The sequence below is a fragment of the Eschscholzia californica genome, unplaced genomic scaffold (genome assembly GCF_041429995.1).
Source record: "Eschscholzia californica isolate CP2 unplaced genomic scaffold, dmEscCali1.0.p SCAF_2, whole genome shotgun sequence".
NCBI lineage: Eukaryota > Viridiplantae > Streptophyta > Magnoliopsida > Ranunculales > Papaveraceae > Eschscholzia > Eschscholzia californica.
Window position 1 is genome coordinate 59,364,223 of NW_028238309.1, and position 72,089 is coordinate 59,436,311.

Here is a 72,089-nt window from a genome sequence, read left to right on the forward strand (position 1 = left end):
CACATATCAATGATACTTTTGTTCACGTTGATAAGCTAATAAAAAAGTTCAACAATTAATAGTTCAGAAAGTTTTCTTTCCATATCAAAAATAGCATTGCCTTTAACCAAAATTGGTCATTATGAATTAACTAAGTCAATTTCGCAAAATACATTGCCTTTAACAATAAAGGGAATTGCCTATAAAATTTTCCAAAAAAAAAATTGTAACACTTCTAGTTAAAATTTAGTCTCAAAAACCTCTACTTAGAAGAATATCTTAAATGATGAAAGTAAAATGAGTTTAAACAAAATCGTAGTTTTTAACCAATAGTACTACGTTTATTTCAAATTATATATATAAAGACCATTTCTTATTAGCAAGAGTATAAATATGAAATGTAAATTAATTGCCAAATAAAAACGATCGATTTCGTATTATATTGGCCCCCCTTGGTCTTCAATCCTGATCCTGTCCCGGCCTACACTGTTAGTACATAAAACAAGACAATTAACCTTTAAGGATAAAAAATCATTGCCTCGGGTATATTATCTCAATTCCTCTTTTTCCTTTTTTTACATTCTTTGAATTTGTTGAAGTATTCACTTATCACTTTGATTTTTATAAATCATAAACGTGTTATGTTTTGTCAAAACATAGAGTAATTTTCTTTATTTCTGTTTTTCAGAATGGACTATTAAGTTAAGTCTGTATCTATAATTATAGAAATAACATTTTTTTTTCAATGATTATTCGTTTATATATGTTCAAAGAACACTTTCTTATTTAACTTTACTGGGTGATCTTGGAGTTGTCTCTTTACCATTTCAAAGATAATAAAAGTAAACGCGACTAAATGAATCACCTTAAAAGCAATATTTGATAGAATATTGGCACATTTACTGATTAGGTAAAATAAACCATTACTTTCTTCTTCTCCGATTATGTAAACGTTTTGACATCTTAGCTAATTTTAGGTGGTTTGAAACCAAAAATAGATACCAACAACTGGTATGATGATAATATATGTAACTTTTAGGCTTCTAGAATCACCAACCAGCTTAGATTGAAGGGTAGATTTAGGGAGAGCATTGAAGGTCAATTATCTCTAAATCTTGTCCGTCCATTAAAGCTGCCGGGAATTTTGCTATGCTAGGATTACACAGAATATCATTTTTGCCGTGCGTAATATCTTTAGGCCCGGGCCCGACCCACCAAAGTAGTTTCTCTAACATTATGTTCCTTCTTTCATTCTCCCCCTCTATAAATACATAGGCCAATTATACTATTAACTTGCAAGAGAAATATCATGAAGAGGAAAAGAGAGGAAATGGCATTGAGAGCTGATAAAACATCAAGGATAGCAACTTTAAACAAAATGAAGAAGGATTTGTTGAAAAAGTTGAGTGAGCTCATCATCCTCTGTGGGGACAATCCAGAACCAGAAGTATGGTGTTCCATATTAGAGGCTCTCCGTGTCCTCAATCGATTCGAGAACTTGATGGTCAGTTATCAGAAGAAGAGGATGATTAACAATGAATCTGTCATCCTCAAGAAGAAGATTGCAGAAGTGAAAGATGATTAGAATGAACCTTTCGGTTAGAAAAGTAAGATTTTTTCTTGTTGAAACTAAGACTATTATATTCCTGGAGGCAAAATTGCATTACTGTTGAGTCTGAATACAATGCAGCTACTGTCTAAATAAAAAAGTGATTTTCTCGACTCCAATATTCTATATTTATTTATATGTTTCTGTTAAATTGTTATTCAACAAATATGGAGTATTTTATTAGTATATCTTTAGCAAGTTTTCCTCTCATATTTTAGGCTCGGGGCGTCAAATATTCGACCACCTGAAGCCCATTATGCCCATCATGGGCTGGTACCATGGAGGGCTTTGTGCAAGAAAATTTTATGATTTTTGGTGTATTGAAAACGATAAACTTAAAATATATTAATTGTGAGAATACTCCCACATGGGAGAACGACGATCGAACAACTAATATTATAATGTCTAGATCTTGTCTACTCATTGCCAATTAGTTTTGAGTTGGATAACTACAAAATTTAACATGGTATCAGAGCTAGACCAACACATGAAAGACTTAAAGGCCACACGTGCTCCACGTCACTAGGAAAATAAATGCGTCTTAGGCTCAAAAAACTCCACAAGGGAGGAGGCATGTGAGAATAATCTTACACGGGAGAATGCCGATCTTGGAATCGGACTGAGAACGTTTTATGCTTATTTGAGTGGGATCCACTCATCAAAATGAACCACAAAGCACATATTTGTGGTCGTGTCATCGAGGAGGAAGAGTTGAGCTAGCTAAAAAGTTTAGCTAGTAATAATCACACATCTAGTACTTAAAAGAAAATGTAAAAACTCATAACAACTTACTCTTTTATACTTAGGTGTCGAGTAAGAAATGATATAGGACTTTGGGTGGTGAAAACCATGCACACGCGTGGGCAAATACACCTTTATGACGTTTTAGAGGCGCACTTTGTATGTGTGCATCGTCGCTAAGAACGTTGAACCTTTTTTTTGTAGATACATCAAATCTGCCCACTGGGTTATTTTCCTTGTTTCACGCGGATCGTCATCCAATGGACTACTGATGGTCCCGAGGACTAAATCATTGTGATTGTTTCCTCGGTTCCTCCAATAGTCATCGCGATTGTTCTCCATCATTGCTAACGAGTTCATAACTGCGGTTGTTCGCAGTTTATAAATAAACACAGATTGTAGATTGAAACATCATACTCGAAATATCATATATTTCTATAGACATGATATTCAAAAATTTATACTACTTAATCAAAGTTCAAACAGTTTTCGGTAAAAATTCCTCCGCTCAGAAAGGTAAAACCGTTGTATCTGGAATCACACTTCGCTTACACTGAAGGACGAAACTACAAGTGGGCCATTGCACCCTCCACCTTGCCATAGTGACCTCTGTTAGAATCATGAATCACATTGATTTTTGTATTAATCTAAAGAATACGTAATAGTTTAAAACTAAATGTCAATAGTTTCTTGGTGGGATTGTGTTGTTATGACCCAAGTGATTTGGGTTGGATCACACACCTGTTTAGAAATGGTATACAATCTACTTTCTCTTACAAATTGAAATAAAGGGTATCAGTTAGTCTTGTTGAATATCCGCAGGGGCGGAACTAGGGGGTGGCCGGCGATGGTAGTGGTCCTCTCTGGAATTTGACTTCTAATAGTAATTTTGACTCCCACAGAATTTTTATGTATGATCTCTTCTTTTAGATTTCATCATTGCCCTGCCTCACACTATTTTCTGGTTCCGCCTCTGAATATCCGTGATAGGGAACTTGAATTTCAAAAACAATAATAATTTGTTTTTTTTTTTGCTGAAAACCTCATGCTTACTATTGACAAATTTCAATTTTCTTTCAGTTTGAGAAATATACCAACCATTCACATGGACGATAAAAGAAAATTATGGTTAGCAAAAATTTAGTCTCAGAAACCACTATTTAGAAGACGTTCTTAACTGATGGTACTATTCTTATTACAAATTATTTATATGAAGACCATTTCTTATAAGCGGAGTATAAAAATAAAATGTAAATAAATTGCTGAATAAAAACGACCGAGTTCTTATTACATTGGCCCACTTTGGTCTTTAATCCCCACTTCATCCTTTTCTATATTGTTAGTACATAAAACAAGGTGATTAATGTTTTAAAGAAAAAGAATCATTGCCTCGGTTATATTATTTCAATATCTCTTTTTTTTTTCTTACATTCACAGAATTTGTTGAAGTTTTCACTTATCACTTCGATTTTCATAAATCGTAAACCTATTATGTTTTGCCAACATAGATAGTAATTTTGTTTATTTCTGTTATTGAGAAAGGACTATTAAGTTAAGTCTATTACTTTCATCAAAAAAAAAAAAGTTAAGTCTATTTCTATAATTACAAAAATAACATTTTTTTATCAATTATTATTCGTTTATATACGCTCAAAGAACATTCCTTATTTTACATTGTGGGATGATCTTGGAGGTTTCTCTTTATCATTTTGAAGATAATAAAAGTAAATGGGACTAAATGAATCACCTTAAAAACAATTTTAATAAAATATGATACTTTTACCAATTTGGTAAAATAGACCATTACTCTCTTATATTATAGGCCGTTTTCTTCTATTATGCAAACGTTTTGACTTCTTAGCCAATTTTAGACGGGTTGAAACCAAAATGGGATACCAACAATTGCTATAATGATTATCTGTATGATCTTAAGGCTGGTAGAATCCCCAACCAGCTTAGGTTGACGAGCAAGATTTATAAAGAGTATTAGAAGTTAATTATCTCTTAATCTAGACGGCCCCATCGATATTGACAGGAATTCTGCTGGGGTAGGAAATTACACATAATATCATTTTTGTCATGTGTAATATGTTTGGGTCTCCCGTCCCCGTCCCATCATACTAGTAAATTTCTCCTATACAACGTTCATTCATTCTCTCCCTTCATGCCAATTAATAGTATGCATCAATGAATCTTCACATCCTGAACGGTAACTTAAAGTCGTTTTTAGACATCATCAATGTCAATCTCTATAATTGCATAAATAATATATAATTATTCGTTATATACATTCAAAGAACACTTCCTTATTTAACATTGTGGGATGATCTTTTTTCTGTTGAAAGATCGTGGGATGATCTTGGAGTTATCTATTTACCATTTTGAAGATAATAAAAGTAAATGCGACTAAATGAATCACCTTAAAAACAATCTTTAATAAAATATTGGCACATTTACCGATTAGGTAAATTGAACCGTTCCTTTCTTCAATTATCAAAAGGAGGTGGGTTTCTCTGATTATGTAAAGTTTGAAACCGAAAATACATATCAACAATTGCTATAATGATAATCTGTGCGACCTTTAAGCTGATAGAATCCCCAACTACCTTAGATTGACGAGCAGGATTCTAAGAGAGTATTAGAGGTCAATTATCTCTTAATCTTGCCCGTCCATCAAAACTGACAGGAATTTTGCTGGACTAGGAGTTACATATAATATTATTTTTGCTTTGCGTAATATTTGTAAGCCCAGGCCCTGGCCCAGTCCCACCAAACTGGTTTCTCCAATACTATGTTCATTCATTCTCCTCCTCTATAAATACATAGGCCAATTATACTTTATACTATTGACTTGTAAGAGAAATATCATGGAGAGGAAAAGAGCTAAAATGGCATTGATAGATGATGAAACATCTAGGAGAGCAACTTACAACAAAAGAAAGAAGGGTATGTTGAAAAAGTTGAGTGAGCTCACTACCCTCTGTGGGATCTCAGCTACAGCTATTGTTTATGGTGAGAACAACACAGTACCAGAAGTATGGCCTTCCCAACCAGAGGCTCTTCGTGTCTTGAATCGATTCCAGAACTTGACAGTCAAGGATCAGACAAAAAGCATGATTGACAATGAATCTCTCATCCTTAAGAAGAAGATCACAGAAGCGAAAGAGCAGTTGAAGAAGCTGGAGAAAGAGAACAGGGCGAAAGAGTTAGAACTTCTAGTGGCTGGAGTTTTCAAAGAGAGGATTAGTCTGAATGATCTTAGTGTTGATGAATTAAATGCTTTGGGTTTGATATTGGAGGAAAAGATTAATATGATTACAGAGATTCAGGTCTCTAATGAGGCAGGGTGTTCATCCTCACAATCCCCTCAGGAAACCCCAAACGGAAATCAACAACAGGTATTATTATTATTATTATTATTATTATTATTATTATTATTATTATTATTATTATTATTATTATTATTATTATTATTATTATTATTATTATTATTATTATTATTCATGGTCAGTATTTTGGGGAAATAGGAAAAGTTTCCGGAGCAATTAGTTTTGAGTGAACACAAAATTATTCAGAAATTTTCTTGTTTCCTGCAAACATCACCCTTATGTTTTTTCAGTTTTTTATTTTTTTCACCTTCCCTTTCCCAGCACTATAACTCTGATAGCTTATATCATACTCAGGCGACCTCCACCATTAACTGACGATTTCCACCACAAAATCGATTGTCTTCTCTTTCTCTATCTCCCTTCCCTCTATCTGCCTCTCTCTCCATCTCCATGTTTCTCTCTTTCTAAAATCGGCGAAGAGGAGAGTCCCTTCGTCGGGATCTTGTCTAGTTTTCCAGACGAGGTGGCTTCCTCTAGATCCGGTTCTTACAGATCCAGACGAAGGATCGGCAAAGGGGCTCTCCCTTTCGCTGAAACTTAGACAGAGAAGCAGAGAAAGAGAGAGGGAGAAAAGTAGCCGGCCGACGACTCGAAGAGTGTGTTTGGGGGATAGTTTTTAGGGTTTCCACCTTTTTTCTCGAAAACTTTTCTTATTCTCCATCCGGGAGTGCTACATTTACAAGATCCTTGACAAAATTTGTGACTTAATGACTCTTTTTCACTAAAAGACAAAAATTGATCAAAACTTTTCAAAGTTTGACTTTGATCGGGACCGTTCAAATGGCATTTTGTCAAGAATCTTGTCAAAGATTCTTTGTACATTTAGCATTTCCCTTCTCCAAAACGCCCACCTTATTATTGTTTGTTGTGAGATGGGTTTTTCCGAAAACAACCTTGATATTATGGGCGACCACTATCGGGCCGAACCACTGCCAAGATATGTGGTCGGAAAAAATTTTGACGGATAAAGTTAAAAACTTTCTCTTTTCAACTCCTGTCTGGCATAAAATCATTTTCTCAAAATTTAATTCTTATAAGACTCGAATTCAAGAAGTGTTTGTCATTCTGTGGATTTTTGGAAATATCAGAAGTCCAAGTTATGTCAGATGGTGTTTTTTCAAGTAGAACACATCAACTAGTTTCTTGTTAGTCCATATCATTTTCGCCAACATTGATTTGTATATTTGTACCTGTTTCTTCCATAAATATTAACGCCGTATTTTGTCAAATTCATAATTATAAATTTGTTCATATGGTAACATTTAAACGACACAAATTCTTGCCGTGAATTTTTATAAAAATTCACAAGTAAATATCAAAATAAATCATAATGACATTTTTTATTTATTTTTAATTCATTGCAAATAAGGTAGGAATATAATGTTTTTCATCATTTATATGAGATTCGATATGCCTTTTACAATATGTGAAAAATACATTTAATTACTTACGATAAATATGTTAGTGTTACATTACATGCCATAAATAACGTACTCCTCCGTGTATAGAATTTCAAATTGATAAAAGGTTTATTCCTTTACGCGTCAATTTGAAAGTCTATGTGGTTTTCTCAAAAAAAAATGTGTTAGTGTTGAACCTGTCATATGGTGCTACTGCTACTATGACCCCCACAAGTTAGCCAGAAATTAAATCCATAGTTTTTTCTTTTTTCTCTTAATTTGTGGGACTATATTTGAAAGTTTAATTGTGTACCAGGAAAATGTGGAGGTGCATCAGCTGGCTGAAGCTCTATTGGCCTTGAACCAGGACATGAACATAGAGAATCATGATGAGGAGTAAGCTGCTCCAGAATTGGCTCCATACATTAAGAGGACAAACATCTATTGAGGGTTTGGCTTTTATGATTTGTATGAGTCTGAAATCAATTACCTTTATTTACTTCTGCATAAATATGAAATGTAAATTAATTGCCAAATAAAAACGATCAATTTCGTATTATATTGGTCCCCCTTGGTCTTCAATCTGTTGGGAAAAACGGGCACTTAGTCGCAGCGGAATATAAAGTTTTTCCCTTTGTGCTAGTTACGAGGATAATACAGAAGAATATGTGGGAGCAATAAACAAAGAACTGAAAGTAAATAAGACAACGATTTTTAACGTGGAAAACCTCCTCAATGTGAGAAGTAAAAACCACGGGACTCGTAGTCCAACCAAATCAACTATAATAAGCAAAGTAGTTACAGACTACGTCCACCCGAGACTCAGACCCTTCCCAAAAGAATCAATCTCAAACACGAAGAAACACGGAGAAACCCTCACAAGAAAGAACAAAAACAGTCCAGAAATTTGCAGTCCAAAACGACTCAAAATTCACTAGGATTCCGGCGATCAATCAACGATTCCTCCGTACAAATACTAGATGAATATGTCAAGAACAGTTCTGCTAAATTTCAGCTTAATCGGAGAAGAACTCACCGTCGGATTTTCCGAACAATGAAGACTGCGCGTGCTGAAAAAGTTCTGCCCCGCTCTGCTCGCCAACCTCCTTCTCTCCCTTCTTCTCTTGTGCGTTTCTAATTGTCTTGCATCCTTTGGTGCTCATCACACACATCTAAATTAGGTTAAGGTAGTATTTATAGACTCCTCCTTAATCCTAATTCCACCGTCATAAGTAACCGATCAAAGAAACTCGACTTGGGTCCGGGTTTGGTTTCCTAATCCAAACCCAACTAGGTTTCCCCACTAGGAGGAAAACCCAACCCAATCCTGGTCCTGTCCCGGCCTACACTGTTAGTACATAAAACAAGACGATTAATGTTTAAGGATAAAAATCATTGCCTCGGTTATATTATCTCAATTCCTCTTTCTCGTTTTTTTTTTACATTCTTTGAATTGGTTGAAGTATTCACTTATCACTTTGATTTTTATAAATCATAAACGTATTATGTTTTGTCAAAACATTAAGTAATTTTCTTTATTTCTGTTTTTCAGAAAGGACTATTAAGTTAAGTCTGTCTCTATAATTATAGAAATAACATTTTTTTTCAATGATTGTTCGTTTATATATGTTCAAAGAACACTTTCTTATTTAACTTTACTGGGTGATCTTGGAGTTGTCTCTTTACCATTTCAAAGATAATAAAAGTAAACGCGACTAAATGAATCACCTTAAAAGCAATATTTGATAGAATATTGGCACATTTACTGATTAGGTAAAATAAACCATTACTTTCTTCTTCTCCGATTCTGTAAACGTTTTGACATCTTAGCTAATTTTAGGTGGTTTGAAACCAAAAATAGATACCAACAATTGGTATGATGATAATATATGTAACTTTTAGGCATCTAGAATCTCCAACCAGCTTAGATTGAAGGGTAGATTTAGGGAGAGCATTGAAGGTCAATTATCTCTAAATCTTGTCCGTCCATCAAAGCTGCCGGGAATTTTGCTATGCTAGGATTACACAGAATATCATTTTTGCCGTGCGTAATATCTTTAGGCCCAGGCCCGACCCACCAAAGTAGTTTCTGTAACATTATGTTCCTTCTTTCATTCTCCCCCTCTATAAATACATTGGCCAATTATACTATTAACTTGCAAGAGAAATATCATGGAGAGGAAAAGAGAGGAAATGGCATTGACAGCTGATAAAACATCATGGATAGCAACTTTAAACAAAATGAAGAAGGATTTGTTGAAAAAGTTGAGTGAGCTCATCATCCTCTGTGGGGACAATCCAGAACCAGAAGTATGGTGTTCCATATTAGAGGCTCTCCGTGTCCTCAATCGATTCGAGAACTTGATGGTCAGTTATCAGAAGAAAAGGATGATTAACAATGAATCTGTCATCCTCAAGAAGAAGATTGCAGAAGTGAAAGATGATTAGAATGAACCTTTCGATTAGAAAAGTAAGATTTATTTTTTGTTGAAACAAAGACTATTATATTCCTGGAGGCAAAATTGCATTACTGTTGAGTCTGAATACAATGCGGCTACTGTCTAAATAAAAAAGTGATTTTCTCGACTCCAATATTCTATATTTATTTATATGTTTCTGTTAAATTGTTATTCAACAAATATGGAGTATTTTATTAGTATATCTTTAGCAAGTTTCCCCCTCAAATTTTAGGCTCGGGGCGTCAAATATTCGACCACCTGAAGCCCATTATGCCCATCATGGGCTGGTACCATGGAGGGCTTTGTGCAAGAAAATTTTATGGTTTTTGGTGTATTGAAAACGATAAACTTAAAATATATTAATTGTGAGAATACTCCCACATGGGAGAACGACGATTGAACAACTAATAATATAATGTCTAGATCTTGTCTACTCATTGCCAATTAGTTTTGAGTTGGATGACTACAAAATTTAACATGGTATCAGAGCTAGACCAACACATGAAAGACTTAAAGGCCACACGTGCTCCACGTCTCTAGGAAAATAAATGCGTCTTAGGCTCAAAAAACTCCACAAGGGAGGAGGCATGTGAGAATAATCTTACACGGGAGAATGCCGATCTTGGAATCGGACTGAGAACATTTTATGCTTATTTGAGTGGGATCCACTCATCAAAATGAACCACAAAGCACATAATTGTGGTCGTGTCATCGAGGAGGAAGAGTTGAGCTAGCTAAAAAGTTTAGCTAGTAATAATCACACATCTAGTACTTAAAAGAAAATGTAAAGACTCATAACAACTTACTCTCTTATACTTAGGTGTCGAGTAAGAAATGATATAGGACTTTGGGTGGTGAAAACCATGCACAAGCGTCCGCAAATACACCTTTATGACGTTTTAGAGGCGCACTTTGTATGTGTGCATCGTCGCTAAGAACGTTGAACCTTTTTTTTGTAGATACATCAAATCTGCCCACTGGGTTATTTTCCTTGTTTCACGCGGATCGTCATCCAATGGACTACTGATGGTCCCGAGGACTAAATCATTGTGATTGTTTCCTCGGTTCCTCCAATAGTCATCGCGATTGTTCTCCATCATTGCTAACGAGTTCATAACTGCGGTTGTTCGCAGTTTATAAATAAACACAGATTGTAGATAGAAACATTATACTCGAAATATCATATATTTCTATAGACATAATATTCAAAAATTTGTACTACTTAATCAAAGTTCAAACAGTTTCCGGTAATAATTCCTCCGCTCAGAAAGGTAAAACCGTTGTATCTGGAATCACACTTCGCCTACACTAAAGGACGAAACTAAAAGTGGGCCATTGCACCCTCCACCCTGCCATAGTGACCTCTGTTAGAATCATGAATCACATTGATTTTTGTATTAATCTAAGGAATACGTAATAGTTAAAAACTAAATGTCAATAGTTTCTTGGTGGGATTGTGTTGTTATGACCCAAGTGATTTGGGTTGGATCACACACCTGTTTAGAAATGGTATACAATCTACTTTCTCTTACAAATTGAAATAAAGGGTATCAGTTAGTCTTGTTGAATATCCGCAGGGGCGGAACTAGGGGGTGGCCGGCGATGGCAGTGGTCCTCTCTGGAATTTAACTTCTAATAGTAATTTTGACTCCCACAAAATTTTTATGTATGATCTCTTCTTTTAGATTTCATCCTTGCCCTCTCTCACACTATTTTCTGGTTCCGCCCCTGAATATCCGTGATAGGGAACTTGAATTTCAAAAAAAAATAATAATTTTTTTTTTTTTTTTTGCTGAAAACCTCATGCTTACTATTGACAAATTTCAATTTTCTTTCAGTTTGAGAAATATACCAACCATTCACATGGATGATAAAAGAAAATTATAGTTAGCAAAAATTTAGTCTCAGAAACTACTATTTAGAAGACGTTCTTAACTGATGGTACTATTCTTATTTCAAATTATTTATATAAAGACCATTTCTTATAAGCGGAGTTAAATATAAAATGTAAATAAATTGCTAAATAAAAACGACCGAGTTCTTATTACATTGGCCCACTTTGGTCTTTAATCCCCACTTCATCCTTTTCTATATTGTTGGTACATAAAACAAGGTGATTAATGTTTTAAAGAAAAAGAATCATTGCCTCGGTTATATTATTCAATTTCTCTTTTTTTTTCTTACATTCACAGAATTTGTTGAAGTTTTCACTTATCACTTCGATTATCATAAATCATAGACCTATTATGTTTTGCCAACATAGATAGTAATTTTGTTTATTTCTGTTTTTGAGAAAGGACTATTAAGTTAAGTCTATTACTTTCATAAAAAAAAAAGTTAAGTCTATTTCTATAATTACAAAAAATCAATTATTATTCGTTTATATACGCTCAAAGAACATTCCTTATTTTACATTGTGGGATGATCTTGGAGGTTTCTCTTTATCATTTTGAAGATAATAAAAGTAAATGGGACTAAATGAATCACCTTAAAAACAATTTTAATAAAATATGATACTTTTACCAATTAGGTAAAATAGACCATTACTCTCTTATATTATAGGCGGTTTTCTTCTATAATGCAAACGTTTTGACTTCTTAGCCAATTTTAGACGGTTTTCTTCTATAATGCAATTGCTATAATGATTATCTGTATGATCTTAAGGCTGGTAGAATCCCCAACCAGCTTAGGTTGACGAGCAAGATTTATAAAGAGTATTAGAAGTTAATTATCTCTTAATCTAGACGGCCCCATCGATATTGACAGGAATTCTGCTGGGGTAGGGAATTACCCATAATATCATTTTTGTCATGTGTAATATGTTTGGGTCTCCCGTCCCCGTCCCCGTCCCATCATACTAGTTTCTCCTATACAACGTTCATTCATTCTCTCCCTTCATGCCAATTAATAGTATGCATCAATGAATCTTCACATCATCAATGTCAATCTCTATAATTGCATAAATAATATATAATTATTCGTTATAAACATTCAAAGAACACTTCCTTATTTAACATCGTGGGATGATCTTTTTTCTGTTGAAAGATCGTGGGATGATCTTGGAGTTATCTCTTTACCATTTTGAAGATAATAAAAGTAAATGCGACTAAATGAATCACCTTAAAAACAATCTTTAATAAAATATTGGCACATTTACCGATAAGGTAAATTGAACCGTTCCTTTCTTCAATTATCAAAAGGAGGTGGGTTTCTCTGATTATGTAAAGTTTGAAACCGAAAATACAAATCAACAATTGCTATAATGATAATCTGTGCGACCTTTAAGCTGCTAGAATCCCCAACCACCTTAGATTGACGAGCAGGATTCTAAGAGAGTATAAGAGGTCAATTATCTCTTAATCTTGTCCGTCCATCAAAACTGACAGGAATTTTGTTGGACTAGGAGTTACATATAATATTATTATTGCTTTGCGTAATATTTGTAAGCCCTGGCCCAGGCCCTGGCCCAGTCCCACCAAACTGGTTTCTCCAATACTATGTTCATTCATTCTCCTCCTCTATAAATACATAGGTCAATTATACTTTATACTATTGACTTGTAAGAGAAATATCATGGAGAGGAAAAGAGCTAAAATGGCATTGACAGATGATAAAACACCAGGGAGAGCAACTTACAACAAAAGAAAGAAGGGTATGTTGAAAACGTTGAGTGAGGTCACTACCCTCTGTGGGATCTCAGCTACAGCTATTGTTTATGGTGAGAACAACACAGTACCAGAAGTATGGCCTTCCCAACCAGAGGCTCTTCGTGTCTTGAATCGATTCCAGAACTTGACAGTCAAGGATCAGACAAAAAGCATGATTGACAATGAATCTCTCATCCTTAAGAAGAAGATCGCAGAAGCGAAAGAGCAGTTGAAGAAGCTGGAGAAAGAGAACAGAGCGAAAGAGTTAGAACTTCTAGTGGCTGGAGTTTTCACAGAGAGGATTAGTCTGAATGATCTTAGTGTTGATGAATTGAATGCTTTGGGTTTGATATTGGAGGAAAAGATTAATACGATTACAGAGATTCAGGTCTCTAATGAGGCAGGGTGTTCATCCTCACAACCCCCTCAGGAAACCCCAAACGGAAATCAACAGCAGGTATTATTATTATTATTATTATTATTATTATTATTATTATTATTATTATTATTATTATTATTATTGTCATTATTATTATTATTATTATTATTATTATTATTATTATTATTATTATTATTATTATTCATGGTCAGTATTTTGGGGAAATAGGAAAAGTTTCCGCAGCAATTAGTTTTGAGTGAACACAAAATTATTCAGAAATTTTCTTGTTTCCTGCAAACATCACCCTTATGTTTTTTCAGTTTCTTATTTTTTCACCTTCCCTTTCCCAGCACTATAACTCTGATAGCTTATATCATACTCAGGCGACCTCCACCATTAACTGACGATTTCCACCACAAAATCGATTGTCTTCTCTTTCTCTATCTCCCTTCCCTCTATCTGCCTCTCTCTCCATCTCCATGTTTCTCTCTTTCTAAAACCGGCGAAGAGGAGAGTCCCTTCGTCGGGATCTTGTCTAGTTTTCCAGACGAGGTGGCTTCCTCTAGATCCGGTTCTTACAGATCCAGACGAAGGATCGGCAAAGGGGCTCTCCCTTTCGCTGAAACTTAGACAGAGAAGCAGAGAAAGAGAGAGGGAGAAAAGTAGCCGGCCGACGACTCGAAGAGTGTGTTTGGGAGATAGTTTTTAGGGTTTCCACCTTTTTTCTCGAAAACTTTTCTTATTCTCCATCCGGGAGTGCTACATGTACAAGATCCTTGACAAAATTTGTGACTTAATGACTCTTTTTCACTAAAAGACAAAAATTGATCAAAACTTTTCAAAGTTTGACTTTGATCGGGACCGTTCAAATAGCATTTTGTCAAGAATCTTGTCAAAGATTCTTTGTACATTTGGCATTTCCCTTCTCCAAAACACCCACCTTATTATTGTTTGTTGTAAGATGAGTTTTTCCGAAAACAACCTTGATATTATGGGCGACCACTATCGGGCCGAACCACTGCCAAGATATGTGGTCGGAAAAAATTTAGACGGATAAAGTTAAAAACTTTCTCTTTTCAACTCCTGTCGGGCATAAAATCATTTTCTCAAAATTTAATTCTTATAAGACTCGAATTCAAGAAGTGTTTGTCGTTCTGTGGATTTTTGGAAATATCAGAAGTCCAAGTTATGTCAGATGGTGTTTTTTCAAGTAGAACACATCAACTAGTTTCTTGTTAGTCCATATCATTTTCCCAACATTGATTTGTATATTTGTACCTGTTTCTACCATAAATATTAACGCCCTATTTTGTCTAATTCATAATTATAAATTTGTTCATATGGTAACACTTAAACTACACAAATTCTTGCCGTATAAAAATTCACAAGTAAATATCAAAATAAATCGTAATGATATTTTTTATTTTTTTTATTCATTGCAAATAAGGTAGGAATATAATGTTTTTCATCATTTATACGAGATTCGATATGCCTTTTACAATATGTGAAAATACATTTAATTACTTACGATAAATATGTTAGTGTTACATTACATGCCATAAATAACGTACTCCGTGTATAGAATTTCAAATTGATAAAAGGTTTAATCCTTTACGCGTCAATTTGAATCTATGTGGTTTTCTCAAAAAAAATGTGTTAGTGTTGAACCTATCATATGGTGCTACTGCTACTATGACCCCCACAAGTTAGCCAGAAATTAAATCCATAGTTTTTTCTTTTTTCTCTTAATTTGTGGGACTGTATTTGAAAGTTTAATTGTGTACCAGGAAAATGTGGAGGTGCATCAGCTGGCTGAAGCTCTATTGGCCTTGAACCAGGACATGAACATTGAGAATCATGATGAGGAGTAAGCTGGTCCAGAATTGGCTCCATACATTAAGAGGACAAACATCTATTGAGGGTTTGGCTTTTATGATCTGTATGAGTCTGAAATCAATTACCTTTATTTACTTCTGCATAAATATGAAATGTAAATTAATTGCCAAATAAAAACGATCGATTTCGTATTATATTGGTTCCCCTTGGTCTTCAATCTGTTGGAAAAAACGGGCACTTAGGCGCAGCGGAATATAAAGTTTTTCCCTTTGTACTAGTTACGAGGATAATACAGAAGAATATGTGGGAGCAATAAACAAAGAACTGAAAGTAAATAAGACAACGGTTTTTAACGTGGAAAACCTCCTCAATGTGAGAAGTAAAAACCACGGGACTCATAGTCCAACCAAATCAACTATAATAAGCAAAGTAGTTACAGACTACGTCCACCCGAGACTCAGACCCTTCCGAAAAGAATCAATCTCAAACACGAAGAAACACGGAGAAACCATCACAAGAAAGAACAAAAACAGTCCAGAAATTTGCAGTCCAAAACGACCCAAAATTCACTAGGATTCCGGCGATCAATCAATGATTCCTCCGTACAAATACTAGATGAATATGTCAAGAACAGTTCTGCTAAATTTCAGCTTAATCGGAGAAGAACTCACCGTCGGATTTTCCGAACAATGAAGACTGCGCGTGCTGAAAAAGTTCTGCCCCGCCCTTCTCGCCAACCTCCTTCTCTCCCTTCTTCTCTTGTGCGTTTCTAATTGTCTTGCATCCTTTGGTGCTCCTCACACACATCTAAATTAGGTTAAGGTAGTATTTATAGACTCCTCCTTAATCCTAATTCCACCGTCATAAGTAACCGACCCAAAGAAACTCGACTTGGGTCCGGGTTTGGTTTCCTAATCCAAACCCAACTAGGTTTCCCCAGTCCCCACTAAGAGGAAAACCCAACCCAATCTTGGTCATGTCCCGGCCTACACTGTTAGTACATAAAACAAGGCGATTAATGTTTAAGGATAAAAATCATTGCCTCGGTTATATTATCTCAATTCCTCTTTTTCGTTTTTTTTACATTCTTTGAATTGGTTGAAGTATTCACTTATCACTTTGATTTTTATAAATCATAAACGTATTATGTTTTGTCAAAACATTAAGTAATTTTCTTTATTTCTATTTTTCAGAAAGGACTATTAAGCTAAGTCTGTCTCTATAATTATAGAAATAACATATTTTTTTCAATGATTATTCGTTTATATATGTTCAAAGAACACTTTCTTATTTAACTTTACTGGGTGATCTTGGAGTTGTCTCTTTACCATTTCAAAGATAATAAAAGTAAACGCGACTAAATGAATCACCTTAAAAGCAATATTTGATAGAATATTGGCACATTTACTGATTAGGTAAAATAAACCATTACTTTCTTCTTCTCCGATTATGTAAACGTTTTGACATCTTAGCTAATTTTAGGTGGTTTGAAACCAAAAATAGATACCAACAATTGGTATGATGATAATATATGTAACTTTTAGGCTTCTAGAATCACCAACCAGCTTAGATTGAAGGGTAGATTTAGGGAGAGCATTGAGGGTCAATTATCTCTAAATCTTGTCCGTCCATCAAAGCTGTCGAGAATTTTGCTATGCTAGGATTACACAGAATATCATTTTTGCCGTGCGTAATATCTTTAGGCCCAGGCCCGACCCACCAAAGTAGTTTCTCTAACATTATGTTCCTTCTTTCATTCTCCCCCTCTATAAACACATAGGCCAATTATACTATTAACTTGCAAGAGAAATATCATGAAGAGGAAAAGAGAGGAAATGGCATTGACAGCTGACAAGACATCAAGGATAGCAACTTTAAACAAAATGAAGAAGGATTTGTTGAAAAAGTTGAGTGAGCTCATCATCCTCTGTGGGGACAATCCAGAACCAGAAGTATGTTGTTCCATATTAGAGGCTCTCCGTGTCCTCAATCGATTTGAGAACTTGATGGTCAGTCTCAGAAGAAGAGGATGATTAACAATGAATCTGTCATCCTCAAGAAGAAGATTGCAGAAGTGAATGATGATTAGAATGAACCTTTCGGTTAGAAAAGTAAGATTTATTTTTTGTTGAAACAAAGACTATTATATTCCTGGAGGCAAAATTGCATTACTGTTGAGTCTGAATATAATGCGGCTATTGTCTAAATAAAAAAGTGATTTTCTCGACTCCAATATTCTATATTTATTTATATGTTTTTGTTAAATTGTTATTCAACAAATATGGAGTATTTTATTAGTATATCTTTAGCAAGTTTTCCCCTCATATTTTAGGCTCCGGGCGTCAAATATTCGACCACCTGAAGCCCATTATGCCCATCATGGGCTGGTACCATGGAGGGCTTTGTGCAAGAAAATTTTATGGTTTTTGGTGTATTGAAAACGATAAACTTAAAATATATTAATTGTGAGAATACTCCCACATGGGAGAACGACGATCGAACAACTAATAATATAATGTCTAGATCTTGTCCACTCATTGCCAATTAGTTTTGAGTTGGATGACTAGAAAATTTAACATGGTATCAGAGCTAGACCAACACATGAAAGACTTAAAGGCCACACGTGCTCCACATCACTAGGAAAATAAATGCGTCTTAGGCTCAAAGAACTCCACAAGAGAGGAGGCATGTGAGAACAATCTTACACGGGAGAATGCCGATCTTGAAATCGGACTGAGAATGTTTTATGCTTATTTGAGTGGGATCCACTCATTAAAATGAACCACAAAGCACATAATTGTGGTCGTGTCATCGAGGAGGAAGAGTTGAGCTAGCTAAAAAGTTTAGCTAGTAATAGTCACACATCTATTACTTAAAAGAAAATGTAAAGACTCATAACAACTTACTCCCTTATACTTAGGTGTCGAGTAAGAAATGATATAGGACTTTAGGACTTTGGGTGGTGAAAACCATGCACACGGGTCGGCAAATACACCTTTATGACGTTTTAGAGGCGCACTTAGTGTTGGGGTCCCTCCTTATATAAAAAGGTGATGCAGGGAGATTTTCAGAAGATTTTCTGAAAATCTTCTATATCATCAATTAGGTTATTTTAGTAGTTTCCTATTTTTTTTTAGTAGAGAATTGTTAATTTTAGTAATTTTATATTTTTAGGAAACCTTCTAGGTTTTAGATTCTAGTATTTTATTTATTTAGAAGTTGTTATTAGAATTTGATTAGGTTTAGGAAAGTAGTATTTTCTTTATTATAAATTGTTATTTGAGTTTGATTAGGTTAAGGAAACCCTAAGTCTATATAAAGGGGGATCTAAGAGTTGTTTTATTCATTCAAAACATCAATAAAACTTCAGTATTTTAGTATTACTTGTTCTTTATTTTGGTTCTATAGTCTTTAGACGAAGTTCTAAGACTCTTTTCTAGGTTTTAAAGTTTTAGACGGAGTTCTAATTCTTTCCGGAATTTTCCGCTGCGTCAGTCTCCTCCACTTCAAAGAAACTCGCCTCGAGTTTACTGATTGACTTGAATGTTATCTTGATTGATACTCCCTTGATATATCCTTCTCGTGAACTATGCATAGGAATTACCAAACTTTCAGATTTGACTGACGATTTTATTATGACATAGAATATTTTCTGTCCATATTTGTAATTTGACCCAAAGTCACTTTTCAGCCCAAAAATAAACTTGTACAGATCATGAGTATAGTGATTGAAAATTATGAACTTTGATGAAGACTTTCGAATAAAATTACTTGTCAATCCATTTGAAACAATTTGAGATTCGCATAATTCTGAGAATGGATCTTCGTATGAAGGAATTTTAATTGGATCAAAGTCTAACTTGCGAAGTTCTTCTTTTGAATCAACTTCCTTTGATTCAATTTTCTGAACCACTTCAATTTCCTGAACAACGTTCTTTGTCTCAATTTCCTGAACAACTTCCTTTAACTCAATTTTGTTAACAACTGACTCAATTTCTTGAACAACGTCTTGAACTACTTCAATTGACTCAATTTTCTGACCAACTTCTTCAGAAACAAATCCTTCATCGTGTAAATTGATATTAGGAGACTTATCCGTGAACACAATAATGTTAGATTTTGATTCGTGAGTAATATTACTTGAATTTTCTATGCTCACAATTTGTGGTGGTTCAACATTCTCTACGGGAGCTATTTTTACCTTTTTAATGTTTAAGTGAGGTTGTTCTTCCCTCCGAAATCCAAACTTCCTATATTCCCGTTCCTGAGCTTCAATTTTTAGGGCTAAGTTGTACGCCTCCTGAATAGTCCATACTGTAGCTATCCCCACTTTTTCTCGCAAACTAAATTTTAATCCGCTTAAAAATCGATTTGCTACAACATCTTCATATTCTATAATGCTCTCCATATTGTTTCTTTGAGCCAATTTTGAAAACTCCTCATAGTAATCACTCACTGAACGCAACCCTTGTCTACAGTTTTGGTATATCCTTAACAAGTGTTGTTGATAATCAGGAGGTAAAAACCACTCCTTCAAGTTCTCTTTCATAGACGGCCAACTCTGAATTGGAGCCCTTCCTTGTCTCTTCCTTAGAAGTTGTAATTGATCCCACCAATCTGCAGCACTCCTCTAAGTCTATAAACAATGATTTTAACTACCTGCTCATTGAGAATAGTAGCACACTTATTAGTGACATGTCGTTCGACCTTATCTAGCCAATCGAAAAACTCTTCAATAGTTGAATACCCATCGAAAATTGGTATTTCTTCGTTGATCTTATACTCATTATACTCTCTACGTGGGTACACTTGAACTGAAAAACTGTTACCATGATAGTAATTCTCCATATTGAGTGATTGATAACAAAATAGAGAATACTAATAATAATCTGATTTTTTTTTTTTTTTTTTTTTTTTTTTTTAAACCAACTTTAGATGCATCTTTGGCAAATCCATCGATGTGTTCTAAAGTGATCTTCGCGTAGATGATATCGAACCAGGCAAATCCTCGCTCTTGATGCCAACTGACGCAGCGGAAAATTCCGGAAAGAATTAGAACTCCGTCTAAAACTTTAAAACCTAGAAAAGAGTCTTAGAACTTCGTCTAAAGACTATAGAACCAAAATAAAGAACAAGTAATACTAAAATACTGAAGTTTTATTGATTTTTGAATGAATAAAACAACTCTTAGATCCCCCTTTATATAGACTTAGGGTTTCCTTAACCTAATCAAACTCAAATAACAATTTATAATAAAGAAAATACTACTTTCCTAAACCTAATCAAATTCTAATAACAACTTCTAAATAAATAAAATACTAGAATCTAAAACCTAGAAGGTTTCCTAAAAATATAAAATTACTAAAATTAACAATTCTCTACTAAAAAAAAATAGGAAACTACTAAAATAACCTAATTGATGATATAGAAGATTTTCAGAAAATCTTCTGAAAATCTCCCTGCATCAAAAGGATTCCTAGTTAGAACAGGATTTCCCTTACTCCTTATTTAGGGAGAAATAGAAGTTTCTATTTCTAGCCTAAAAAGGAATCCTATTTCTAGCAGAATACCTCCTTATTTGTCATTATAAATAGGGAATGAAAGGGAAGAAATTAATCATACTTTCAGGTTAGAGAGTATCATACTTTCAGGTTAGAGAGTATCCTCCCAGTTGGGAGCTCCCAGTTGGGAGAGTTACAAGAGAATCCTCTCAGATATATCTTCTCAGGTTAGAGAGAGATAAGAGAGATGACACAACTTCCAGAACAAAGAGAAGTCAGAGAAAGAGAGATTTCTGAAGTGGTTCTTTCAAGAGAGATTGAAAGAGCAGAATATTGGTTTGAAGAAAAGAAGATTATTAATCTTGTGAAGCAATTTAGTTTGTGGTTATCTTCTTCAACCTTTAGGAATCTAGGATTTGTTCAAATCTTAAGGAGTAAGAGATTTTATTTCTTTGTTTATTTGTTCAGTTTATCCACCATAGTTTTGGTGAAGAGTTGTTATCCAAGAGTGTTTCTACACATCTTGAAGAATCAGTTTATCCACCATAGGTTTGGTGAAGAGTTGTGTAACCCATTATTTAATTATAGTGGAAGATTTCTGGACTAGGTCCCGTGGTTTTTTTACCTTCTAGTTTGGAGGGGTTTTTTGCCACGTTAAATAATCTTGGTGTCTCTGCTTTTACTTTCACATCGTTTATCTTCATATTCCTGAACAAGTTAATTAGGTTATTTTTCCTAACAAGTGGTACCAGAGCTAAGGTTGGATTTATTGTTCAGAAATATGGAAGGAAAACAGTAGTGCACTTTACACATGATTCAAGCGAATTCGTGAATAAGAGTTGAATGCAGTGGGAATGTGAGTGATCTGGGGATTCAATACGTACTGAAGAAAAAAGTGTTGGATATCAAGAAAATCCATATAGAAGACAATATTTCAGATATGATGGCAAAAAGATTGTTCAACGGGAAGCATGAGCTACATAGTAGTATTGTTGTCTTTGGAATGGTGGGTCCTTTTCATAAGTCGGGAGGGGGAGTTTGTTGGGGTCCCTCCTTATATAAAAAGGATTCCTAGTTAGAACAGGATTTCCCTTATTCCTTATTTAGGGAGAAATATAAGTTTCTATTTCTAGCCTCAAAAGGAATCCTATTTCTAGCAGAATACCTCCTTATTTGTCATTATAAATAGGGAATGAAAGGGAAGAAATTAATCATACTTTCAGGTTAGAGAGTATCATACTTTCAGGTTAGAGAGTATCATACTTTCAGGTTAGAGAGTATCATACTTTCAGGATAGAGAGTATCCTCCCGGTTGGGAGCTCCCAGTTGGGAGAGTTAGTAGAGAATCCTCTCAGATATATCTTCTCAGGTTAGAGAGAGATATGAGAGATGACAACAACTTCCAGAACAAAGAGAAGTCAGAGAAAGAGAGATTTCTGAAGTGGTTCTTTCAAGAGAGATTGAAAGAGCAGAATATTGGTTTGAAGAAAAGAAGATTATTAATATTGTGAAGCAATTTAGTTTGTGGTTATCTTCTTCAACCTTTAGGAATCTAGGATTTGTTCAAATCCTAAGGAGTAAGAGATTTTTAGTTCTTTGTTTCTTTGTTCAGTTTATCCACCATAGGTTTGGTGAAAAGTTGTATAACCCATTATTTAATTATAGTGGAAGATTTCTGGACTAGGTCCCGTGGTTTTTTACCTTCTAGTGTGGAGGGGTTTTTTGCCACGTTAAATAATCTTGGTGTCTCTGCTTTTACTTTCACATCGTTTATCTTCATATTCCTGAACAAGTTAATTAGGTTATTTTTCCTAACACTTAGTATGTGTGCATCGTCGCTAAGAACGTTGAACCTTTTTTTGTAGATACATCAAATCTGCCCGCTGGGTTATTTTCCTTGTTACACGCGGATCGTCATCCAATAGACTATTGATGGTCCCGAGGACTAAATCATTGTGATTGTTTCCTCCAATAGTCATCGCGATTGTTCTCCATCATTGCTAACGAGTTCATAACTGCGGTTGTTCGCAGTTTATAAATAAACACAGATTGTAGATTGAAACATTATACTCGAAATATCATATATTTCTATAGACATAATATTCAAAAAATTATACTACTTAATCAAAGTTCAAACAGTTTCCGGTAAAAATTCCTCCGCTCAGAAAGGTAAAACTGTTGTATCTGGAATCACACTTCGCCTACACTGAAGGACGAAACTACAAGTGGGCCATTGCACCCTCCACCTTGCCATAGTGACCTCTGTTAGAATCATGAATCACATTGATTTTTGTATTAATCTAAAGAATACGTAATAGTTAAAAACTAAATGTCAATAGTTTCTTGGTGGGATTGTGTTGTTATGACCCAAGTGATTTGGGTTGGATCACACACCTGTTTAGAAATGGTATACAATCTACTTTCTCTTACAAATTGAAATAAAGGGTATCAGTTAGTCTTGTTGAATATCCGCAGGGGCGGAACTAGGGGGTGGCCGGCGATGGCAGTGGTCCTCTCTAGAATTTGACTTCTAATAGTAATTTTGGCTCCCACAGAATTTTTATGTATGATCTCTTCTTTCTGATTTCATCTTTGCCCTCCCTCACACTATTTTCTGGTTCCGCCCCTGAATATCCGTGATAGGGAACTTGAATTTCAAAAACAATAATAATTTTTTTTTTTTTTTTTTTGAAAACCTCATGCTTACTATTGACAAATTTCAATTTTCTTTCAGTTTGAGAAATATACCAACCATTCACATGGACGATAAAAGAAAATTATGGTTAGCAAAAATTTAGCCTCAGAAACCACTATTTAGAAGACGTTCTTAACTGATGGTACTACTCTTATTTCAAATTATTTATATAAAGACCATTTCTTATAAGAGGAGTATAAATATAAAATGTAAATAAATTTCTAAATAAAAACGACCGAGTTCTTATTACCTTGGCCCTCTTTGGTCGTTAATCCCCACTTCATCCTTGTCTATATTGTTGGTACATAAAACAAGGTGATTAATGTTTTAAAGAAAAAGAATCATTGCCTCGGTTATATTATTTCAATTCCTCTTTTTTTTTTCTTACATTCACAGACTTTGTTGAAGTTTTCACTTATCACTTCGATTTTCATAAATCATAAACCTATTATGTTTTGCCAACATAGATAGTAATTTTGTTTATTTCTGTTTTCGAGAAAGGACTAATAAGTTAAGTCTATTACTTTCATCAAAAAAAAAAGTTAAGTCTATTTCTATAATTACAAAAATAACAATTTTTTATCAATTATTATTCGTTTATATACGCTCAAAGAACATTCCTTATTTTACATTGTGGGATGATCTTCGAGGTTTCTCTTTATCATTTTGAAGATAATAAAAGTAAATGGGACTAAATGAATCACCTTAAAAACAATTTTAATAAAATATGATACTTTTACCAATTAGGTAAAATATACCATTACTCTCTTAATTATCTCTTAATCTAGACGGCCCCATCGAAATTGACAGGAATTCTGCTGGGGTAGGAAATTACACATAATATCATTTTTTTCATGTGTAATATGTTTGGGTCTCCCGTCCCCGTCCCATCATACTAGTTTCTCCTATACAACGTTCATTCATTCTCCCCCTTCATGCCAATTAATAGTATGCATCAATGAATCTTCACATCCTGAACGGTAACTTAATGTCGTTTTTAGACATCATCAATGTCAATCTCTATAATTGCATAAATAATATATAATTATTCGTTATATACATTCAAAGAACACTTCCTTATTTAACATTGTGGGATGATCTTTTTTCTGTTGAATGATCGTGGGATGATCTTGGAGTTGTCTCTTTACCATTTTGAAGATAATAAAAGTAAATGCGACTAAATGAATCACCTTAAAAACAATCTTTAATAAAATATTGGCACATTTACCGATTAGGTAAATTGAACCGTTCCTTTCTTCACTTATCAAAAGGAGGTAGTTTTCTCCGATTATGTAAAGTTTGAAACCAAAAATACATATCAACAAATGCTATAATGATAATCTGTGCGACCCTTAAGCTGCTAGAATCCCCAACCACCTTAGATTGACGAGCAGGATTCCAAGAGAGTATTAGACGTCAATTATCTCTTAATCATGTCCGTCCATCAAAACTGACAGGAATTTTGCTGGACTAGGAGTTACATATAATATTATTTTTGCTTTGCTTAATATTTTTAAGCCCTGGCCCAGGCCCTGGCCCAGTCCCACCAAACTGGTTTCTCCAATACTATGTTCATTCATTCTCCTCCTCTATATATACATAGGCCAATTATACTTTATACTATTGACTTGTAAGAGAAATATCATGGGGAGGAAAAGAGCTAAAATGGCATTGATAGATGATAAAACATCTAGGAGAGCAACTTACAACAAAAGAAAGAAGGGTATGTTGAAAAAGTTGAGTGAGCTCACTACCCTCTGTGGGATCTCAGCTACAGCTATTGTTTATGGTGAGAACAACACAGTACCAGAAGTATGGCCTTCCCAACCAGAGGCTCTTCGTGTCTTGAATCGATTCCAGAACTTGACAGTCAAGGATCAGACAAAAAGGATGATTGACAATGAATCTCTCATCCTTAAGAAGAAGATTGCAGAAGGGAAAGAGCAGCTGAAGAAGCTGGAGAAAGAGAACAGGGCGAAAGAGTTGGAACTTCTAGTGGCTGGAGTTTTCAAAGAGAGGATTAGTCTGAATGATCTTAGTGTTGATGAATTGAATGCTTTGGGTTTGATATTGGAGGAAAAGATTAATATGATTACAGAGATTCAGGTCTCTAATGAGGCAGGGTGTTCATCCTCACTACCCCCTCAGGAAACCCCAAATGGAAATCAACATCAGGTATTATTATTATTATTATTATTATTATTATTATTATTATTATTATTATTATTCATGGTCAGTATTTTGGGGAAATAGGAAAAGTTTTCGGAGCAATTAGTTTTGAGTGAAAACAAAATTATTCAGAAATTTTCTTGTTTCCTCCAAACATCACCCTTATGTTTTATCAGTTTTTTATTTTTTCACCTTCCCTTTCCCAACACTATAACTCTGATGGCTTATATCATACTCAGGCGACCTCCACCATTAACTGACGATTTCCACCACAAAATCGATTATCTTCTCTTTCTCTATCTCCCTTCCCTCTATCTGCCTCTCTCTCTCCATCTCCATGTTTCTCTCTCTTTCTAAAACCGGCGAAGAGGAGAGTCCCTTCGCCGGGATCTTGTCTAGTTTTCCAGACGAGGTGGCTTCCTCTAGATCCGGTTCTTACAGATCCAGACGAAGGATCGGCAAAGGGGCTCTCCCTTCGCTGAAACGTAGACAGAGAAGCAGAGAGAGAGAAAGAGAGAGAAAAGTAGCCGGCCGACGACTCGAAGAGTGTGTTTGGGGGATAGTTTTTAGGGTTTCCACCATTTTTTTCGAAAACTTTTCTTATTCTCCATCTGGGGGTGCTACATGTACAAGATCCTTGACAAAATTGACTCTTTTTCACTAAAAGACAAAAATTGATCAAAACTTTTCAAAGTTTGACTTTGATCGGGACCGTTCAAATGGCATTTTGTCAAGAATCTTGTCAAAGATTCTTTGTACATTTAGGATTTCCCTTCTCCAAAACACCCACCTTATTTATTGTTTGTTGTGAGATGGGTTTTTCCGAAAACAAACTTGATATTATAAGCGACCACTATCGGGCCGAACCACTGCCAAGATATGTGGTTGGGCAAAATTTACGCGGATAAAGTTAAAAACTTTCTCTTTTCAACTCCTGTCGGGCATAAAATCATTTTCCCAAAATTTAATTCTTATAAGACTCGAATTCAAGAAGTGTTTGTTGTTCTGTGGATTTTTGGAAATATCATAAGTCCAAGTTATGTCAGATGGTGTTTTTCAAGTAGAACTCATCAACTAGTTTCTTGTTAGTCCATATCATTTTCCCAACATTGATTTGTATATTTGTACCTGTTTCTACCATAAATATTAGCGCGGTATTTTGTCAAATTCATAATTATAAATTTGTTCATATGGTAACATTTAAACGACACAAATTCTTGCCGTGAATTTTTATAAAAATTCACAAGTAAATATCAAAATAAATCATAATGACATTTTTTTTTTTTTTTTCTAATTCATTGCAAATAAGGTAGGAATATAATGTTTTTCATCATTTATATGAGATTCGATATGCCTTTTACAATATGTGAAAAATACATTTAATTACTTGATAAATATGTTAGTGTTACATTACATGCCATAAATAACGTACTCCGTGTATAGAATTTCAAATTGATAAAAGGTTTATTCCTTTACGCGTCAATTTGAAAGTCTATGTGGTTTTCTCAAAAAAAAATGTGTTAGTGTTGAACCTATCATATGGTGCTACTGCTACTATGACTCCCACAAGTTAGCCAGAAATTAAATCCATAGTTTTTTCTTTTTTCTCTTAATTTGTGGGACTATATTTGAAAGTTTAATTGTGTACCAGGAAAATGTGGAGGTGCATCAGCTGGCTGAAGCTCTATTGGCCTTGAACCAGGACATGAACATTGAGAATCATGATGAGGAGTAAGCTGCTCCAGAATTGGCTCCATACATTAAGAGGACAAACCTCTATTGAGGGTTTGGCTTTTATGATTTGTATGAGTCTGAAATCAATTACCTTTATTTACTTCTGCATAAGAACCATCTTCTGGGTATACTTGGTTTTGATTTTGGTATTAATCATCCAATGAGTTTTTAATACATTATAATTCGTATGATAATGGTTTTGGTATTAATCATCAATGTGGTTTTCTACATTATTATTCATATGATATGGTTTTCTTGTTTTTGTTAGCGGTAATATGGGAGGGGGACCCAAACTCTATGAAATTTACCTAAAATCATTAAGCGAAGTTCTGTAAGGTCTCCCCGTTTTTGTTAAATGGCCTTCCTTTTAAAAGCAGCCCTATTTTCAAATTTTTTGTTATAGGGCCATGTCATTTATGAAGCACCCCCCATAAGCAGTTAGGCCTAATGGCAAAGTTAACACCGTTAGGTTACCATCTTCTTCTTTCTCATTCGCCTTCTCTCTTCCTTTTCTTTCTTATTCATCTTCTTCATCTTTGATTCACCTTCTTCTAATTCTTCCTTCTCATTCGTCGATTCACTTGTAGCCGATAGCATCAATCTATAACAGATAACTTTTGAAGGAAGAAAACCCAATATGTGCTTTTAGGGTTTCGAGTTTTGATTGTTAGAGTTTAAGTTGGGCCTGGTTAGGCCGATAGTCGAACTTTGATTCCACATGGTTAGGGTGAACTTAAGTTGTTCTTCTTTTTTAAGCTTTCGGGAGTGAATTTGATAAGCTCGTGTCTATGAAGCTACTCAAATCCGACTTAAGCCACCGAATTCAACTCCAGTAAGTAGTTCAGTTAGGTGTTGCATTCGGCGTGTCCATGTCGATAATGTCTTCATCAATTTGGTTTGAGGGCACCGAATTTAAGTCCAGTACCAAAGATAGGCTACTAGAGTTGAATTTGAGTATGCTCCAACCGAATTTCTCGTACATTTGCAATCTGGTCTAATCGAAATTTATACTAAAATTTGGTTGAACCAGACCGAATTCCCCTTTGTGCTCCGCAATTTTTTTTCTCCATACAACAAAAAAAATAATAATTCATCGAACATGTAATAATGTGTTAGGGGATTTTCATGTAAGTCTTTAGAGACTGAATCATGTCCAGAAGTTAATTTTTTAGAATCCTATGACATTTCCCTTAGAAGTTTGGAACTTCCTTCACCTATGGTGGTTTGCAACAAAGAGACTTAGTTTGAGAAGAAAATGGGTGTTTAGGGATATGAGGAGAGGTTTAGAGTTAAGACAGAAAGGTACGTCACTCTGTGAATTGAGCCAGTTCCAATTTGATTTGCCAGCTACTTGTATCATGTCTTTAATCTGAGCAGCGGATCCTACTCTGGAGACAATAATTCCCACATTTATAGCAGGTCGGATTCCAGAATTGAATAGATCGGTGGATAAGAATATTTGTTCATCTGTAATGTAAACTATATTGATAGAAATATAATCCGAAACGTCTCCAGGAGGTTTTTATACCCATTGCGAAATCGAAGAGGCCCTATAAAACTTCCCATGAAGAGAAGTTGGAAAATGATTAAAAAAGAAGCCCCTTAATAGGGACTACTTCCTTGTCAGAGAAACAATATGTTGCGGGTCTCTGTTTTTACTTTTTTGCGGAAAAACTGTACAAGTAACAACAAGTACTTTTATTTAGTTAACCCCAGTGTGAAATATCAAACTCACTCAAGTTTGATTAAGTGAGAGAGAGAGAAACCGAGATGTATAAAGAGAAGAGAGAGCTCGATAAATCTTTCTTTGTATTGAATAACATAGTTTTACATGTATTTATACATAAAGAGTAGTCCTAGTTGTATACAAATTGGATTGATACAAAATAGGTATTATGGTTTACCTAAAATACCAAAAACCCTAGAATACTCTAGGATCCTAACCGACTAGGTTGGAAACCCAGTCGGGTGGGATAGGCAAACCTAACCGACTAGGTTGGAAACCCAGTCGGGTGGGATAGGCGGTTGCCTATCCCTAATACTCCCCTTCAAGTTGGAGCAGGAAAGGTAATGAGGCCCAACTCGCTAGTTAGCTTCTATAAGGCTTCGACTTCAAGTGGCTTCGTAAAGATGTCTGCGAGTTGTTCGGAAGTCGGTGTGTACTGAGAGAGAATAAGTTTGGACTTGATCTTTTCACGAACGAGATGGCAATCTATCTCAATGTGTTTTGTTCGTTCATGAAAAACCGGATTGTCAGCTATGTGAAGAGCTGCTTTATTGTCACAATGCACTGGCATAGGACTGGAATGAGATATGCCGAAATCTTGAAGAAGGGATTTCAGCCATTGTAGTTCACATGTTAGGGTAGCCAATGCTCGGTATTCTGCTTCAGCATAAGAGCGAGCAACTGTATGTTGTTTCTTTGATTTCCTTAATGGCTCGTAAACAACCTTTTTCTCTTTTCTTTTTCTTTCTCTTCAAATGAATGTGTTCGTTCATCTCTCTTACTTTCCAACCTGTTTCTCTCCGAAGTAATGTGTTCGAAAAAAATCCAAAATTTTATTAAGATTTTGAACTAGTTGAAAATGTGTTATTCGTTCGCCACAACAGATCTAATAACCAAAAATATAGTGTCTAGATTTTCTCAACCCATTGTCAATTGATTTTGAGTTGGATGACTCTAAACATAACAAGAGCTGTAGTATGCACTAAAATGTAACTTTTTTTCAATGTAATTCTATTTTATTTTCTTTAAGTAAAATGTTATATCGTTTATTAGTAGTGAATTTTGGTTAGAATATGAATTATCAATTTAGAGTCCATGGGTATATAGTCCAAAATAATGTTCAAAAAGAGTTTAGGATTCAATCTTCCCAAAAAATGGATTTTTAGTCCTTTTACCATATGGACATAAAAACCCTCACTTTCTAAAACAGAGTCTCGTTAATGTCCCACCTTCATATTTCACGGGTTTTTAATTTGGGGGCGGAAAGAATCTAGAAAGGCAAGATTTGGACGTGATTTGGGAGTTTTAATAGGAAGTAACGGATCAAAGATATTTTCCAAAACAGATTTGGAAAACGGATATTTTCCAAAATATATTTTCTCTCTTGTACTTTCAAATTTGGAAACCAAATCTATATATCACTTTCTCTCACTTAACTTTCAGATTTGGAAAGAGAATATTTTTTGAGATCAATTAGCGTGATTTGGGGGTTAATATTCAAAACATATATATCAACTTTCTCTCACTTAACTTTCATTTTTACTCATACATAAACAAACATCGAATACAAATTATGAAACAAGTTCGTAAATTATGTGTTATTTATGACGAGGAAACCATCATTTGTCATGTATACAACGTAATTTATCATATGTATGTTTGTCATGTCCATTATGTACCATTGAATACTTAGATTATTTTCTGACATAAATTACTTGTTTTTTACGCGTATATGTCCATTATGTACCATAAATTATGGTAACACGTTAGGAAATGTAAATCTGAAATCATGTTTTTTGTTATAAAGTATGTGATTTATCACAAATCATGTTTTTTGTTGCCCGAGCTCTCGATCCTTACTGTCTTGGTCTTCTAGGTCTACGGCGAATCAAACATGGTAGTGTTTTTGACTCTTCATTAAATGTACGTGGTTCATCAAAGTTAGGGGCAGGGCTTATATGTTCCTTGTAAGTCTTCACATAAGACTCTGTTGTCCAAACAGGATCATAGAAACAATCTTTTTCATCGTAATTTATACTTCTGTAGTTTATGTGATGATTCTGTAGGAAATTCCATCTTTGCTGGTTTACTACAAGAAAAAAAAACATATACATTAGTAAGAAAAATTTATAATTTATCATAAACGACATTAAACAATGAATAAATTATCCATAATGTTTGATAAACTTCAACATGTGTTGGAGATAAATAGTATTTTAGTTTGAATCACATTGACACTGTAATATAACACAAATATGTGTAATTTGCTATAAATTACATGTACTGTTTCAGAAATTACGCAATTATACGTACTTTATGAATAATTAAAAATTCTTTTTAAATAATGCTGCTAAAGTATGTATAACTGTTAACAGATTACATATATTTTACATTCTGTTATACAGTTGCAGTACGACCGAAATTGACGTAATGTACTTTAAAAGTATGAAAAATTTAAATGTATGGTAAACTAAATATAATGTATATTCAGTTATAACATACCGTACGGAAAACACAACTCTTTCATTAACTGTACGGTAAAAAAAAACAGATTTGAGGAAAATTAAAGAGCTTAAACATCAAGATAATTGGATGAGAACATCAGATTTAGATTTGTAGGAATCAGTAAATAAATATTAAATTTCAAGATCAAAAACATGTATGAGCAATTTAGAGTGAGAAAATTAACAGAAGACATTCAAAGATATTGAATGTTTAAACAAAATAAAAAGATCAAATCAAAATCAGATGTTGTTAGAGAGAGAATATGACTCTTTAACCTAAAAAGCAATATTAGATCTGTAGGAATCAGTAAATAAATATTAAACATCAAGATCATAAACATGTATGAACAATTTAGAGTGAGAAAATTAACAGAAAACATTCAAAGATATTGAATGTTTAAACAAAATAAAAAGACCAAAATCAAAATCTGATGTTGTTAGAGAGAGAATATGATTCTTTAACCTAAAAAACAATATTTGATCTTATCAATGGTTTGAACAAAGAGATAAACAATTTAAACAATGCAAAGGGTAGGAATCAAACCCTTGCCCTTTTTATCCAAGATCTAAACTCTTTATCACTCAGCTACGCCTTAAATTATGTTTGAAATCGGTTTAAAGTATAATAAGTTTTTCGAAAATTACAAACGAAATAAGAAACATGAGGCCCTTGATTATTTGGGGCCCAAAGCGACCGCTTTGGTGGCTTTGGTCACGGGCCTCCCTTGTGAAGATGAAACAATGGAGGTTTGAACTGCTGCTGGTGAGTTTAATGGAGGTTTATTGAAGATTTTATTTTTAGAGAGAGAGAGAGAAAGTTACCAGATTTCAGTTACAGAATATATTGAAGATAGTGGTTACTTTCAATTTAAACGTGATTGGAGAGAGAAAGTGGAGATAAAAATGGAAAAAAGATATTTTAGATTTTAGAATGTAAATCAAGTTTTATATTTAAAGAAGGTTAGTATAGGTATTATAAATTAATATGTATTCTATAGATTTGTGTTTTCTCTCTAGATGAGACCAAATGGACTATATATCCATTTATATTATTTTTTTGGTTTTGAAACCCTTTATAGGATTAGACAGGACTATATCTCCTATTAAGACCCGTTTTTTGAGCTATAAACTCAAAAATTCATTTAAGGATTAAAAACAATTAGAGCAATTGAGAATTGTATTATGGTGAAATTTGGCAAATCATGGTTAGAGTAACTTCGAAATTTTGCCAAAAAATTCGACAAAAGTTCTCTCTTGATGAACTCTTGGCAACCCACTATTGGAGTTGCTCGTAGAGTTACGGATTTCGGTGGTCTCACTATGTGTAGAAAAGCAAAGAAGAGAAAAACTAATCTTACTTATCTTTCTAATATAACTTATAATAGTATAAATGGATTCTTAAATAGAAATAAAAATTGATTCCCAATATTTATTATCCAAAGATAAAAGCTAAATTCTCTTGATATAACAGTGTTAATGCATCATACCTAATAATTAAATATAAGAACTTTATTAAAAAATTAAGGGGAAAAAAACTATCTAAATCTATTTCCAAATCAAAATTTGTTATTGCCTAATAGTTTGTAGCCATATATTAGTGATGTTCATGTGCTTCACTTAGGACTAGTACTATCTTCTTTATGTGAAGAGATTGCAGCAAACAATTCTGCAACAAGAGCAGGATTTCTGAAAATGGTTCCAACTACATTTTCTACCATTTCTGATGATGGCTGCCCTAGCTCAGACATCAATGGATGCCCCAACAACTGTTGTATGGGGAATCCTTGAAAGGGTACTTGTTGAAATATTTGCATAGGATGTTGATTAAGAAGATTTGAAGTCTCATGTTGATGCTGGGTTAAGTCTAGTGTAATTGTTGGAAATGGAGCTGATGCAGATAGAGTAGCCATGGTTGATGAAAATGGAAAGCATTGTACTCCATTGAGGAACCCATTGTTAGGGTTAGAACTAGTACTAGTGGTGGAACCAGAGAGAAGCATTGTGGCAGCCGACGAGGTTGTCTTAGCCATCTCTGCGGCTGCTGGAGGCAGTGGGTGATTGTGATTTCCTTCATATGTTGTTATTAGAACGCTCCTCTCGTTTGCGCATCTTTGCACCTGTTACCATAATATCAGAGTGAGATTCACACAACAGGTCTAATGTCACAAGTGCTCTAACTTTGAGTCTTTACAAGAAAATATGTGGCTAAAGAGACTTACCTGTTTACGAACGGGGCATCCAAGGGCCATAGTGCAACGATAATAAGCACGTGGACATGGGTTACCCTTTGCCATTTTCTGACCGTACTTTCGCCATTGGCACCCATCTTGAATCTGTGATCGAACAGTAATAAAAAGCATTAGAATGACATCTTATACATCATGACTTTATTTACACAAGTTCTTACGTTCGCTGAATTTACAAATTGGGGCCTTGGCTCGCCTTCCTAAACAGCCACGTTCGGGTGTGCTCTTAAACACCTCAGGCTTCATCATAGCTCAGGATAAAGGGTGATTTGGGGGATCTCTGATAAACTCAGTGCTTTTAAATACAACCTGTAATGGGCTTAACTATGTGTACACTTGTAAATGTGTTTGAAGCCCATGGGCTGCTAAGTCAAGCAAAGAACACACGTACTCTATCAAGCCTAGCGAATCACATCCTCTATCGAGCCCATAGCGCTTCTATTGGCCAACCTATGCTTGACCGCCCTACAACTTGAGGAGCTCAGCGCACTGACGGAGCTATGTGTTTGCTCTACATGAGATTAGCTCGTGAACTAAGAATCCGTTCCTGGGAGCACCCTAAAAATCTACCTCAAGTGGGCTTAGGTATTAACTAATCCAACAAAGTGGCTTATCCTCGGCTCCCACCTAAAATGACTTTCCTCGTAAAGGATAACATACGCAACTTAAGTATAGTCAACCTCGATTGGCATCCGGTATTGTCATCCGGTATTGTCATCCAGCCTGTCGTGATACGTTAAAGACGTTACAACATCCTATATTCAAGAAGACTGGTAAGGGGTTAATGATTTCACTGACCACACACTATAAAGGAGGACACAACCTACCAAGCAGAAATCCCACTTCGAACGAAAAACATATCGACTGCCTCTTTGTTTTCTTCCTCAATCACTTTTATCTTCTTTCTCATACATACCCCGAGCGATTGTTTTTTCTCTCTCTCCCTCTTAACAGAAGATCAAGCAAGTTCATATTTTCTCTCATACACACCAATTATTAAGAAGCGATCCATTCTGACAAGCAAGCAGAAACCAAAACTCCTCCTCCCTCCTAAGGGGTGGAATTTCTCTCTACTGGTGATCATAAGTCACCATTCTATCACTTTCTCTCTGATGACGATCAAAAGGTGAAGATGCAGTCACTCTACCCTTTTTCTCTCCCCACAATCAAAAGGTGCATTCACTTGAACATTTCTCCCTCCTAGCGCTCAAAAGGGCGCAATCACTTTATTACTTTCTTTCTCCTGGCGAGCATACTTGTCCACTTGACACGCATATGGTAAACAGTCAACTTGACCTGATCCTGCACTTTGTATTTCTCATTTCCTATATAAATTTCTTCCCAAGATGTCTCATATTCTATTTTTCTTCTTTCTTGTCCAAAGTTATTGACTTGACCGTCAGAGTTTTCTTGCCGCCACCATTCTGGTGTCCTAAGGATCTTACGGTCATGTGTGTTTCGTTTCTTTTGGCAGGTTAAGTCCAAGAATGTTGTTGGTGCCCATAAAAGTCCAACTCCTTTGACCTTGCGACCAACCATTTTTATCCCACACAACTATAACCTCCAAATCCTACCGTAGACGACCACCGTAGGGTTGAGACACTCGACACTTATAACCAACAAATTGCTTAATAGTAAGCTTATACAAGAAGACTAGTAGTTCATCCCACGCTCAATGTCTGGATTCAGCACGCAGTGTTGTATACGATGATCTTAATAGTGGCGAGAATCATGGAGCCTTGGTTGCCTGCATATGAGGGTTGGTCGATATTATATACCCTACTATATGAACGTTACAACGTCCTCCTTGTCAATCTACATCATGCTAGCATATGTGCGAGTTACGTTATGGAGTTCTTAGCTAGCTAGTAGCCTTCCATGTTTCCATAAGAAGTTGGTCAATATTTTTTACCTCGAGGTGATAACTTCGTACGGGCGTTGTTACCTTGTAACGAATTGCATGACAAACTCTCTGTGGTAAAAAGAACGAAATCCCCTATAAACATGAATATAAAGGTTATTCTCCAAATCAGTTTTACTGTTGACAAATTGAATTAGGTTATGAGTGAGGAGTAACTTAAATCTCTATGTATACTTATATCTGTAACGAATTGCTTGACATTTGACAAGCTCTCTGTCGGGAAGAGGACGTCATCCCTTATAAACATTTATTCTCCAAACCAAACCATCGAAATCTATTACTCGACGACTTTACTCTTCACAAATAGAATAAGGTTATGGGCGAGGAGTAACCTATATCTCTATGTATACTTGTATATGTAAAAGGTGGGAAGTTTAGAAAACTAGGAATCATAGTTTTACAAGAACAGAGAAAATTAGAAACTAAATTTCACAAGAAAATAAACTCAATAAACTTCTCTAATTGCAGATTTGCCTTGTCTGTGTAAAATAAACAAGGTTCTATGACTTAACCGAGTGAGCCTAATGGGTTGAGAAGAGCGAACCAAGTTATCATCAGCCTTGGTTAATACCTTCCCGCTAATTAAATGTTATTAATTCGACGGTTCAATTTTATGCTATGTTAATGAGTTGCCCCTTTAACATAGCATAAAATATGATTCGCAAGAAAAACATCTTCAGTAAGAATATGGATAAATTGATGCACTAAATTAACAGAATAAGACTAATCAGAACATGTTAACATCAAATACTAAAGAGAGCCCACACTTTACGATATAAGGATGTATAATCCAAATTGTGCCCTCCTTAATACCATACCAATATGGTATGAAAGTTCACAAGGAACTGTAGAATGAAAAAAAACACACTATGAAATTTTCACAAACAATAGAAAAGACGATAATGACATCAGTTCGAAAAAAGAATAAATAAGGAGAAATCAGACACCGGAGGGAAATTTTTCGGGGCTACAACTATTCGGCTTGGTTTTATTTCTCATAACACGAGGACGATGACAAAATTTTACTAGGTCACACAAGTGTGGACCTCCAGCCTAATTATTATTTTTCGTGGACCAGTGCTCTATTTTATGTCCTTCAATAAATTTTTTGATCCATTTACGAAAATAATAATAATAATAATGAAAGAAAATGGAGTGCATAAATGTTTATTTGATTATTACCACAGCTGCCTCGGATCGTGCTCGAACAGAAACTCGCGCTTTACGATAAGGAAGGACTTCATGTTCCACACTCTTAGTATTTTGATCTTCATTATTATGATCTTGCTCACCAGAAGGACCATCTATTTCCATCCTTTTTTGCTCTGGACTACTCCTTTGTCTCTCACTTTTCTCCTCTTTCTCATTCTATATAAAGGCATAATATTGTATTTAAATAAATAAAAATTTAATCAAATAAGAAAAGAACAATTAAGAATCACTAATTAAATAATTACCATATGGAGTTTGTAATTTTCGCGTTCTTGGCGGTGCATGAATTCAAGTAATTGACTTCGAAGAATATTGTAATTCTTATTTACTTGATCTAACTTGTTTCTCAGCTTTTGATTCTCATCTCTTAACCGATCTATCTCTATTCTAACCTTATTCACCTATATATATATAAATTGACCAATTACTATTAGATAATTAGATCGTGATCATAAAAACATCAATTAATATTAGCTAGCTAGATAAGAACTTACTTGGGTGGACTTGGGTTCATCTTCAATTTTCGAATTGCTAGTTAGAAGACATAATCCAGTCTGTAATTAACAAGATCATGATCAATCACCATTCATATTCAATATAAATCAAACCCCTAAATAATATAATATATATATATATATATATATATATATATGTGGTATAGATTATTGTCCATCTTACATTTGTTGTACTAGATTGATGGTGATTAGTGTGAATACTAGATGAATTAGTGAATTCTTTATCATGGGTTGATCCATAATCTTGTTTTTGATTACTAGAAAACAAATCCAACTCCTTTAACTCATGAGTATTGGGCTGGTTAACTTGTTCATCAAGTACTAAATGATGAGGATCATCGTCGTGGTGGTGGAGAGTATTCGAAGAAGATTGGGTGAAATGGAGTTGGTTGTGTGAGAGGAGTGTCAACTCTCTAGTTGAGGGTAATCTATCCATGAGAGATGAGAAAGGTGGGATTTCATTCAAAGGTGATATTTCTAGCTAACTAGCTACTTTAATTGAGTAAAAGAAAAAGGAATAAAATGGGTTTATAATATAGGGTTAGTCCAATAAGTAAAGGCCAAAAAAACAAGAGAAAGGGAAGACCAGCCGTTATTTTCGCGGGAAGACTTGGAACTTAAACGTGATATGAGGTCATAGCTAGTGACCTAGTGTATCACTCATGAGATCCAATTATACTGGAACCAGTCTTTTCTTTCTTTCTTTCTTTTTTACTTGCTTATTTCTTTTTAGTTAGATGTTTGTTGACTTGGTACTTTGCAATTTTCCTATTGATTTTACCAATAAGTCTATTTGTACAACTAAAAATATGTACGCGTTTCCAACTGTTTAATGTTGAATTACTTATAATACACGAGTTGTTGTCGAGCTTGAACTAAGGTATAGGTTGAATTAGAACCCTGGTTATAACCGTATTAAGGAGTCTTCAACTAGTTGAGTTTTTTTTGTAGTATTGATATTTGTCAAGAACAAGAGTTAAGAACTTCGGTTTATTCTTCTTTATTGATAGATTTAGGGAGTTTGGATTGGGTTTTGTTAATTGTTACGTCAAACTATAATTTGGAGTCCAAATTTCGTGATATATATATCAAGCTTAGTCAAAATTACTATTCAACCATGATAGGGATACTGATAAATTCAGCGTGAATTTGGCGAGAGAAAGTGGCGTGAATCCAACGGTTGGATGGAGATTAACGCCAAATTTACGTTGAATTTGTCGGTCTCTGAGTCATTTTCCATCACTATTTTACTCTGAGAAAAGAGAGAATAGGTCAATATAGGATGAATAGAAACTTACTTGATTGAGTCATATTCAGATGAATAAACCAAGATGCATGGTAAAAGGAAAACAAACACGGAATTATCGCAACAACAAAGTAAAATTTCGTTTGATTATGTCAATTAGATCGAAGTTTAAGTCCGATGGAATATGCTTGAAAGTTTCTTCAAATTCAATATAATTGAATACCAGAATTATATAAAAATACAAACAAATTCCATCTGGATTTGAAAATTAAGAAACAACACAAGATTATTAAATAATTAGAAAAGATGAAAAGAGATCTTCCCTTTGATCTTTTATTCCTATATGTCTAAAATATTCTAAACGCTCTGCCGGTCTTTCTTTACCTTTTCTTGCACGAGCGTTAGAAACTTATAATATTCTTTATGAACTAGTATTAGAAACCAATAATATTACTAAAAGTTGAATTTATGGGTTTCAATGTATCTCCGGACTCCCATCATTTATTGTACAACTATATTGTGTATTTGGTAGCGAAAAATAAATCATCCGTCAAATCTTCGTAGTTTAATTGCATATTTTTTGTATGTTTAACTCTTGAAATATATGCTCATCAAAAAAAAAAGAAACTATTGAAATATAATAACAATTTATACACATACACACTCTCTGACTCTTTATTGGCTACTGGGTTTGAATAGCTTTGGAGCAATCACATCTAAATCTAGTTTTTTTTTTCTTTTCATTAACTAAAGTTCATTATCAAGCATTGTTACAAGGAGAGATTAAGTGGAGAATTGGAGATGGTGATTCTGTTCTCGCCTTAAACCAGATCACTGTCTAGTAAATTTAGCCATCTGCTATATGACATTAGCCGATCTATTTACATGTTTAAACTTCAAAAAACAAAAGATTTACACATGGAATTGATCTCTTGAATCCTTTTTTTTTGTTGCCGGATGTGTTGGAGAACACCTTCCCATTAAGTTGAAAATGATATTACTTGAGTTGCCATTCAAAATAAGTTTGGTAAAATCATTGGCCTCGACAAAAGTGATAGTTTGCAATGCTGCTAAGCCCTCTCCTTTATTTACTGATCTGCAGTAGCTGGTCCTGGTCTTCCTTGCAATACAAATTGAATTAGCATTGATTTCGATGAAATGCCTGCTATTTCAGATCGTGACATGTGTGAATCTATGATACATCAAAATGATATGTCTATTGTCTAGAATTTTTTTCGAGTAACAAAATCTAGTCGTCATTTCAATAGTTTGGATTGGGGCAAGGGTGTCATTAATATCTATTCAATAGAGTTTTTTTTGCAACTTAAAAAAATATAGAGATTTTTTTTTGCAACTAAACTACGCGGTTGCTACGGAGATAAAAGAAAATTTTCTAGATACAAAGTTCTAAAGAGAATTTATATTTTATCAAATTTTTTGGCGCAACAAAAACTCTTCTTTCTCATCTGTCCATCACCTCTCTCTCTCTCTCTCTCATCTAAAGCTTCACGGAGGGTTCCGCGTGAAACCCCAAAATCCTCGAAGAGGGTTCCTGGTGAAACTTTCTTCAAAGGTTCGTACTCGATCGACCACGAGACCGACCAGAAACAAGTCGTGGTCGAACGACCACGAGATGATTGTGAGTGTCTCATATTCGACTGACCACGAAAGAGAATAAGAGGTTTAGATAGAGAAAGACAGAGAGCAACAGATTAGGAGAGAGAAAGATTTTTTCAAAAAAAATCATTTTTCGCTGCCCCCCTAAAGTATGACCAACTTTCTATGTGGCTCCCTAAATTATCAAAAATGCAGAGATGACCCCTAATGTCTTCTTCATTGCATTGATTAAAATGTCAGATTTTATCTTTCCAATATTGTCCCTTTGCCTTTCCTCACTTATTTTTGTTTTACTCATTATTTTGTTTTCTCATTTTTTATTTTTGAGATCGTCATCTTTTCTTCCTTTCTCTAAGAGGACGTCCATTAAAGAATGTCATAAAAAAAAAAAATTTAATTCACAAAATTTTGACAACGTAAATATTTGTTTTTTCTACTCCTGTCTTCTCTTTTTGTTTTTTTCATAATTTTGTACATCCCTCTCATGAGTACCCCCATTAATGGAGGTACTCATTCTTTTGAAATAAAAAAAATAAAATAAGATTTTAATTTCCTCCATTAATGGAGAACTTCAATTTGACATGTTAAATTTGGGGTCATTTAACTCAAACCAACTAGCAATTAGTGGAGAGACCCGAGACATCATATTGTTGGTTGCTAGATAGTCATAATCATTCTCTCATGTGGGACTATTCTCACACACCCCCTCACGTGTGGTGTGGTTAGCCTAGCAAGTGTTCCTTTTTTCTTTTTCCGGTGACGTAGAGCACGTGTGCCTTTTAAGCTTATCACGTGTGGCCCTGGTTCTGTTACCATGTTAAATTTGTGATCATCCAACTCAAAACCAGTTGGCAATGAGCGGAGAGGACCTAAATATTATATTGTTGATTGTTAGATAGTCAGTCTCCCATGTGGGACTATTCTCACCGGTTCCAAACATATAAAGGAGGAATGACTTCAATCATGATATATGACCACTGATTTATCCCTCATTTGAAATTTAGAATATATTAAAGCTTAGATCCAATCTCATTAAGCTACCTAAATTACATAAAGTTGTTGGAATTGCTCCTATTAATTGATTACTTTGAAGAGCAAGAACAAAAATTTTGTGGAATCTATTCGGTCGTCAGACATTATTGAGAGTACTTGTTCAAGTATTCTGCACCAAGGAATTAAGACGGAGAAAATTAAAGTATGAGAGTACTTATTCAAGCATTCTGCACAAAGGAATTAAGACGGAGAAAATTAAGGTAGGGTTTTCTGGATGAGTCATTAATGTTAACCAAAAAATATTGAATTTGTAGGTTCTTACTTGAGATGGAAAATATCAGGGAAAAAACCTCTATCCAAACCATCAATCGTAAATAAACTGCAATAGCCACATGAAATCTTTGGGAATGCCCATTAAGACCAAGCAAAAAACCTTAACACCAAACCATTAGTGGAGGAACTGAAAATTTCGATCTTTTTTGTAAAAAAACTGAGTACCTCTTTTAATGGTTGTCCTGGTGAGAGAAATATAAATGAGAGAAAGGAAAAGAGAGGAAAAGCACAAAATATTGAAAGTGTTAAAATTTTAGAAGTTAAAAGAAAAAAAAATTGGGGACGCACATTAGTGGTTCTCGGAAAAAGAAGAAGAACAACAAAAATAAGTGAGAACTAAGACAAAAGAGCAGCACTAAAAAGTAATAATTTGACGACTTTTTAGTTAATACATAGAGAAGTATAGAATTAGACCGTTTTGTTCGCGTAAAAGATTAAATTTTCTCCAACAAAATATTAATTACGACAGAAATTCTTCCACAAAAAGTAATTTTGATACACCACAAATAAGTAATCTTCTTACCAAACATATTTTGCTTCCGTAAAGAAAAAAATTTGCTCGGACAAATGTCATATTTCCTCCTGTAATAGTGAGTACCAGAAATATTAAATTGATACAAACTTAAAATGAACAAACTTTTACCCATTTGTCTTTCCCGCCCAAACAAATTTTCTTTTTTACTAGAGCAAAATATGTTTTGTAAGAAGTTTACCCATTTGAGATTTATCAAATTTACTTTTTGCGAAAATTCCTACTGTGATGAAAACTTATATTTTTATTTTGTGAGGTTATAATGGACAAAGCACTTGAAGGACTAAACTATATTTATTTTTAAGATTGGACTCAAAACCCTTTTTAAGTTTTATCTTTTCACCATCACTATGAGCATTTGGTCAAGTCAATTGACTTCACTTGATAGTATTACTTATGTTCCAACAAGAGTTGGAGATGTCAACAGTTGGTAGCCCAAGTGGTTCCAAGGTGTTGACATAAACTCTAGAAACCCTGGAGGTCCCAGGTTCGATTCCCAGAGAAGGTGGAGTCTTTGGTTATTTGAATGGGGATTATTAGGGTATAAATAATGTAGTGTAGTTGGGCTTTAGGCCTTTATCTAGTTGGGCTTTAGGCCTTTATCTAGTTGGGCTATAGGCCAGGTCATGTTAGAGTTTGAGTGGGCGGGTAGCAAGCTTATCACATCTTTGATGTATTCAATGCCAATTGTACTAACAAAAAAAAAACAACAGTTCGGAGATATTTATAGGTTGCTAAAATGTTTACATGAGCAGCCAAAACCATCCCAAACAACTCCACACACAAACTCTGACCCTACCATTTAACAACTACTTAGATAACAATAATACTGATACTTACATGTGGTTATTTCACAAATAATTTATTTATTATCAGATAACATTGTTTTATATTGGCTTGTAGTCTTGTAGAAAGAGTAGATGGCCAATGTGAAATGAAATGTATTTCTAGAGCTAACATAAAAAAATTGGGTTATTTCCCTAATGGCCCCCTACTTTGTGACCAGCTTCCCGCCTGGCCCCCCACTTTACGAGAAATACCCATATGGCCCCCTTCCGTTATAACACCGTTACTCTCTCTCTTCCATTTCTTTTCTCTCTCCTCCAACATGTTTTCTCTCTCTGCTACCTCGTCGAAACCAGCCACCTCATCACCTTCTCCGGCAAGGTCGCCGGCCAGCCAAATTTCCGGCCGGCGACCTTCAAATATAAAAAAAAATATTTCTTTTTTTCTCTCTCTTCTCTCTCTCTCTAAAAAAAAAAAAAAAAAAAATTTTTTAATTCTCTCTCCTCCCTCTCTTCTTCTTCTTCTTCTCTTCTCTCTTTCTTCTTCTTCTTTCTCTCTCTCTTTCCCCCCTCTCTCTATTCTCTCTCTCTCTCGACCTCCGGCGACTTCGCCGGAGGTCGAACAGAACAGAACATAATCTGTTCTGTTCGAACAGAACAGAACATAATCTGTTTGAACAGAACAGATCTGTTCTGTTCTGTTCGACCTCCGGCGACTTCGCCGGAGGTCGAGAGAGAGAGAGAATAGAGAGAGGGGGGAAAGAGAGAGAGAGAAAGAAGAAGAAGAGAGAGAGAAGAGGAGAAGAAGAAGAAGAAGAAGAGAGGGAGGAGAGAGAATTAAAAGAAATTTTTTTTTTTATATTTGAAGGTCGCCGACCGAAAATTTGGCCGGCCGGCGACCTTGCCGGAGAAGGTGATGAGGTGGCTGGTTTTGACGAGGTGGCAGAGAGAGAAAACATGTTGGAGGAGAGAGAAAAGAAATGGAAGAGAGAGAGTAACGGTGTTATAACGGAAGGGGGCCATATGGGTATTTCTCGTAAAGTGGGGGGTTCCGGCCGGCGACCTTGCCGGAGTAGGTGATGAGGTGGCTGGTTTTGACGAGGTGGCAGAGAGAGAAAACATGTTGGAGGAGAGAGAAAAGAAATGGAAGAGAGAGAGTAACGGTGTTATAACGGAAGGGGGCCATATGGGTATTTCTCGTAAAGTGGGGGACCAGGCGGGAAGCTGGTCACAAAGTAGGGGGCCATTAGGGAAATAACCCAAAAAAATTTCATCCGTATAAATCAAAGTAAATGGTGTATTTAATATAACACCCACCTAACGCTTGGACTTTATGGTTTTCTAAATGTATCAACAATAGCAGAGATATTTTGGATATATATGAATAACTGGATAAGTTCCATTCTAATTAGATTTTGAAGTTCATGATTTAGTTTAAAGGCTGAAGTTTAATCTTATATATAAAAAGGTCACTTAATTTTATTGAAGTGATTTTCTTAAATGCTAGTTTCCATCCCTTCTCGGCTAACGTCTCCGAGGAGGAAAAAATAATTTGAAAACGAACGTCTAACATTTTCTATCTTGTTTTTTTAAGAGGAAGGTAGAGAACATAGAGAAGCATTCCCTTGTCGGATGGTGGACTGGGTAGTTTTTATTTTTTATATGGTTTGATCTTTTTCAAACTCTCCACAAAAAATAGATGGTTGGACTTATCTACCTAATAATTGACTGAATTGTTTTAATATATAGGATAACTACATCAAAAAAATTCACTGAAGTATGAAGATAACTGTCAAATTTAAAATCCTTACAGAAATGGGTTGAAACTCTTACTAAACTACTGGCCTAAAGGCCATCTAAACTACTTAATGAGGACACATTAAGAGGAAGAACCTTTAGTTCCTGCTACCATAGTCTAAACGTTTTACCGCATAGAGAAAGCAATTACCGTGTTTATCATGACAGTTTTGTCCTGCAACGTACTAATTAAACGTATACTTAGGAGCAGTTATTTTGGCATCCTCGAGTCCTTAACTTTTATTCGGAAGATAATGTCAAAAAAAAGAAGAAACTTCAATGAATAATTCAAGAAATTCTTAATTGGCGCTGACCGATATTGACATCTTTCATACCACATTACTGTAAAATTGATAAACTTAATCGTAGTTGGTTTAGCCATCAAAATCAAAATTATGACTCATGAATACAACTTGGTCAAGTGGGTTTGGTTAGTCAAAAATGTGGAAAAACTGGTCTTAAACCTCTGATATATACAGCCAAGACACTACAACACAAAGAGAAGTCCAACTGAAGGTCGCTTAAAGTCATACAAGAGAACAAAAACGACATGCTCTTATTTCCCATGTCACTACATATCTTACAACCAAACAAAAATTTTCATATGAAATGTCCAAACTATACTTTTGCATCTTCGTACAAGTATGTTGTGTATGAGGTCTAGATTCGAATTTTCTGTAAAGGAGTCTAATTTATTTTTTCTTACGACTTCTAAAACTCCAACTCTTATATTTCAGGGTTTAGTTTCAATCGACCTCAATTTTTGATTAATTTTCAAATTTGTCGTCTGCGCTCTTTTCTTACATTCTGAAATGGCATCAACATCGTATATATTTTTGCTAGTCAACTTTAAGAGTTAATTTCTTCATTCAATTTTCACCATTTTCTTCATAAGCAATTTGCTCAAATCTTTTTCTTTTTTTTTCAGATGTAAACTAGATGTCAGCCTCCGACCAAAAGGCCAACGATCTTAAATAGAACATTTTTTTAATAGTTTTTGTTTTTCTCTTCCTCTTCTTCTTCTTAAGTGAATGGTTACTTCTAGTAACTTCGCTCTAACATCAAAAGTGAAAAGAAAACTAAGTTTTTCGTCTTCGACATCAAAATCGCTTACAACACTAGAAACTGCAGAATTTTTTTGTCGTTTGGGTATATAATTTTGCCCCTCCTCCGTCCAAATCCCAGACCCGCCACTATTGGCGGTTATTAAGTGAAAGAATTATAAACTCTATGAACTTTCTCTTTGATCTTTTATTTTATTAAAAGTGAAGTACAATTAGTGATTCAATCACCTTATATAGCTAATACAAGTATTTAGAGAGAGAGAGAGAGTGAAAGAGAGAGAGAGAGAGAGAGAATTAGTTATTTCTAGAGAGAGAGAGAAACAGAAAAACTAACTCCTAACTACTTTAACAGAATCTCAAAGTGTTAGTTATAATCTAACACTTTGAGAGAGAGAGAGAGAAAGAGAGAGAGAGAGAGAGAGAGAATTAGTTATTTCTAGAGAGAGAGAGAAACAGAAAAACTAACTCCTAACTACTTTAACAGAATCTCAAAGTGTTAGTTATAATCTAAGTCTTAACAGACTTGATTATACTTACACCACTATTACACTAATGTCTATAGGCACCTACAAGGCTTGAAACTTCACATAAGTCTTCATAAGCTATCCTTTCTCTAATATTCCCCCTCAAGCGGAGCTTTCCTCAAAGTCCATCAACTTGTTCTTCCAGAGAGTAAAGGCAGGAGAGGGAAGACCCTTGGTGAGTATATCAGCTAGCTGTTGATGAGTTGATATATACTGAATTTGGAGAGAACCATTGCTGACAAGATCTCTAATGAAATGATAATCAACCTCTATATGCTTAGTCCTAGCATGAAAAATAGGATTGGAAGCTATATGTTTAGCTCCTTGATTATCACTGAATAGAATAAAGGGTTTGGCAAGAGACAAATGCAACTCATCCATTAAGTAGCTAATCCATAGAATTTCTGTGGCAGCAACACTCAAGGCTTTATACTCAGCTTCTGTTGAAGATCTAGCAACAGCTTCAACAGTAGCTGTTTCTTAGAAGACCAGGAAAGAAGTGTTAAACCAATAAAAATACAATATTCATTGGTAGACCTCCTAGTATCTGGGCATCCTGCCCAATCTGAATCAGAATAAGCTTTGAGAGAAGATAGACTACCTAGATTGATAGTAATCCCTTAGCCAACAGAGCCCTTCAAATACCTCAAAATCTTCTTGACTATAGAGAAATGAGAATCCCTTGGTTCATGCATAAATTGAGCAGCATAATTGACTGCAAATGAGATATCAGGCCTAGCAAGAGTCAAGTATTGTAATGCCCCAACTGTGCTCCTAAATATAGAGAAGTCATGAAGTATGTCACCATCAAGCTTAGACACCCTTGAACCACTAGCAACTGGAGTCTTGCTTGGTTTGCATTCCAACATTTCCAACTTCTCAAGCACTTGAAGAGTGTACTTCTTCTGAGTAAGTAACAAAGAACCAAAACCATTTCTAGTTACCTCAATACCCAAAAAAATAGTGCAATGATCCTAAGTCTTTCATTGCAAATTTAGTGCTTAATGTCTTGATAAGAGAAGAGATTAGAACACTTGAAGAACCAGTATAGCTAATACAAATATTTAGAGAGAGAGAGAGAGTTAGTTATTTCTAGAGAGAGAGAAACAGAAAACCTAACTCCTAACTACTTTAATAGAATCTCAAAGTGTTAGTTATAATCTAAGTCTTAACAGACTTGATTATACTTACACCACTATTACACTAATGTCTATAGGCACCTACAAGGCTTGAAACTTCACATAAGTCTTCATAAGCTATCCTTTCTCTAATATTAAGAATGTTAGTATGAACCAAATTATTTTAATTTTTCTTAAGACACAAGTATTTAAACTCTTAAAATTTCATTTTAGTGAAATATAATACTATACTTAGGTTTTGTTCAAATGGTTGGTGCGCTGCTCTTCCCTTGCCCCGACTTTGGTTCGACGGTGTTGCTCTTGAGTATATTGAACACATAATGGTTTACCAAATCTTCTTAATCTTATTGGTTTTGAAAAGCAGAAATAATTGTATGATTCGGGTTCAAAATAAGACAGAAAACACATAAAAAGTTAGAGACAAACAATAATTGCATAACCAAGGCTAGGAATCTATCTACTTTAGACGGTAATCGCCAAATTTAATATACCAAAGTGTATGCAAAGTATCTCCAAAAATGCAATGATTTACCACAGTTTAGACTCATGGCATTTGAGGGAGGAGTTATCGTTACTATTGAAGAAAAAATCATTGGATTGTTGGTCCAACAGGCCAAAACAACATTAAACACAACTCCCGATCGACCTAAACAGAGTAGGATTTCAGGCCAAACCAAACCACTAAACAACATTAAACACAAACCTCGATCTACGTAAACGGGGTAGGATTTCTGGCCAAACCAAACCAATAAACAACATTAAACACAAATTTTTCTTAGGAAAGTGACTACGGAAGTCATTACAATGGTATTTGATACATCAAAGATGTGATAAGCACGATAACCGCCGAACCAAACCTTAAAATAAGGTCGCGGCTTTGGGGAATAAAGAAAATTCTCCGGGGAATAAAAGTTTTTCTTAAAACTAGTCAAATAAGATTGACTTTTTTATGCTTATTTTTATTGCTAAGGGGCTTCTAATTTTAGAAGATGCTATAAAAAAGGTTCCTCCATCTCATCACCTCTCTCTCGACTTCATCTTCTCCGGCGAAAGTCGCCGGCCGGCCAATTTTCCGGCCGCGACCTCGAAACATAAAAAAAAAAAAAAAAAAATTTCAATCTCCCCTCTCTCTCTATAATTTTTTTTTTCTTTTCTCTCTCTCTCTCTGTAACAGATATAGAGAGAGAGAGAGAGAAAGTCTGTTCGTGAGATCTATTCTCACGAACAGACCACAAATCATCAGACCTGTTTTCAGGATATAGGAAATGTCAACTTGCCAGAAACTTCAGGCGTCATTGTGATCTCCTTTGTGATTTCTCTCAAATTCCTGCAAACTCCAGCACAAGCAACAAAATGTTTTCGAGGCGGCCAATCACTCTCAGACCTCTCAATTCTCATTAAAACATCTCTCAGTAGCTCAGATGGCATACTAGCCAACCAATTTAGGTCAAAATCATCAATGGATTCTTCAAACTCATCTTGAACCACTTGATTTGATTTTGATCTCAACCCATAACCAATTTTCACCTCCAATCCTTTCCTTGACATACTACCAACCTCCCCCTTCACTTCCCTGAATATGTATCCTCTTCACAAGTTATACAAATGATTTAAAACCCTAAAATGTTTAAAATTTTAATTTGCCCTGAAACAATTTGAATCCCATATACAGAAAAAGAGTTCTATGATCCACAATTACATGATAAATAATCTGAATATAAAGGAAAAACCCTAGCTTTGATCAATTAATAGCCGAATTGACTGAGATCTATCTATTAAGATTCGTCAACATGAATTTAGCTACGAATCCTTCATTTTAGCTCCTTTACTATAAGTTAGTGAATTCCTCCCTTCAAAGCTTCAATTAATACAATACAAATAAACGAAATTCGACAAATTCCTGGATTATCTCAAATGATCTCTTTACTTCAAAGCATCAAAAGACTAATGTGAAAGTAGAGATCAATTTACTAGAAATTTCATCAAAGATTGGCATAAAAAAAAACAGGTTTCCCCTAAAATTTCATCAAATGATCGAATTATAGCTTACTCGCCAATTGCGAAAAATCCCCTAAAAGTTCATCGAGAGTGAGAAATTAGGGATTCAGCATTACGGACATTGTTTGTATATCAGACTGTATCTTACGGAAAATTTTAGAGAGAGAGAGAGAGAGAGAAAATTTAAATTTTTATTTTTATTTTTTTTTTATTTTTTTTTTATATTTGAAGATCGCCGGCCGGCGACTTTCGCTAGAGAAGATGATGAGATGTCGAGAAGATGAAGTGGCAGAGAGAACAGATGAGATGGAGTAGAACTTTCAAAAAAAAATGTATTCTGTATTCCCCATAAAAATTTATTCCCCGGAGAATTTTCAAAAAAATCTGGATTCCCTCGAGAATTTATTCCCCAGAGAATTTTCTTTATTCCCCAAAGCCGCGGCCTAAAATAAAAGGGTCTAAAAGCCCAGCTAATTACTGGCCTAAAGTCCAACGAAATAAACGACCTATAGCCCACCAACTACATTATTTATACTTTTACTAAGTCAAGTTCAATAAACAATGGACTCCACCTCCTTTAGTAATCGAACCTGGGACCTCTAGAGTTTATGCAAAACAATTAAAATTAAATATACAATCATTTCAGATTTCATATTTAGATCTATAAAAAAAACAAACATCACCTTTAGTCTAGTAGAAAATAAATTGTTTTTCCAAGTAATGTACTTGTATACCGGAAAGAAAAGAAAAAAAAGGGGGGCATGCATGATCTAGTGTTTTGTACCTTAACTGAAATAAATATTGAAAAGAAGAAAGCAGCTGAGAAAAGTTATGAACTGATTTGTCTTAATTTATTAATTAGTAGGGTTTTAATGTGCAGCAAGAAATGAACCAGATGCTCATGGAGTCATGGTGTACAACTCATGGCTAAGCCTAAAGCTCTTCACTCCCCTCCTTCCCTTAAAAGAAAACCTAAACAGTAAGTTAATTAGAAAAGACCATTCTTTTATTGACAAGATTGTTTTTAAAAAGATACCTAAATTCCATTCAAAATTCACTAATCCATGGAGTTAGTCAAATTGACTAGTCTTTCTTTCTTACTGATTGGTCTTAAACCACCCATTTCCTCCACTTCATTAAACTTTTTATTATTAATTTACATAAGCATATTAACTTTACCTCTAATTACCCTTTATTTATATTTAACATTTTATACACTTAACATACTTGCACATGAATACATGAATTTCTTGGAAGTCTAACTGTTTTAGAATACGTACCGACGATGCTTAACTGTTAAAATATTCGAGTAAAACAATCTTATCTACTGAACAAAGCTTGATGAACACTAATCTATTTGTTAATTCAAGTAATTTGAATTCACCTAGTTCTGTTAGACCATTAATTCCTTTTATATAAACACCCAATTCAAGGACCATTTGCCTTTTACTTTATGGCTATACCCACAACAAATACAAATTTTGTTAATCAACACGATCGATAATTATCGATCTAGTGAAGAAAGTAATTAGGAAAGAATCTTTACCAAGAACTAGCTATCATCTTCTTCCTTAGCTATATGAATATATAGTGACTTCTACAAAGACAAAACATAACTTGGTAGGGTGAGTTTTTATTGAGAATATATACATTAATATATATATTGTAAATATGGAAGAGGAGAGCAAGATGGACAAGATGAAGAAGAAGTATTCAAGCTGCTTGTTTTTCATGTTCAACATTCTGAGGAGAAGCAAGAGGAGTCAAGGATATGACGAAACATCAGGAGATGAAGCTATAAACGTGAGGAGAAGGATACGGATAAACAATGACTACTATGGACCTTTCGGTGTTGCTGAGCCAAATATTGATAAGAAAGCGTCCGAATTCATTGCCAAGTTCCATTGCACCAGTCAAATGGACTAGACTCATCCTGGTTTAACCCTTAATATAAATAATACTATGTGTTTATAGTATGTGCATGAACTGCTGAAGAATGAAGATGCAGATTTAGATTATTATATGTTAAGTTTGTGTGGTGTGTTATTACTTCATGAAGAGGAAATAATTGAAGCTTAATTGCATGTTGTATCACTTTCTTATTTTCTTCTTTTTGATCTATATACGAAGTCGTATCCAATATGTTTTATGGGCTAGGACTGATGTTCGATTGAAAGAAAAGCTACGTTTCCCAAATTAATTCTTTTTTCTTAATATGCAATTCATTCTATGTCGAACAATATAATGTCTGTAAGAGTCTGTAATTCTTGAATTGTTTATGCTGCATTGAGACCATCATTATGTTCTTAGATACAATTCTACCTTTATGAAGAACAGGAAATTTGGTTAAAACTTCATATAAGTTTTTTACTTCGATGAAAAACGATAACTCGATTTTTTTTCTAGTCTTCAGCTTCCTACGTATTTTCATCATTCACAATTAGCTGTAAAAGAGTTGCAAGTTATTTGCAAAAGAGTTACAGAAAATATTTGCATTTGGGGTTTTAACTAAAGAAAAAACAAATATTCGGATTTTTAATCAAACAAAATACAAATGTATAGATTTTTTAACCAAACCAAATATATTGTCTTCTTAACTTAAAAAAAAACTTGAAATTGGACTGGTCTCTTAATAAGTATGTGGTTAGCATACCACACAAACCACTAACTATATATAATGTTTTTTTATGCCAGCGTTTCATCAATGGCATTATATATAATTCGTGCCGGTGGTTCATCAACGGCATTATATTAATTAAAAATGACTCTTTGAGTTCAAAATATTATTATAATAACTGAAAAAGCCAACATCTTTCTCTATTAACTAAAAGTTGCTAGACTATTATGGGTAATGATTCTTAAAGTTCAAAATAATATAAGTAATTATTAATAAGGTCATTTTCTAATTTTTTTCTTCCTAAAATAACCTTACCTATTAAGACTTTATCTCTTGAGAGAAACCAAAAATGTTAGGGTTTTTTTTCCACTTTTTCTCTATTCTTCTTCTTCTCGATTTTCTTTTTTAATCTTCTTCTTCGACTTTACTTATCTTCTTCATCTGATCTTCCACTTCTTATTCTTCTCCACTAAATCAATAAACCGATCACAGATCAAATGAAATGTGGAATAAGAAGATCATAGTGGATTTGATTTAAGTTTCTTACAAATCTAGAATTCATCTTCCTCTTTGTGATGGCGACGGTTCTTCAAGCTATATGGTTAAAGTTGCGTGGGAGCTGGACTAAATCTTGCTAACAACTCACTTTCAGGGGAGATTCCTGACCTAAATCTCATAAATTTGCAACATTTAAACCTAACTAATAATAATCTCAGTGGAAATGTTCCTAAATCTCTTCAGAAATTCCCAAGTTTTTTGTTTTCGGGTAATAACATTTCTACTATCAATTCTACTGTTTCTAGTTTACCTGATGGACCACCTGTTACTATACCAATTTCTCCCAAATCAAGAACTTCAAGGAAATTAAGTGAAGCTGCATATTGGGGATTGTAATAGGTAGTTGAGTTCTAGGGTTTTTTTTTATTTACTTGTCTTATGTGTGCTTGTTGTTCCAAAAGAGATTGGGAAAATGGATTTTGTTTTTCCGGAAGTTGCAGAAGGGAATGTCTAAGGGGAAACCGGTGGCGTCGAGTATTCAAGATGCGAACAACAAGCTTGTGTTCTTTGAGGGTTGTAATTATGTAGTTGATTTGGAAGATTGGTTAACATCTTCTGCTGAAGTTCTTGGGAAGGGAACATTTGGTACAACTTATAAGGCAGTTCTTGAGGATTCAACTACTGTGGTTGTAAAGAGATTGAAGGAAGTGAGTGTTGGGAAACAAGAATTCGAACAACAATTGGGAATTGTAGGGAGGATTCGACATGAAAATGTGTAAATGTGGTTCCTTTAAGAGCGTATTATTATTCGAAGGATGAGAGGCTAATGGTGTATGATTTTTACAGTCAGGGGAGTGTATCTACTCTCTTACATGGTATGTTTTAACTCTCTTTAATCTCGTATGAATGGATGTTAGTTTCATACTTCAGTTATTACCTGAATTGTTGTTATTGAGTTATGTATTTCATTTGCTCTCGATACATAATATTCTAGTTTTCTGCTACCATCAATATTATGTTAAAGCATGTTTACTGGCATCTTGGAATTACTGAACTCGGTACAGCAATGGCAAATAATCGGGAAACTCGGTTTAAATTATGGTTATAACTACAGGTGATATTTCATTATCACCTCAACAACAGAACAGGGTTTGGTGTAACTTCTAAACCTGTTAAACTAAGGATAACTGGAATTGCTAACTTAAACCCCTGTCTTTGTGACTACATGAACATCCTCGAATCCTTGATAGGGATTTGGAAGTAATGAACAAAAACATCTTAGCTTCGTGGGTTGATGAATTTGTTTTTCTTCGTTTTGAGAATTGGTAACAGAAGTTAAGAAGACAATGAACCTCTTGATGCCGAAGAAGATGATAGTTTTGCAGTGTATATAGGCTATATGGTCTTTAAGTATGAATCAGTTAAATTGGGTTGGCTTGTTGTTTGCAGACCGAACACGAGGCCCAAAGGCTGCAGAATGCTGAATTATTTATGATGCTCTCACGAATGCTGCAAAAAGTATCACAAAAAAGAGAACAAAAGTGCAAACCTGCTAGAATTCTCTCGTTTCTTCGATCTATTTTCATTATGTACAATTGTATTTCCTTTGTGAGCTTTAAACTGCAAAATGTTCACTATTTGATTATGAATTTGGTTTCTCTTGTTTCTTGTACATGTCGTCCTGGTTCATATTCAGCACCAAGTTTCCAGCAGTTGGGTCCTCAATATGTTTATTTTATACGACTTCCAAAATTCTTCTATAGATTGTTGCAAACACTTGTTTGCAAAACATATTGTTGCAAACGCATGTTTGCAGACATTTGTTTGCAAAACAGATTACATTATGCAAACACATGTTTGCATAAATTTGTTTGCAAAACAGATTACATTATGCAAACACATGTTTGCAGATTACATTATGCAAACACATGTTTGCAGTTTACATTATGCAAACACATGTTTGCAGAACAGATTGTTGCAAACACGTTTGCAGAAAAACGTGAAGGAAAAAAACGACGTTTTTTTTCTGGGTTTTTTTTTTGAAAAAATGTATTGAAAGTGGATCTTGTTAGAAAGCTAATGAAAAAGCATTTCTAAATATATAATTTTTATAGAAATCCGACATCTCAAACAAAAGTTATATCGATTTAAAGTTTAAAGAAAAATAAAAGAATTTAGTTACACAAAAAGACAAAAAGTGGTATTTTAGTATTTGCACACTTTTTGACCTGAATAATAATTTTCAAATGTTTTGTGCTTTTCTACTCATTTTCAATATTATTTTGACCTTTCTAGAAATTACCCCTTATATTAAGTGAGTGAGATGGGGCGAAACATTTAATATATAGTTACAGTTGTTATTAGAAAATATTCAAAAAATGTTAAAAGTACACTTTGTTTACATTTTTTTGCCCAACATGGTCTATCGAATAATTAATAGACAAGGTACAATTTTATCTTTTCACAACATTTGAAAGAGTATGAAAAAACCAACAACTTGGAATGGTTAGAGGTTTAGTCTACCACCTTAGAAGTTCAGTGTTCGAGGCACGCTTACAATTCAGAAAAAAAAAAAAAGAATATGAAATAACAAAATTACTCTTTGTCATATCTTAGAAGGTGTACAAGAGTGTATACGCGTCCACCACCCTTTGGTGTAACGGTTGGACACCCCTCTTAAGACCATGAGGATCGAGTCTCGGTGGAAGCAGTTACCATCAAGATTTATCCTATGTAATGTAGGCTATGAATAATGTAATAATTTGTCGGGCTTTAGGCCTCTTCGTTGTCGGGCTTTAGGCCTCTTTCAGTCTCAGTTTAAAGTAGGTGGTTATCGTGCTCATTACATCTCTATGATGCATGCATCAATGCCTTGTTACGACTAACGTAAACCGTAGTCGAATTCTCAAAAAAAAGAGTTTATACGCGGGTATCGGCAACAGAAAAATATTGGGTAATTATTTTGGAGGGGCTCAACTCATTAAATTGTCTTTCATGGTATACGATATCTTCATGGATTACAGCATTTCTGAAAGAGCATAGTATGGGAATATTTCTGAAAATGTGTGGGTGCTTTTGGTGCCCTAGAAAAACAGAATAATAAGAAACAAAGCAAAAGAAGGAAATAATTTAGGGCACCAAGCCCATGTACAAAAGTACTACTCACATAAGAACAAGCCACTAGATCTGTGGTACAAAATTAGGAGCATATTATATTTCTAAACTGAAATGTTGCTTCTAATTTTTCTATTTCAAAAAATTGAATCAAAGAGGAACCTCTTGATATGATTTTCTGAATTATATAGAAACATTTATCTATTCGACAAATCATAGCTCGACAAGTAGGAAAGATAATGGGCCTAAAAAGACTTCTGTGGCCCACCTCTAATGTGTAGAACTTTTCTGTTCTAATATCTAGATTCCTTTTTGTCAAAAATATGAAAAAGAATAGCACATTAATGTGATTTACAACTAGCTTATAAGATATTTTATATTAACACCATGATTACGAAATGAAAACAGGAAGTAGGAGAGATTGATTCGAGCTAGAAAGTAGACGGCATGCCAAACTATGGGTTCTTGATTAGGGTTCAAGATTCCACAAAAGCTCGACATCTTCTAGTACCTTGATTGGAAAGAGGTCCATTAGTTATTTTCTTTTTTCTAGTGGAATCTCACGGTTAAGTTTAGTCTTTCTTTTTCTTGTTTTTATTGAATTTCTTTATCTTTTAACTATTTATCTATCAAAGAAAAAAAGGGAAATATTAACTTCTCGATAACATACTTCCTCTCGAAGTAAGGTTAGCTAGCTCAAGCAAGATCTCACCATCAATACCATTATACTAAAAAAAATACACATTAACTAAAGGTTCCAACACTAAAAGTGATATTAATTCTTATTTTAGTAGCATAAGTGAGTTATAACTAGTACTATTAGCTGGTTTTGATAGTGTTAGTTATTCCATGGGAATCAATTAAAATGTGAACAGGATAAAACATCACTACCCAAATATTACTCAACCTCAAATAAGTTAATAGAACAAGAATTAATGAGTTAATTCCTAGACTAAAAGCATCTTTTGATTAATTTTTAAGAAACAAGTGGGGTTCGGCAGTTCAAACTACATGACGGTCTATCATCTTTTTGATAAATTTGGAAGATTTTGCTTCTTTCTCTATTTCCGAATAGAATTTTCATGCATGTAGTACATTTATTTTAGAGAGGTAATATATTATCCATGTCTCAAACGAGAGACTTGGAATATTAGATGGTAGAAACTAACTTGGTAATCGCTCCATCCAAGAGTTGGTGACACATGTAGTACATGACATGTTAATTACTCTGATCAATTTTTATAGTTTTTTTAAATAAACAATAATAATAATTAATTCCAGACTAGCTTCTGTTAAGTTTGTCGACATCAAGCATAAATTTAACAGGAAATCAGTAATGAGTATCTAAATATAATGTTCATAGCCATAAGAGTACTCGTTGTGTACGTATGAGATATTATTCTCACTCTATTAAACTCCTAATGCAACTAGAAAGACTCCCAACTAAAAATCCACCAAAATATCTCCTCAAATGCTCTATAGGTACATTAAGCAAAACACACACAAAAAGAATATTTTTTTTCTTTTCAAGATTTGTGAAAAATAGTAACCTACAATAGGAAGTCCACTTTAATGAGTTGTTAGTACATGTAGAAGAAAAATATTTAGAACAATAAAAAAGATCATTTTAGAGGAAGATAAAGATCACTAATAAAATACAAATACCAATTACTTTAGAAGGAAAGTGAGAGGAATTGCTCAAAATATAAAAGCTAGGGTTTGGTATGGTGAACAGCACAGGCTGTTTAGTCACTTTAGGATCAATATACAAAGTTGAGGACCATATACATTCAACATGGTATCTAGGTTATTTCATTCAATCTATACCCTTCATAATATCATCAAGATTCCCTCACAGTTGTAATTTCCACTCCAAAGCTCTCTTTTCCTACTCTTCCTACTATAAATTAAAGAGAGCTATAAGCTATATTGCATAGTCTTTCCTGTAAACACAACAACACTATCTTTCTAGAGAGAAATTAGACAGAGAGAAAGAGAGATGGGAAGCAAGAAATGGCAGAGAAAAGCTTCTTCAACCATGTTTTCAGTGTTCAATATGTTCAAGTCTAACAGCAGGGGTAGAAATTACGACGATATGGGATGGGATGAAGCAGTAAACGTACGAAGGGTACGTCCCAGCGACGATGATAGAGGCCATTGGGTAGCTGAACCCGATATCGATAGAAAAGCTTCTGCCTTCATAGCTAAATTCTACGAATCCCGTGTCTCAGACCCTGAACGAAACACCATCGCCCCACTTCACTAAACACACACACATCTATATGTAGCATGGCGGATTTTGTTTGTGGCAACTAGGCGCATAACTTGGACGGATGGGTCGGTATCCACCATTTGTTGTAAGCTTATGTTTGTTTTTATTGTAATTGACTAGCTTGATGAAGATTAGGTCGGTTGTGAATTACAATATATATGAAAATGAATAACACAACTATATATGCATGTTTATATATGCATGCAGTTTATATATATGCTTGAGTTTGTTAATTAGCTATTGTAATGATCTCTATTACATAAAGAAATAAATACATAATTTTGATTTATATGATGAGTGGCTTTAGTTTGGGAGACATATTATTTTTTTTGGACTAGCGAAATTTGGATTATAATAACTTTGTTGTCATTGATACAACTACATAGTAAAAGATATTAAAAGAAATAATTACAACATCAAAAAATTGAGACTCATAATGACATCTTAACTAGTGCCAAGATCACACATTCTGATATATTTTTCGTCCATGGTTTATGAGTTTGAAATTGAACTATTGCCCATGTCCTAATACTCTTGAGTTTCTCTCTATACCCATAGACATCAAACTATAGTTGTGGATGGAGTCTAATCCTTGAGTGAAAAAGGAATTGTCAAACAAAAATCCTACTAAGTAGTTTGAGATGTAAGACAAAGTAGAAATAGACGATCGATTGATTTTAAGTCGTTGCAACAAAGAAGGCAACAATTAGGAATTAATTGCCCCTTTGATTGTAATTTGTCGATAGGTTGTATTCCGTTTTCACAAAGTAGTTAGTAGACATTCCTACTTGATTACTTAGATTTTCTAAACCAATCTTTGAATTTCTATACATACTCCTATACTTTCTAAATAGTTGAACTTAGATTTAAAGTTTCTTTGATGTTCACAAATTAATATTATTACTGGATAGCCTTCTTTACTCTTACCGCCCAAAAGAATGTTTCCTATTAGCCCAACCCTCTCTTAGCACCAGATTGAGCAGTCCGAGCCCACGATTGGGGAAGCCCGAGGGCCTTGGAGTGGCCTGAGTCCATGTTGTCCAAACCCAGCATGGACTGCGTTCAGTCTGAGTGCTCTTGGACTGCCCCAGTCCAAACGGCGTAAAGAGAAAAGCGGACCAAGAGTAATTTTGGGGGGCCTATAGACACTCCCTATAAGCAAGTAAAAAATAAGTTTTTGTTGTAAAGCAATCTCACATTGGTGGTGAGACGGAGTGTGGTGCTCTTCTTAAGAGGTTAAGCACTCTTCCCTAGTGAGGCCTTTTAAAACCGTGAGGCTCAGGTATGGCAAATCGGACAGTATCACTAGCAGCGGAAGGCTGGTCCTCACTATCCTATAACACGTTATCAACACAATTCGCTCTACAATGATGTGGGCTTGGGAGGGTGTGTTGTAAAGCAATCCCACATTGGTAGTGAGACGGAGTGTGGTGCTCCTCTTAAGAGGTTAAGCACCCTCCCCTAGTGAGGCCTTCTAAAATCGTGAGGCCGAGGTGTGCCAAAGCGAAGAGTAACAGTAGCAGCCCGGAAGACTGGTCCGCACCATCTTATAACAGTTTTTGTTTTTACAATAGTACGAACGATATTCATTAATGCACTCTTTGGTTGATATAAGAAAAATCTAAAAATGTCTAAATTTCATTAGAATGAAAAAAAATAGAATTTATTTTTTCCACCAGAAAAAAAGTAATGACACTATATTAATAAATAATAAATAAATGTACAAACAAACAAAAGAATTAAGAATATAAGAAAAGCAAAGAATTAATATGTGCAAACAAAAGATGCATTTTTTTTATAGACCATAGATGCATCTTAAAAGGATAAAATAATACAATTTTTTGGTTTTTGTACGGTGAATTTATGCATAAACTCATGTTTGTCTTTATTTTGGTTATTTTTATTTATTTGGTTACATATTGGTTGCATCTTAGGCTCTAGCTACTTAGCTAGCTTCCCCCTTTATTCTCTTTCTGTTTTCTTTTTGGATTTTAACTTTATCTTTTCTATACACTTTTCTCTTTGCAATTCTGTTCTCTCATTGTTCTATGGCTCACAAAAATATTAGAAGTGCTACCACATAGAAGTGCTTGAATTAAAATACAAGAGACAATAACTAATAGCTCAAAATAATATAGAAAATAAGTTAAAAATCACAAAATATTTGATAATCATTATTCAAGTCAAAAAACATACAAAGTCAAAAATATACTTTTGTCAGTTTGTGTAACTAATTTTATTTTTTTTTAATTTTAAATCTATATAACCTTTTCTTGAGATGTCGGATTTTTATGAAAGTTTTAGATTTAGAAAGTATTTTTCATTAGATTTCTAACAAGATCCACATTCAATATCTTTTTCAAAATTTCTTTTGTAGAAAAAACTATGTTCTGACTGTTTTTCTGCAAACAAGGTTTGCAATTCTTGCAAATCGGATTTGCAAAATGTAAACCGCGAAGGGCAGTTGCAAAATGTAAATTGCAATCTGCGGTTGCAAAATATAAATTGCAATCTTGATTTGCAAGCTCTCCAAAACATAATCTAGGATTGTAGATCTTTCAAATTCAATTTGCAAACTCCGAATATTTGGATCTGGTTTTAGTGTTTCTGTGGAGAAGAAAAAGAAAAATCAAATAAGAAGATTTGAAGAAGACTAAAAAGTTGAAGAACAAAGATGAAGAAGATCAATATCTAAATAAATTAGTAAAACTAGGGTTAGGATTTGTGTTATTGTAGATTGGGATTTGAAACAAACCATTATCACTGGTCATCATCAATCATTCGTCTCCAGATTTGGCAAGATTTAAACCAGAATTAACAAATATAACAAGTTCTTTTAGGGTCACTGCTCATCATGTGAAGAGTCGCACTTCATCTTTAACAAAGCAAGATTTCAAACCGTATAGAGCTCACAACTCATCATAGATCTAGAGATATGATAATGTATTCTAGTGAGAGAATGAAATCAAAATCTGATGTGTTCTCTTCTTGAACTCCAATGGTCGTGTAATCTCCCTTGCCTACCTCAGTTCGCGGTGTTTCCTCTTTGATGACGAAGAAGATTTTGCGACGAAAATAAGGGGATGATGATGATGATGTGAATCACGATCGAACTCAAGAAAAGAAGAAAGAATGAAGAAGAAGAACAAGACCCTAAAAAATTTATGGGTTTTGTGAGAAAAAATGACTTTTAATGTATAAGAGTAGTTTGGGAACCAAAATATTATAAAATGACCTGATTAACAAATTATCATAGGGTTTGTGTTTTGACAAAAATAGTAGAACTAAGGGGTAAACTCAATTACCCATCAAGGAGGGGGTAAACTCAAATTCTAATTATTGACAAGGGGGTAAACTCAAAAGACCCTTTATCATATTTATTTTAAACCTTATGTATCAATACCCGTGTGATTTTGACAACTTTAAGTTTATTTTTTTTTTGTTGAACATTGACAACTTTAAGTTAATCTAAAAAGTTACTTGCTTTTTTAGTTATTATGAATAATATATTGACTTAAACAACTATTTTCTCAAAATACAATTAATAATCCTCATATTAATCTCTTTGGAAGTTAGGTTCACATATAATATCAAAATTATAAATTTAATTTTATTGTGTTTAGAATATATTGGTGCACTGGTTGGACATTCTTTCTTAAGTTCATGAAGTCGTTAACTTCTTTTCCATGGAATAGTAAATTTTTTTCATCTGGGGCTAGTGTTGCTTAACAGTATGGCCCAGCTTGAAAGTGAGTCTGTGTTTAGGGGTGGGAATCGGTCCGGACCGGCCGGTATCGGACTCTAACTTCATCGAACCGGTCGACTCGGACATAAACTGTTGGTGACCACTTAGTTACTCGGGCGGACTCGGACGGTCACTCTCAAGAATTCTTTGTCCATTGACCGTCCAAGACCGTTTATTTTACCGGTCCAGTCGGACACAGACGGTCTCGGTCCGGACTTTCCAATAAATTTACTTAATTCAGAACTTTATTTTTATTACCACAAACAAAATTACTTACAAATGAAGATGTTTAGCCAAGAAATCAAAAGTAAATATAAAAAAGAAAAAACACAGTGGATCATCATTTGACAAGATATAATTAAGCCATGCACTAATGTTTGGTATTCCACAGGACTATATGACTATAGCCAACGATCATCATATATTCATATGTCTATAAAATTCAACGGTCAACTTCTAAAAATGAGGACAGTTTAGTCGGTCAACCTATTCGGTCACTCGTACCGGTCGGTCAGCGGTCGGTCCTTCGACATAGAATTTTGACCGTGACCGTCCACCAATTCTTTCGGGCCGGTCGGACACTGACCGTTATGACCATCGGGTGTCCATGGACACTTTTTATCTCGGTCGAACGGGTCGGATAGCGGTCTTCCGGATCTTTTTCCCACCCCTACCTGTGTTGGACAAAGCGGGTCTGACCTGTTTCGTTATTTTATTCCTATTAAGGATTAAACAATACAATTTATTTGATTATTATATCTCATAACATCTTTCTTTTACAATAAAATATTGATTATAGAACGCAATTTAGTGAGTAAATTTGGAATTGCCATACTTAAATATTTTGGCTAAGTTGTTAATTAATTTTTGGGTAAATTTGTAATTTATTTTGGATGATTCCCTTTTGGCGAATGATTTGTGACCAATTCACTGTTTTTGCGTTATAAGTGTTCGACAGTTCGGTTTGGCCCCTAGGGGCCAAATTTATTTTTAACTTTTTTCGGAACTATCTGTGGGGGTCTTATTTCTCCTCCACTTCACCTCATCTTTTCTCCATCTCGTCTCCTCCACCTCACCTTTTTTCTCCAGCAGAAGGTCTCCGACTGACAAAATACTCCGCTCGGCGATCTAACCTTAAAAAAATAAAAAATAAAAAACAAAAACAAATTTCTCCCTTTCTCTCTCCTTTTTCTTCTTTCCTCTCTCTTTTTTCTTGTTTCTTATTTCCCTCCTCTCTCTCTTTAAACTCTACGACGAAGGGCCTCCCATTTGGCAGAGATCTGGTTCACCAGACCATGAAAATTTGGTCAGATATGACGAATAAGATATTCGACGAAGGGAGCCCGTTTGCCGGAGAGTTTAGAGAGAAAGAATGAGTGAAGAAAAAGAAAGAAGAGAGAGGGAGAGAAGAAAAAAGGCAGAGGGAAGCAGAAGAGGATAGAGAAAGGGAGATCTATTTTCATAATTTTTAGGCTTATAGTCCAAAAAACCTATCCTTAAACACACATTTAGTCCTCTCTAATCCCAAAATGGGTTCGTAAACCATATCAATGTAAATGAATATCTAGTCCATTTGTATCAATTTCGAAAGAAAACACAAATCCCTTGAATTCATATTAAATCATAATACCTAAACTAACCTTCTTTATACAGTATATAAAAATTAATTTTCCTTCAAAATTCTCAAATATCCGTTTCCATTTTTATCTCTCACCTTCTCTCTCCAATCACGATTGTATTAAAACCAACCACTATCTTCATTTTTTTTCCAAAACGAAAATCATTAATATTCTCTCACTAAAACCTAATCCTCTTTTCAACCTCCATTATTGAGTCTCGAAATTTGCTTCATCTTCATTAGACCAGCTGAAACTCCATTGTTTGTTTCGATTTGCATCATAAAAGATTCAAGTTCGTACTTTTGTTAAGATCTACAGTTGCTTATGAGGTTAGAGTAACAAGTTTAATCTTTCTTTGTAATGATTTTCATCATCATCTTTAAAGATATTTATGATTTTCATTATATTCGATTTCATCTCCGTATCATCTTTTCAAATATTCATCATTATTCATGATTTTCTCTCTCTAAGATCTTCATAACCGATTTATGATGTTAATGTTAAATCCTTGTTTACTAATTCATTATCTTCGGTTATGTTATGTTTGTATCCATGTATAATTTTATTTTTCATTAGATTTAGGTTACAGATCTTGATGTTTAGAACATTTTTTGATATAAGATCCGGTAACGATACCATTTCTGATCCAGAGAAGATTCCGTACGTTTTTTGTAACAGAATGTAAACGATGTGTAATTTATACTGAATTATGTGTACTTTATTGAACATGCCACATTTTAACTAGAGAACATTCCGTACAATATTATTGTAATAGAATGTAAACGATGCATTATTTACATGAAAGTATGTGCATTTATTATACATCACACATTTGAACCACTGAAGATTCCGTACAATGTTACTGTAACAGAATGTAAACAATGTGCATTGTGCAAAAAATTATAGGTAATTTATTGCACATTATACATATTTTTTCACACAACAATGACCTTTTGATTAATGTAAACGATGTGTAATTAAAACAAACTATGTATAATTTATTGAACATGACACATATACATTTGATAAATTACGTTGTATACATGATAAATGATGGTTTCCTCGTCATAAATAACTCATAATTTACGAACTTGTTTCATAATTTGTATTTGATGTGTGGTTATGTATGAGTAAAAACGAAAACAAATACTGTTGTAATGTTCCCAGAAAAATATACTCTTTCCATATCTGAAAGTTAAGTGAGAGAAAGTGATATATACGTTTTGTATATTAACCCCCAAATCACGCTAAATTGATTCCAGAAAGTATACTCTTTCCAAATCTGAAAGTTAAAGTGAGAGAAAGTAATATATACAGTGTTTTTCTGTTTATTGATTCTTGTTTTGTTTCACAAATAACGTGTTATTTATTGTTATAGTTTCATACTTTATTTCATTTTTTTTATATGTGTCATACATAAGACGTTATGTATCAACAATGTTTCTTTCAAAAAGGAAAATGGCTCGAGTCCCTATTTCTGGGAAGATTGGACCTTAGTCCCTTTTTAAATTTTATTTTGGACCTAAAACCTATAGACTCTAAAATTTTGGGTAAATTTGTGGTTTATTTTTGGGTAAGTTTCTAGACTAAGAAACACTATCTCGGGTTATATTATTTCATCAAAAAAAAAAATCTCGGGTCATACTCTTTTGTATTTAAGCCCGGGTCAGCTGGGTTTGGCCTAACCCGTACTTTTTCCAAGTCAGACTAGCCCGACCCGGCCCGATATGACACACTATCTCAGGTTGGATCCATACGTAGTCTTTATATATCACCAGTATCAGCCTCAAAGTTAATGTGTCGTCGGGATCCTACCATGGATTCGACCAAATGAAGATTATATTTTGTAAGGGAACATAAGTCGGTCTATAAATTCATTATATCATCTTTATGTCTTAGCTCACTTAGAGTCATTAATGCTTTATTCTATTTGGGAGGGTTTAAATTAGCCTCATTCTTTTTATTTGGTGAAAAGATCTATTGATGGATGAATATTTAAAAGAGGACATTACTGAAGCAACAAAAGCCTCTTCAAGATTCAAGAGGGAAAAGGAGAACAATGTTCCCACTTTATGAAGACGTTGAAAGTTGATGACGATCAGTTCGCGTAGAGACTATAGAGATTCTTTCATGATTTGAAATCGAGCAACCAAAAAGGAGTTTCAACATAACTTTCTTTGTGTTAGACCATGAAAGAATTTGTTCTAAGTTTCATATAAGTTAATTAAAATAAGTTTGGGATAAAAGTTTTTCTTTTCCCTTAGACCACAATATTCAGGCTGAATGAGTTAAGGTGGAATTTTACCGCTAATAAAAAGAAAAACAAGAAAGATCTTGCCAATTTCCCCCTACCCTATGTAAAATCTCTACTTTTAGAAAAAGTTTTACGCTCTTTATTAGGGCCATTGGAGCTAAATCTTCTTGTGAATTTGTGAGGGAAGAATTATACAAGAGTTACGAATTCATTGACTAGGTAAATAATCATTGATCTTGTTTGGTTAAAAGCCCCATGCAATGGTTAAAAGAAATCCACTTTAAGGGTGTATATCACCCACATTAGCAATCTACATATCTCAACCCTAAATCTCTCCAAAACTCAAATCCTAAACATTTTTCTTTTTCTTCCACTTTTGGTGATAACCAAATTTTCAAAAACCTAAACTTCGGGTTTGAGGAAGATGAAAGAGGAAGAAGTGAAGATGAAAAGAGGGAGAGAGAAAGAGAGAACTTGAGAGAACCTGAGAGAGAATGAGGGAGAGATGAAGATGAAAATGACAATAGTGATAGAGGTGATAGATTTTTCAGAGAGAGAGAAGATAAATTGAAGAAGAAGAAGATGAAACAGAGTTATTGGTGCTACTGGACAAATTTTCGGTGGGTTTGTGCCGAACTATGCAATATTTACGGATCGAGTCAACCGTAAAATGTTGCATAATTCGGCCAGAGCCTACCGTAAAATGCTATATAATTCGGCCGAGCTCACCGAAAATTGGTACATTAGCTACTAGTGCTAGTGACCCAATTTTCGGTGGGTTCAGGCCGAATTATGCTACATCTACAACTCGAGTCCACCATATTTGCCACCGGTGGCTTTCCGGTCTGGTGCGACCGGAAAGCTCACTTGAGAGTTTTCTTCCTCTCTTGATTTCCACCCGCTTCCAAACGAAATGCTTCCAAATAAGGTCCGAAAATTTTCTTCCTTGTGTTGCTAACCAGTAGATTTAAACATTCAAACAATGTAGTTTCAAAACATCGAAAAAAAACTAAACCTAGGGTTATGAGGAAGATGAAAGAGGAAGAGATGAAGATGTAAAGAGGGAGAAAGAAAGAGAGAACGAGAGAGAAACCGAGAGAGAATGACGGAGAGATGAAGATGAAAATGGCGGTAGTGATAAAGGTGATATATTTTATAGAGAGAGATAAAATAAACTGAAGAAGAAGATGAAACAGAGGTTATAAGGAAGATGAAAGAGGTGTGAGACTTTTGATCGGTCAAGGGACTTTTTCTTGGTTTGAGAATTTTGACCTAACAACGTTAACTTTATGTTAGGTCAAACTAGAAAAGGGAGAGTGCATTTTTCGGTGGGACGCTTTTAAAAGAGGGTCTTTTTAACAAATATTGGGGGTCGTTTGTTTTTTCGAACCAGTACGTGTTGAACCCGAAGCTGGCAACGGACACCAACTAACCCTTCAGGTTGTGGGTACCCGCTCCGAGTTTTGGATCTGGAGGTTGTTTTCCCAACCCTATCCACTGGTAATCAACATATAATACAGAAAGTGTTGTAAAGTATATAAAAATATTTATTATAAATTTAAAATATATTTACTATAAACATAAAAAATCTAAAAACATTTTTTTTTTTGATGAAATAGCCTTTTGCATTTTATTCATTCAATAGAATTTGGCATCAGATGATTATCTTTTTGGATCTTAATACAATTAGGTGGGGTTAGTCCCATCCATAATTTGCTTACATTGTTCTGAAAAGCATATTTTGCTAAAGAATGGGCCGCACTGTTGCCTTCTCTAGGTATAAATTTGAAGTCGATGGATTCAAAATTTTTCTTCATATCATGGATATCGACAATTAGTGCTCTGATTTTCCAAGGGGAGTGATCCAAGTGTGTCGAACAAGCTTGTAACGCCGTTTTTGCATCACCTTTAATTTCACAACATGTTAAGCTTAAATGAATTGCTAGCTCTATCCCAAGTATTAATGATCTACACTCTGATTCCATAGATGTGTTTGCTAGAAAAGTTTTTGTTTCACATGCTAATATTTCTCCTTGATGGTTTCTCGCTATACATGTTGCTGCTCCCTGATTTGCCGAGAAAGCGCCATCAACATTAATCTTCACTACATTCGCATTTGGTGTTTCCCATGTTTCTGAGATGAAAGGTTATTCAATGGGATTTAATGACTCACCTTCCTTTTTCCGGTGTTCCTCATAATCAAGATACATTTTCGTTGTGGTTGTTAATATCCACGACTCGTCTAGTTTTGCTCCTTCAAAAACAATTTTGTTTCTGGATTTCCATATCTGCCATAACAAATACATGCCCAATTTAATCCCTTCAATGTTCCATTGTTTATTCAACCAATCTTTTATCATTTCTTGAACTGAAAGATATTCCTCTGTCCGTAGTCCCAACGGAGATTTCAACCAGATTTCTTTACTGAATTTACACCTTAAGAAGAGGAGGTCAATTGTTTCCTCATGCTCGAAACAAAATGCACAAAGCTTGGGTTCTGATGTGCTGAATTTCATTGATATGGTCTTCACTGGAATTGCATTGTGTAAAACTCTCCATATGAAATACAGTACCCTTGGAACTAAGCTCTGGATTTCCCAAAATTTACACCATGGGAAGTCTACAATGATGCTTTGTTGGTTGGAGGACGATGCTTGCTTGACCGTGATTGTTCTATAAAGTGATTTTGATGAAAATTCTCCCTTCTCTATTAAAGTCCAAATGACTTTATCTTTTTGTTGTATTCTAGATGTAGGGATCTTGAGTATTTCCCGCGCCAAAATATTATCAAACACCCTTCTAACTAAATTGTGGTTCCAACTATGACTGTCTTGATCAATAAGGTCTGAGACCTAGAATACTTGTGGGGCTTCCTCATCAATTAAGTTCCTTCCTGGCTTGAAGTTTAAAATGGTGGGGATCCATGGGTCACTTCACACTTTTATATCTTTACCATCACCCACAGCAAAGCATCTTTCTTTCTCAATGTAGCTTCTCATACTCATCATGCTTTTCCATGTGTTAGTGGCTAATGATGGACTCTTATGCTCCCAAAAGTTGTCCTGTTTTAGATACTTAGCCTTCAACAATTTAACCCAGATTGCTGTAGGTTCGTTTACGAATCGCCATACAAGTTTACCAACCAATGCCATGTTTACCCTACTCAAATCTCTGATTCCAAACCCACCTTCTTTGAAATTCTTCTTCAATTTATGCCACCCTACATAGTGCATCTTACTTTGATCGAGTTCATGCCCCCACCAGAATGATCTTTGATATTTTTCCAGTTCATTAAGTACCTTTTTAGGCGATATATTTGAGGATAGAAAATACACTGGAATGCTCGCTAGTTCGTTCTTCAATAAAATGGTTCATCCTGCATGAGATAGTGTATTGCGCTTCCAACCTGACAGTTTGTTCGATACTTTTTGAATAAGAAAATTGTAAAAGCGGCACTAGTGTTTCGACTTCAGTAAAAAATATCCCAGATACTTATCCGAGTCTAGCATTTCTGTAACTCCTAGGATTGACATGATTTTGTTCTTCTTGTCTAAAAGACTGTTTCGGCTAAAGTGGATTGCAGATTTATAATAATTTATCAATTGCCCGGAGTAGCCAGAATAACAATTTAGTATTTGCTTCAGCTGAATGGCATTATCTTCTGTAGCATGTCCAAAGAAGAACAGGTCATCCGCGAACATCAAATGACTAATAGGAGGTGCGTACCTGTTAACTTTTAGACCATTATATATCCCTTCATGCTCGGCTTTGTCTATTAATCTGCTGAGAATTTCCGAGCAAAGTATAAAGAGGTACGGGCTTAAGGGACAACCTTGCCTAAGTCTTCTTTTACTTCGGAATTCGCCTTTTGGTCTACCATTGACAAGGACCGAGAAGGTGGCTGTTGACACACAACTCAATATCAGGTCATGTGTGTTGTCTTTAATTCTGACTAGTTGTAGCACTCTACTTAAGAATTCCCAATTTACTCTGTCATACGCCTTTGTCATATCGACCTTCAACGCAAACGATCCAGATTTTGCTGATGTGTGCTTTAAGAAGTGAAGATCTCCTGTGATATAATGATGTTATCTACGATCTGCCTCTCAGGGACAAAAGCATTTTGAACCTGCGAAATTAAATTAGGCAAAAGAGGACTGATTCTCTTTGTTAGGATCTTAGTAATGACTTTATATAAAACATTACACAGTGATATTGGTCGAAAGTCTGTAGGGTTTTCGGGGTTATGTTTCTGTGGAATTAAAGCAAGAAATGTATGGTTTAGCCTGCTCGGTAAGGTACCTGTTTCAAATATACCTTTTACTTGTAAAGTTACATCATCGCCGATAGTATTCCAACATTTTTTGTAGAATAATGCTGAAAACCCATCTGGACCAGGTGATTTGTATGATCCCATCTCTTTTAACACATTTCGAATTTCTTCTTTGGTAGGCGGAGAACCAATACTTCGGTTTTGTATTTCTTCTAAGGGTTCTGAGTTGAGAGTAAAGTTATGTGGCAGTGGGGTAGTTGTCTCGGCTCTAGAAGCCTCATAGAAGTGTGTAACTAATCTATTTGCAATCTTTTCTGGATCAGACGACCAATTTCCATCAACTAACCGAATACTGTTGATTTGATTTTTTCTACGCCTATTCAAGACTGATAGGTGGAAGAACTTCGTATTTCTATCATTATATGTGATCCAACTCTTCTTCGCTCGTTGACCCCAAAATTTCTCTTCCATGACATATAATTCCGTTAATTTTGCTTGGACATTTTTTTTCTTCTTCAATGAGTTCTTGTGTTGGCTGCAGTTTTTTAATTTCTAAAAGTCTTCTTTTTGTTTCCTCTATTGTATAGAATAGATTTCCCATTGTATCATTGCTCCATAGCTTAATTCTCTTTGCTAGGTCAGGTAACCTGTTGTGAAATTCTCCTCTTGTTTCAGTCCACTCCTTCTCAATCATCTGCAAAAAGTTAGAGTGTTGAGTCCAAAATGCCTCAAAGCGAAAGGGGGGTTTACCTCTTAGTTTTCTTTTCGATAGATTTAGAATTATTGGTGCGTGATCACTGTGAAAACGGGGCAGATGTTTTACTTGTGCGTCAGGGTATTTCAACCTCCATTCTATGCTCGTCAATACTATGTCTAGCCTCTCTCTAATGTGACTCTCTTCGTCTCTACCGTTTGCCCAGGTGTAGGCCGGTCCAGAAAAACCAACGTCAACGAGATTGCAGTCACTAATCATGCTTCGGAACAAATTTGCTGCTCTACTGTTGAATCCTGAGCCTCTCTATTTCTCTTTGTTATTTTGTACAGCGTTGAAATCCCCTATGGCGCACCATGGTTCAGTCTGCTCGTAACTAAATGATCTCATGAAACCCCAAAATTGTTCACTGTCTTTTGTATTTGGTGGACCATAAATACACAACATGTCCCATTTGTCTATTAATTCAACTTTGATGTGTATGTGGATTTTAGAAGATGTAATAACTTCGATCTTTGTATCGTCATCCCATAACAGCCAAAGGCCCCCACTCAGTCCCATAGATGGCACAATGTAGTAGTTTGGGTACTTAATCTTTATAATCCATTTGTTCGATGAGTTTTGTGAAAGTTTAGTTTCAGATAAAAAGACTATGGCTGGTTTAGTTGCCCGGAGGAATGAGTTGAGTGACTGAATTGTCGGGGCATTCCCCACCCCGACAATTCCAACTGAAGACTAACATTGATCGTGCGACCTTTCCGGGCTGGCCGCCACTGCCCCTGAGCTCAAAGTTACCACAATCTTTCGAGGTTCTTTATTTTGACCCATTTCATTGCTTAATGCTTCTTCTCTGTCTCTTTTTGAAGTTGTGTGACTCATCTTAGTAGTGATATGATGCTCTCGTGCTAATCGTTTCCATTTCTTTTTCTCATTGTTAACTGTTAAATTATTTTTCATGATTTCCATGCTTGAGTTACTCATTTCAGTAGACCCACTTTGTTCTTTCATTGAGTCCAGAACTGAATTACCATCTAATGCACTTGCTTTCTTGCCTTTCTCGTTCCTCGCTGACTCGGCCAGTGCTGGTGTTGGTTCCACTACGAGAGTACTCTCAATGAGCATATTGTTATTTCCTAATTCCTCATTATCCTCCATGGTTTGTGATTGACATTGATTTCCAAGAATTTCCTTTTCAACAGACTTTCCTGAGTTATGAAGATTCGTACTTTTGCTAATTTTCTGTGAGTTTTGGATGTGTCTCGATTGCGACGATTCAGTTTCCGATTCTGTCCCAA

At 34.7% G+C, this 72,089-nt stretch overlaps 5 protein-coding genes and 1 pseudogene across 6 annotated transcripts; 5 read left to right on the top strand and 1 right to left on the bottom strand.

Annotated features, from left to right (window-relative positions):
- Positions 1 to 5,159: 5,159 nt before the first annotated feature.
- LOC147559703 (MADS-box transcription factor PHERES 2-like) lies at positions 5,160 to 7,675 on the top strand. Its single transcript, XM_086657859.1, has 2 exons — positions 5,160 to 5,727; positions 7,435 to 7,675. The coding sequence occupies exons 1-2, from the start codon at positions 5,197 to 5,199 to the stop codon at positions 7,516 to 7,518; spliced, it is 615 nt and encodes a 204-aa protein (XP_086513985.1). The 5' UTR covers positions 5,160 to 5,196; the 3' UTR covers positions 7,519 to 7,675.
- Positions 7,676 to 9,290: 1,615 nt separating this feature from the next.
- On the top strand, positions 9,291 to 9,566 carry LOC147559704 (agamous-like MADS-box protein AGL80). The gene has a single exon (XM_086659208.1). The coding sequence runs from the start codon at positions 9,291 to 9,293 to the stop codon at positions 9,564 to 9,566; it is 276 nt and encodes a 91-aa protein (XP_086515334.1).
- Positions 9,567 to 13,137: 3,571 nt separating this feature from the next.
- Positions 13,138 to 15,633, top strand: LOC147559705 (MADS-box transcription factor PHERES 2-like). Its single transcript, XM_086657860.1, has 2 exons — positions 13,138 to 13,681; positions 15,391 to 15,633. The coding sequence occupies exons 1-2, from the start codon at positions 13,151 to 13,153 to the stop codon at positions 15,472 to 15,474; spliced, it is 615 nt and encodes a 204-aa protein (XP_086513986.1). The 5' UTR covers positions 13,138 to 13,150; the 3' UTR covers positions 15,475 to 15,633.
- Positions 15,634 to 25,300: 9,667 nt separating this feature from the next.
- LOC147559706 (MADS-box transcription factor PHERES 2-like) lies at positions 25,301 to 27,539 on the top strand. Its single transcript, XM_086659209.1, has 2 exons — positions 25,301 to 25,810; positions 27,456 to 27,539. The coding sequence occupies exons 1-2, from the start codon at positions 25,301 to 25,303 to the stop codon at positions 27,537 to 27,539; spliced, it is 594 nt and encodes a 197-aa protein (XP_086515335.1).
- A 5,611-nt stretch (positions 27,540 to 33,150) lies between these two features.
- On the bottom strand, positions 33,151 to 38,166 carry LOC147559707 (putative WRKY transcription factor 47). Its single transcript, XM_086657862.1, has 6 exons — positions 37,826 to 38,166; positions 37,642 to 37,701; positions 37,393 to 37,548; positions 37,118 to 37,303; positions 33,988 to 34,101; positions 33,151 to 33,885 (listed from the first exon to the last, which is right to left on the bottom strand). Exons 1-6 carry the CDS (start codon positions 38,096 to 38,098, stop codon positions 33,382 to 33,384), a joined length of 1,293 nt encoding a protein of 430 aa, XP_086513988.1. The 5' UTR covers positions 38,099 to 38,166; the 3' UTR covers positions 33,151 to 33,381.
- Positions 38,167 to 53,241: 15,075 nt separating this feature from the next.
- LOC147559708 (putative inactive receptor kinase At4g23740) lies at positions 53,242 to 54,477 on the top strand (annotated as a pseudogene). Its single transcript, XR_015233641.1, has 2 exons — positions 53,242 to 53,680; positions 54,255 to 54,477. The product of XR_015233641.1 is annotated as a putative inactive receptor kinase At4g23740 (transcript).
- Positions 54,478 to 72,089: the final 17,612 nt, after the last annotated feature.

Excerpts from the sequence above, each read along its gene's own strand:
- LOC147559703 (XM_086657859.1), top strand. The coding sequence starts at position 5,197 with ATGGAGAGGAAAAGAGCTAAAATGGCATTGATAGATGATGAAACATCT. Across the intron at positions 5,728-7,434 it reads CAAACGGAAATCAACAACAG|GAAAATGTGGAGGTGCATCA; the intron begins GTATTATTATTA and ends ATTGTGTACCAG.
- LOC147559704 (XM_086659208.1), top strand. The coding sequence starts at position 9,291 with ATGGAGAGGAAAAGAGAGGAAATGGCATTGACAGCTGATAAAACATCA.
- LOC147559705 (XM_086657860.1), top strand. The coding sequence starts at position 13,151 with ATGGAGAGGAAAAGAGCTAAAATGGCATTGACAGATGATAAAACACCA. Across the intron at positions 13,682-15,390 it reads CAAACGGAAATCAACAGCAG|GAAAATGTGGAGGTGCATCA; the intron begins GTATTATTATTA and ends ATTGTGTACCAG.
- LOC147559706 (XM_086659209.1), top strand. The coding sequence starts at position 25,301 with ATGGCATTGATAGATGATAAAACATCTAGGAGAGCAACTTACAACAAA. Across the intron at positions 25,811-27,455 it reads CAAATGGAAATCAACATCAG|GAAAATGTGGAGGTGCATCA; the intron begins GTATTATTATTA and ends ATTGTGTACCAG.
- LOC147559707 (XM_086657862.1), bottom strand. The coding sequence starts at position 38,098 with ATGGATAGATTACCCTCAACTAGAGAGTTGACACTCCTCTCACACAAC. Across the intron at positions 37,549-37,641 it reads ATGAACCCAAGTCCACCCAA|GTGAATAAGGTTAGAATAGA; the intron begins GTAAGTTCTTAT and ends ATATATATATAG. Across the intron at positions 33,886-33,987 it reads GATGCCCCGTTCGTAAACAG|GTGCAAAGATGCGCAAACGA; the intron begins GTAAGTCTCTTT and ends TTATGGTAACAG.